Below are 72,089 nucleotides of genomic sequence, written 5' to 3'. Positions count from 1 at the left end.
GCAAGTGTTCAGGTCATTCCATCTATACATAACAGTATCACTAAAAATCCCAGGTAATGCAGGATTCTTCAAGAGGGGCGTATAATAGCTCAAATTGGACAACAAATGAAATTTCTTATTAATTTGTTTCCAAATTTGAAGTGCCGAAACCATAATTTTAAACTTTGTTTTTTTATAATAACTTGGTTCTAAGATCCTGAAAAAGCTTTTTCAGGATCTTAGAACCAAGTTATTATAAAAAAAGAAAGTTTAGAGCAAAGTGTGTTTAAATGCAAAGTGTGATTAAGACTGCAGTACCGCCTCCTGTCCACAGGGGCAGAGCTGAACAAAAATTTAAACACACTTTACGAAACACAGGTCCCCACAAGGCAATTTTTTAAAAAGTTGTAAAAATTGACACAGATGTTCCCCAAGTCATTTTTTTATAATTTAGAAGACATTGCCTTGTGTTCAGGTCCCCACAGTGCAATCAAGTCCCCACAGCGTGAGTGTGTTATCACACCCAAGTCCCCACAAGGATAGTTAGTAACTAACACACACTAACACACACACTAACACACACACTAACACACACACACACACACTAACACACACACACACACACACACACCCTCCCTACGCTGCATGTCTTGGCGCAGAACAAAGCGAAGAATCGACATGGCACACATCCCTGTGTGCCATGCCTACAACCAACTGCCCTGGCATAGATCAGCCACCCCTCTAGCTGGGTGCACTATACCAGTGGTGAGGGTACAGGCGCATGAGCCCTGTACCCCTACAATGTCTAAGCCAATTCTTAGACAATGTAAGTGCAGGATTGCCATTAAGAGTATATGGTGCAGGGAATTTGCATTGCAAACTCGACCGCACCATAATGGCATTACTGAAAACTGGGAAGCTTGGTATCAAACTTCTCAGCCCATTAAACCCACACTGATGCCAGTGTGGGATTCAATGAAAAATGCACGCAGAGGGCATCATAGATATGTCCCCTGAAAAACGACGTAACACTAGTGTCCTGGCTGAGTGGCTGCTCGCCAGCTGCCACCAACATACATGTTTCTGGACCCCAGGGTCAAGAGCCTGCTGCTGTCAGGAGTCTCAACAATGCACATCCTGGTATGAGGTGCCAAGCCTCCTCCCCAGGAGGGGAGGGTCCACGACGGGGAAATCCTCAAAGGCTTGCCGCCTTTGTAAGCTACCCCAGCCATTTGCTGCTTCCAGCAACTGGCACCCACTGGATCTGACCCCAACTTTGGGTGCGAGAATCGGCTGGAAAACCAAGTGAGGAAGGGAGGTGTGCCCACCATTGCCAACCCCACTCCTCAGGTGGGGGAGGCGAGGTGAAGCACAACTCTCAGTCACCGCCATCTTGCATACAGCCTTGGGTGGTCCAACCAATAGTATCCCGGTATCCAACTTACCTCTCCAACCGGTGGTCACCTCCATAAGATCTTCCTTTCCGAGCCTGCAGTCTTTGTTGTAACTGGAGAATTCCCATTGAAATCTGGGCACTTACGCCAAAACAGCACCCTGCCACCTCTGCGGGTGTACTTTTGGTGCCAACTCTGATCCCCCTTTTCCCTGAACCCAACACCAGGAGCTTTGCTCCCACAACCCTGTGGCTTGCTTGTGAGCAGCCACAAACCTGAGGCCCCCACCCCCTATTGGATAACATTGGGCCTCAGCACTCTGCCACCCTAGTGCTGCTGAGGATGTTTCAGGAGTGTATCCTTGACCCTGGGGGAACCCTGGTTCTAACCCCAGAATACCAACTCCCACAAACGTGTACTTACCTACAAACCGTTAACTTCATTTCTCTCCATAGGAATACAGTGACTGTTTTTTCTTTGAAAATTGTTCTAAGTGTGGAGTTGGTTTGTATGAAACACTGAAAAACTGCACATGTACAAAATGTCATTTACATACCCTTTCTCTAGTAAATACCCAGCGTGATATTGAGGCATAGCACAGTGTAGAAAAAGTAACTTAATAAGTCATCTGAAAAATAACATACAAAGTAATCTGAAAAGTAACTGAAAAATTATTTTGAAACATTGACTTACCTGTAATTCAATCAACTGCATCTGAACCTGCGTTCAACTGTAAGAAATTGCATAAGATTTTGCAAAGCATTTATTTGACTTACCTGCACCAGGCTTGGCTTGGTTCTAGAAACAAAATCACTAAATATTATTTTTGATACCAACAAATTGGTCTGAGTTCAGTCTTTGAGTGTGTGACATCATTTGCTGCCTGAGTGTGTATAAGAAATGCTTAACACTACCCTCTGATTAAGCCTTACTTCTTGCCCACACTACCACAAATAGAGAGTAAGGTGCCATCTACTTTTACCTCTGCCTACCTTTTAAGTGTCACTGGACTCCGTGGAAACTATACCCTCATTATGGTATAGTATATACAGAGCCAGCTTTCTATTGCAAGCCACAGGGTTGAAGGAGCAAAGCTCCTAGACTTAAACTCAGGGCAAAGGGTGATCCGAGTTAGCATACAAGGTGCACCAACAGCGGCGGCCGGGTGCGGAGTGCTGATTTGGTGTTGGGTGCCCCGTTTTCAATGGGAGCTGCCTGTTTTGGATTTTCGCTGCAGGCTCAGTCCAGGAAGTCTTCTGGGAGTAACCGCTGGGCAAGTAACCTGGCGGGCTCGGCAACGTAAGTGCACCTCGGGTCCTCTTCTTCAGGGCGCAGGGCAGCTGGATGCAAGGGTGCCTTTTGAGGTCGGATTTCACCTTACCAGGCCACTCGTGGTTGGGGGCTCCATGCAGAGGCTGCAGGTGTCGTGAGGGAGTCCTGGAGGAGCCAACCCATGGTGGATTTGAACTCTGGAGCACTGGGGGACCTTGCTGGGGCTGGTGGGCCACACGGATTCTATAGTAAAGTGGGTTTCTGTTGCAGTAACCTCTGCACATTTTGCCAGACTACTGATACACTTTCAATTGATGTGCCCTGGGTCCCTGCCAATCAGGTTCCCAGGGCCTGTGTTTTTTCTCCAAAAGTAACCCAATTGGCATCTCTGGCCACAGTTCAGCCACTGGTAAATGGTACCACAGGTACCCAGGGCACTGTGACCAGGGAAGACCTCTAAGGGCTGCAGCACATATTGTGCAACCCTTGGAGGCCCTGTACCTTTACACACACTGCCTTTGCAGGCTGCGTGTTTTGGTGCAGAAAAAAAGTGAAAGTCGACATGGCACACATCCATTGTAATTGAAACATGAACAGCTATATGCTGATTGAGCTGTCTGCAACCTTGGTACCTATAATGGTGATCATTTCTACAATTATGTCTAATTAGCTTTTTCATTTATTCCATGTGTATAAATCACCAGTTATTACACCCACACAGGCACGTTTTAATCTGACATGACCACTTCACAAGTCACCGATTACGGTGTAATTGGTTTATTTTGCCGAACATGTTCGTTTTTTTCAGTTTGTTTTTTCAGCTGTGTTTTTTAGCCTCGTTTTTAATAACAGGAGCTTATAGTTTGTTTTCAGAATTCCGGCTAACCACACAAGCTTAGGACAATCTATAAGTAGCGGCTGCTTTCTAAACCGCGCTACGGTATAGCCTATTGTCTATGTCATGGTCGGAACATAACACGCAACTAAATTGGTTTATCCAATCGCGTGTATTGCGGTAGAAAAAACTGAAGCACTACCAGCATTTTGCAAGAACGTTTTCATGGAAGCCGGAGATGTTATTTTAAGTAAGTTTGCCCCTAGTGTATCGTGTCTGGTTTTGACTCTGAAAGCGGTAGTTGTGTGTATTTTTTATTCAAAGGTCGTTCTTTCTTTTAGACGAACGAGACGGTAGTCGAAGCATGTAAGTCTTGACATCGAGCCATTTTGAAAATCACCGTTCAAAAGCACGGGTAACACAATGATATCACGCACTTTTTACACACATGGTTTGCACCATGAAGCACTCGGATAACACAGGTTTGCAATATTTTTCACCACAGCATAAAAGGGCTCACAGTATTCATTGACAGCAATGGTTATAGAAAAGTAGATGATGGATAAATGTTTGTGCTATTATTATTTGATTTTTAGTGATGCTTGTGAGAAAGTGCCATCTTTCTTGCATTGGTATGCCCCCACTTTTTTTCTGACTGCTGAGGTGCTTTGACTGAATGTGCCCTGGGCTCCTGCCAACCAGGTACCCAGGGCTTGTGTTCCTTCCCTAAAACTGTGTTGAAACTAAAACCCAATTGGCATCACTGGCCACCTGTCAGCCCCAAGTAAATGGTATCCTAGGTACCCAGGGCATGGCGACCAGAGAAGACCCCTAAGGGCTGCAGCACTTATTGTGCCACCCTTAGGGGCCCTGTACCCTGGCACCCACACACTGCCTTTGCAGGCTGAGTGCCTAAGTACAGAACTAATCAAAGAGTCGACATGGCACACATCCCTGTGTGCCATGCCCACAAACCCACTGCCCTGGCATACATCAGTCACCCCTCTAGCTGGGTGCCCTATGCCAGTGATGTGGGCACAGGTGCACGAGCCCTGCGCCCCAACAGTACCCAGGGCCATTCCTGGGCACTGTAAGTGCAGTGATGCCATTAAGAGTATATGGTGCTGGGAGGTCGACATTACGAACTCCACAACACCATAATGGCTACACTGAAGACTGACAAGTTTGGTATCAAACTTCTCAGCACATTAAATCCACACTGATGCCAGTGTGGGATTTAATGAAAAATGCACCCCGAGGGCATCTTAGAGATGCCCCCTGAAACCTAACCCCAATCCACGTCTGGACTGAGAGGCTGCCACACAGCAGACATGTTGCTGGACCCCTGGGTGGAGAGGCCCCCGCTCTCCTGGGCCTGCAACAATGCACATCCTGGGCGAGGTGCTAGGTCTCTTTCCCCAGGATGGGCAGGGGGAAACTTCAAAGCCCTGCCGCCTCTGTGAGCTTCTCCAGACCATTTGCTGTACCCAGCAACTGGCCCCCACCAGTCCTGACCCCGACTCTGGCGGGAAGACTGGCTGGAAAAACTACGTCAGGAAGGAGGGTGTACCAGCCTGTGCCAACCCCACCCCTCAGGTGGGGGAGACGAGGTGAAGCACAACCACGGGCTCTGGCCATTTTGAAGATGGGGAGTGTAAGACCTGTCAGCCCTTTGGGTGGTCCCTCCTCATTTTTCCATTTTGTTTGCCTCCACTTTTGTGTTCACTGTGATTTTTGGTTGTGTTGGCTTAAAAACTCTTGGCGCACCATCATTACTGATTAATGGTGGGGCGCAGGTGCTCCTGTTAAAATGGAGGATAGGTGCTTTAACACAAAATGGTGGCCTGTCCCAATTTACCTCAGAGCTTTGGGCCATAGGGTGACATGAGAGGTTCTGGAACCTTCTGGTCCACTCTAGTCTCTTGGGCCCAGGCTATATATAGAGGGAGTGCAGGGCGGTCATTTTGAGAAGAGAGTGGACACTGAGGGGCTGGCTGGAGTACAGGCTGCTGAGTGAAGAGGTTGTCGCACTGAAGGGGTTGACTGCCTTTAGGGGCTGCTGCCCTTCACAGTTGATGTTGCCCCTCATCTGCTGATCTGACCCTGTCATTATTTAACACCTGGACCCCCCCTTTTTCCCCAGTGTTTTCACAGGAGAGGGACTTCTAAATTGACCAGGTCGTGTATTGAGGAAGCCAGAACACCCTTAAAGGTGGTGAGTGCTGTCGCCTCCAGCTGGGGATGTAACCTGTGTGGAGTATCCCCTTAGAGCCTCTACTGCCGCCTGGAGCGATAGTGTTATACAAGGAACAATATCCCAACTGGTATTATTTGAAGACAAATATCAAGGATATCTCTACAGCATTATTCAAGAAGAAAACAAGGAGACCCAATATAATTTTTCATATGTGCTCAAGGCATCATTTATATCAACATTTTGAGGAATGTAGGGCAGGGAAAAAATTAGTTAATATCAGCACTGCAATTTAATAAATAACAAGTGACAGCCCAGAGTTCTACAAAGTGCATGAGTGCAAAGGTGAGTGGCACTACGGAGGCACAAGTGACAGTGAAAGCAGCGTGGGCGGCGCGAGAAATAGTGGTGAATAAATATGTACAGTGAGTAAAAACAGAGTGGTTTTCAAACAGTTCAATTTATATTTTCATTTTTTCTTCAAGAACCACTGAGTGAAGGGTGCCTACTATCTTGCTGGGAAGTCGACGGCGTTTCGATCCGTATTAATAAGGATCATCATCAGGACTGGGGGCTCAGTGCAGTGCGTCAGGTGGGTTATTTGAGGCCTCCCACAGCCGCGTGGCCTGCTAGCCAGCAGCCACCAACCGGAGGCCCCCTGCCCCCCGGTGGATAACATTAGGCCTAACTACCTCTGCACCAGGCCGCCCCTGCGCCGCTGAGGGTGAACCAACTGTACCTACCTGACCCTGGGGATTTTTACACCTGTTGGTTCTAAAAATAAAAGAACTATATCTGTTGATATAAAAAGAATTGGCCTGGAGTTTAGTCCTTGAGTGTGTGAAAACCGTTGCAGACTAAGTGTGTACAACAAATGCTTTACACTGTCCTCTGGTACTGCCTTCCTGCTCGACCAAGCTACAACTTTTGAGAGTAAGGTCAGCCCTGACTTTGACCTCTGTTATACCTCTGGGGTTTGTGGACTCTATACACACTGTACCTTACTTTGATCCAGTATATATAGAGCCAGTTTATCACAATGCTCCCTGATTAAGGGCCGTCAGCCCGAAATGCATAGGAGCAGAGCAATGCTACATTAAGAAAATATGATTTTTTAAACTTTTGTGAATATCAAATGGAATGACTAACAAATTCATTAACAATTGAAGAAAAATTGGACCAATAAACACTTTAGTAACTATATACACAATTTCGGAGTCCTAGTTCTTTATGAGGAACCAGAGTAGTGTCCAGGGGGATGCGACTAATGTTCATTAGAAGCACTTTCTGTTACACATCCATGTGAGCCATGCCTACAACAACCCACTGCTGTGACACATATCAGTCACCCATCTACCTGGGTGCCCTATGCCAGTGGTGATTGTAGGAGAGTAGGGTCTGCTTCCTATGGTTACCTCCACTTTTTGCTGTGATTCTCAGTTTTTTCGACTTTAGTATGGCTGTGGCCCTGAAAATCAGGCTCACAGCCTAGCTGTTCTCTCTCTAAATTGATACCATGTACTTTAGGTGCATACCAGATTGATTACTGGGTCACCCTTGTGAGCCCCTGTATAGTGTACCATAGGTACCCAGGGCATAGGTGCACCCTAGGCCTACCAGGTGCTGCAGCATATATTGTGCCACCCCTGGTTAGAACTTACAAAATGACACCACAGGTCTGTACTCACAGCCTGGGTAAGGTGGTGTAATCACCCCTTACTTAGATATAGTATACCTCTATCTATCTATCTATCTATCTATCTATCTATCTATCTATGTATATATATATATATATATTTTCTTTTTCTCCAAAGTGCCCGAAGCAAATGAGAGTGCACTCGAACTCAGAAGAAACCAAGGGTTTATTAGCCAGGGAAGCGAGCTTCAGTGTTCGTTTCAATGTTCTTATCCAACGAGTTTCGAGGCGCCTGCCTCTTAGTCATGGATTCGTCTTCCACACTTAGCAGATACACATATATTAACCTATAAGCCACTCCTATGGCAGGCCATAACAATCCTGGAGGCAGAGTGCTTGACTTTGTGTGAGAGGGTGCCCTAGCATGAGCTGAGCCCCTCTGCAGCTTTCGGAACCATCTTCTTATAGCTGTTCTATGATATAGCCATACCATATACTCTTAAGTGCATTATAATCCTCGTGGTTAATGCTAACTTTGGTTTAGCTTTATCAAAACATGTCGTGTAAGGTGTCAAACACTTTGGAATGCTACCCCCCCCACCAGTTTTGGCGGCGGGGGTAGCATTCCACCCTTCTAGAGGGAGAAGACATGTAGTTACTGGTTTACCCGGTTAAAGTTAAACAGAGCCCCAGCCTCACAAAATAGATGCTGCTGCCTCAGACACAAGTCTGCCCTCCTGCTGCTGGATGAAACTCCGGCAGGGGAGGCCAGGACAATAGGTTTCCTGTCCAAGGAGGTGCTAGCACCTCCCCAGACAGGCGTTAGTGCATTGGGGCAGGGTGGGTTGAATTCAGTGAATGCTTTTCAGACACTGCCTGGGGCACACAAGGTGCTCCATGCATTTCCCAGTTCAAACCGGTTCCCGGGGCACTCCGACCCAGCTCTGGCACGAAACTGGACAAAGGGAAAGAGGTGTACCCACCCCTTCCCTAGGTCCACCCATAGGAGGAACCTTAGAGTTAGTCCGACCCCTAAACTTACTATAAGTATAGAACCCCAGTCCCTAGGACTTTAGATTACCCTGGATGAAACTCTGCAACATATATACTGGGCCTTCGACATTCCATTTCGGCTGGAAGACGAAGGAAATCTCCCTTGTGGTCAAGGAGTGACCACCCTGTTCAAACAGGCACCAACAGCATCTTTGCCGGTCTGCATTTTCGAGGCTCCTGCTGGACCCTGAAGAATCTGCGACACAGGACACAGACTTCCAGACATCTCTGACCCGACCTTCGTTCCCAGCAAAGCAGAGACCCGTGGCGTACACAAGAGACGTGGGACCGGAACTCCTGGACATTCTGCATTTTGCTACCTGCATCTACTTCCCGAGGCTTGTTGGGTCCAATCCAGATACCGGCACCTCAGTCAACTAGATCCTTTGTGGGACAGCTCGAATCCAGCTCCTGGTCGTCGACGCCTCATGGTCCTCGTGGCTGAAGAGACAAACTTCTCCTTTTCACCTGAAATCACCCGACATCTGGTGGCATCTTTCTATCGCCGCCCTGGGCACTGGCTAGTGGCCCAGACTGTTAAGTCTGCTTCCATATTCTTCACATCTCTGATCCACCCGGACACTTTTCCTCTGGTCGCCTGCAGCACTTCTTCGCAGCTCTCCAATGGAATCAACAACAAAACCTGACACGAAAAGATACCTATGCACCCGGCTTCCCTGGGTGAGGTAACAAGAGTACTCCGGTGCTCCCGTGGGTATTGACTCTCCAAGTGTCCTAGTCTAAAAGGGTTCCATCGCAGTTCACCTGCTTGTACCCTTAATCTTTAAAATTGTAACTTGTTCGTTCTCCATAGAAAGTCAATGGTAACCTGCGCTGTGTTTAGACACTGCACGCGTCTCCCGTGGGCCTCCTACATCCTAACCTTTGGTTGTCCTGAGTAGCCCCAGCAATTCTACAGGCCCTAGATCTGCTTTCTATTCCTCATGTGGTTTTTATACCACTATTTAAGTATATGGTTTGTGAGGCCCCTAGGGCAAAACGTATACTGTGCAACATATCGTATGCTAATTAAGTTCCTTGTATTGTACTTTTACCTCTGCCCTCATAAAGAGTCCAGAGGGGTTGTGTTTAGAATAAATACATATATATTTGATATATACCTTGTGGGGTGTGCTTTCATTTGGTACTCAAGAGATTGTAAATGGTAAAACAACTTGCTGAACTTGTCTCCAAGTCTTAGCCTGAAGGCTGCTCTCCACTGCTACCCCTAGGATAGCTTTCTATAAGGTTGACTTTATAACCTACCATCAATAAGGGTGAATTGGACTGGTGCAAGGTGCTCACTAGAATAGTCAACACCATATACCAGGCCAACTTCTCATATTGGTGTGCAGCGGATGGGATAAGAGCTTGCACTTGTTTTACCAAATAATCTTGAGAATATCATTTGAAAAATGACATTAAGGTACCTGTAGGTACATATAAATCAAGACTTATAATACATATGTTCTATGGGACTTAGCAGTTGTAGGTTGTAAGGGCTTAGCACACCCTGACTACAACTTCTAGAGATGTTCTAGTAGGTAACAAGTAGTGTAGGTAGGTGCCTTGATGCCTTCGGGTTTTAGTTGCGCATTATAAGTTGTTTTTCATTTCATTTCATTCATTTCATTTCACACCTCACTAGTCATGGCTTTAAAGGCAGGAGCTAGTGTCTCTCTGCCAGATGTCAGCAAAGAGCAGACATCTAAATATGGTACATTCACTTTCCAAGAATTGAGAGGATTGTGTGCCATAAGGACATTAAAGCAAGGACAGAGTCCCACCACCCAGCATCTGATCGATATCTTAGTGGCAGATGACTTAACTAATGCATCAGATCCAGATACTCCGAGTAATAGGGATCGGGACCATCCATCATCAGAAGAGGATCCTAGTGGGGCTCCCCACCAGGACTCTGAGGATGATGAGGATGCTGACCAGAATGTGGTTCCTGAACCCAATCTGGAAGACACAGGACTACCATAGTGGGCCTTCCTTCATCCCCCCAAGAAGGCCTACTGGTGGACCTAGAAGACCGAGATCTCTCTCAGGAGAATCTCACCATTCTGGTTCATCAATAGGGTCCTCTGCCACATCTCACAGGAGGAGAACATCCCCTGAGAGAAGAGAGCATGAAGCTAGAATGAGAGAAGTCAAGCTTGAGATCAAGAGGCAAGAAGTTGCCCTTGAAAAAGAGACCCAAGCGCTTGAAAGAGAGAAAGAGAAAATTGTGTGGGCTAGAGTCCACTGGTGGCAGCAAAATCCCTAGTGGTAGGGATAGGTCTTATGACCATAAAAAACTAAGCAAGATTGTCCCTCCCTACCAGAGTGGGGATGACATCCATAAATGGATAACTGCTTTGGAGAGGGCCTGCAAAGTACAGCAGGTACCCCAGAGTCAGTGGGCAGCAATCTTGTGGCTCTCCTGTGGAATTTTAATTTGCGATCTAAACATCATCTGCGCCAGCTTGTCACCCACGTACGACGTGCACGGCAGCCATTTTTAGGTATCATGGTCTCCCTGCCCACGATCGATCGCCAGCGCGCCCCTCCGACCCAGCAAGCATCCTCCGCGCACCCTGGCTCCCCCTCCCTCCCCCCTCATGAGCATAACCCTTCTGCATGACCCTGTCCTTGGGAGTCACGCCTGCGCCTGACCAGCACCTCCTCTCCCCCCATGAATGCCCCTCTGTCGATAAACCTCCCCTCCGCCCTCAATTGTCCACACGGTATGAATACCACTCCATTGATGACCCTTACCCCGTGTCCGACTGTCCACACAAGTCCGAGGCCATCGCCTAAGCTGGGAGATACCATTTACTGCCCCTCATTGTATGGAGTCGCCCCTCTTCAAAGGACACACTGTTGATCAGGGCCTCCCCACCCCCTGGGATATGATCAGGCGCATACATCCTAAGACTTGGCGAAACACTCAGCTGCGTGATGACCCCCTCCTCTTATCAGCAGGTTGAGGACCTCTATTGTGGAAGTATATGGGGGTGGGATTGACACGAGGATTACGGGGATGTCTTTTCCCTTACTTCACAATGTTCTGATTGTAATAAAGAAAGGTCACATGCCATAAACCAGTGTATAAGAGTCCAGGCCTCCGAGAGGCTGTTAGAGCACCTCGAGATGATACCTTGTTGTCTGATCTGATGTGTTCTGCTCCGTCGGAATAAAACTTCTGTTTCCTGCCTTCTGGTCTCCGGCGCCTGCCTCATTGCTTGATAATTCGAATGGTACAGAGGCGGTTAGCGCCGGGCAAATCTTGAAAAAGGCCTTAGCCCTACCTTTTTCTACAATTGGCGTCCCAAAGCGTGGGGCCCATCAGCGACACGTGGATCCAGTGGGAGAGGTCCTGACGACAGAGTGAACGACTGCAACGATCGGGAGAGCTCGTGTCCGATAGACCCTCGTCTGACAGCCGATCATCCGACCTTCACTAGTTCCGAACAGACCTCTCCCGAGTGATCTACGGTCCTGACTGGGAACCATCAGGAGTGCCGCGAACATCACGAAGAATAGAGGACGATCGGGCGCTGGATTCGGAAGACAGGAAACCGTCCATGCGGTCCGGGTAAGGTCGTGTAAACACGACAAACTGAGAAATGATTGTTTGGTTTGGATAATACTAGTATTACGCTTTGTTGATACCTCTGGAGATTCACCGTCTGCAAACGGAGAAAACAACAGGCTCTCTCTTTGCAAGCAGTGAAGGATAGGTAACGCAGACTTTTGTCCCCATTGTAATCCGTCGTGCCTATCTTCCTCCCCCACTGTTTTCCCGAACTGTCGTTCGTGGATTGTTGTCTGGAGATTCTCTGTCTGCAAACAGGGAAGAACAAGGTCTCTCTTTGCAGGTAGAGAAAGAGTGGGTAACGCAAACCTTTAACACGTCGTACCCACTTATTCTCCCCACTGATTGTTTGATTGACCGTACATTGAGTGTTCGGTATTGGTTCTTTTGAGGTATTCACCGCCGACAAACAACGCAGAATAGAAATATTCCGTCTAGTCTTTGTCCGCCGTGATAAGATAGGTAGTGCAGACCTTTGTCCCCGTTGTAACCCGTCATGCCTATCTTCTCCCCACTGATTGGTAGCCTGTACAGCCCGGACCGCTTATTAGAGATGAACCATCCAGATCCACTGGAGGGCACCCCTAATAAGGACATGTTCACTAAGCATGGACTAGTCGCTATAGCTTATACTAAGCTATGGCATAAATATACAAAGAAGAACCCTGAAAGTCAGTGGCCACTGATAGGTTCCTTTGATGAAAATAAAATAAAAACATTGGAAATAGCGCTCCAGAAAAATAAGACCACGCCCACCATGCTCGATAGTATAGGCATGTGGCGCAAAGAAACAGAACAACGAAAGAAAAGAGAAGAAGCAAAAATAGGGAAAGAATTACGAAAGGCAGCCCACCTAGCCGCTAAGCAACTAGAAGAAGAAATAAAAGAAAGAAAGGAAGTTGCACAAAACCAAGAATCAGGGTCGACAGGTCAATGTCCTGTTAGGACCCCCTCTGCGCTCTACCCTGAATTGCCCCCCAAACAACGGGCGAATGATGAGTTACTGCTAGGTCCCCCAATTATCTATATGCCCCCTCCGTATGCCCCCTGCCAACAAAGTTTGCAAGCCTCGAGTGCGAGCGAAAGTGACCTTAGCGCTAGTGCACCAGCCCTCACGGCCTCCGCACCAGCCACATTAACAGCATCGTCAGATGACCCCGAGGCTAGCAAACAATCACCAGCCAGACCAAATAGGTTGAGCAAAGATGAACGGGATGGGATTGACAAAATAGCAAAGACATTAGTAGAACGAAGGGAGAGCGAAGAATACACAATGAACATGTATAACTCACATGCCGACAGCCATAGACGGCATTTCATTTTGCGATTCAGCTACCACACCCTGAACGCATATGAGGATAGGTATTATTATTTCTGAGTTTGTATAGCGCCTGGTTACACTGTCAGTGTGTCCCCGCGCTGTCAGAAGAACTAGTTGCTCAGTCAGTAAGACAAAGGCGGGGCTATTCTTTAGGAAAGAGGAATGTTTTAAGTTTCCTGCGGAAGATGAGCTCCGATGTTTCCAATCTTAGGCTCAGGGGAAGAGAGTTCCATTTTTGTGCCGCCAGAGAACGAAAGGATCTCCCCCCCATTCTGGCTCTCTTGTGTCTGGGGACAGCGAGGAGGCCTGCTCCTAATGAGCGGAGTTGTCTGGTTGGCATGTAGGGGCAGAGTAGGTTCCGAAGGAAGGCAGGGCCCTTGCCATGTACTATCCTGTGACCAATACATAGGACCTTGAAGTCGATCCTTTCATTGATCGGGAGCCAATGGAGTATTTGTAGAGATTTTTTTGAGGCGGCTCGTCTGGGCAGCCGGAGGACCAGGCGGGCGGCAGCATTCTGGATTGTCTGCAGTCGACGCCGACTAGTGGCGTTGGCGCCTAGATACAAGGCATTGCCATAGTCCAGTCTCGAAGTGACAAGAGCGTGGACCAGGGTCTTCCTTGAGGATTCTGGGAGCAGGTCCAGGATCTTACGGAGTTTCCGTAGAATAGAAAAGCACGTACCAGCTACCCGTCTGGTGTGGTAGTCGTAATTAAGTTTTGAGTCCACCCATACTCCGAGGTTCTTGACCTGATCACTGGGGGTAGGGAGAGGCCCCAGGGTCTGTGGCCACCAGGCTGACGACCAGACTGAGGGGGGTTTTCCTACAATTAGCACCTCAGTCTTGTCTCCGTTCAGACGGAGGCAGTTCTTCGCCATCCATCCAGCGAGCTCTTGGAGGCATGATGAGAAGTTCGAGGCGGCTTGTTCAGCAGGTTGGGTCAGAGCGACCACCAGCTGAGTGTCGTCTGCGTATGTCACTACTTCCACCCCATAGCGCTCCGCAGTGGTAGCCACGGGGGTGACATACAAATTGAAGAGGGTTGGACTCAGGCTTGATCCCTGAGGCACTCCTTGACCGAGGTCAAAGGTGTCAGAGCGTGCTCCTCCTTGCTCCACCGAGAAGCTACGGTTTGTAAGAAAAGATTCCAGCCATAACCAGGCCATGCCTGTCACCCCTCCTTTCTTCAGACACTGTAGCAGCGTATGATGTGCTACAGTGTCGAAGGCTGCGCTGAGGTCCAGGAGAACTAATGCCGCCACGTGCCCGTCGTCCACGTGCTTCCTCAGTGCCTCAGTCGAAAAAAGGAGGGCTGATTCTGTGGAGTGGCGGGCCCGGAAGCCCGACTGGTTGGTATGCAGGAGGCCTCTAGACTCTATGTGTGCTGAGAGTTGTTGGTTGACCAGCTTTTCCGCCAGTTTCGAGAAGAAGGGTAGGAGCGAAATAGGGCGCAGATTGCTAAGCTGGGACGCACTGATATGGGGTTTTTTCTTAAGAGGCAATACGACTGCCTGTTTCCACCCGTGTGGGACCTTGCCAGTGTCAAAAGAGGTAGACAATATATGGCCCACATACGGTGCCAGAAGACTCATGGCGCTGGCCAGGAATTTGGCAGGGGCAGGATCGTGGGGGGAGCCTGATTTGATTCCTTTAGCAGTGGCTATCAATAGGTCCTCGGTCGGAACCTGGTATGCTGTAAGGCAGTCTTCGATCTTTGCCTTCCAAGTCGCTTCTTCTTGAGGGGGTAGAAGGTTGGAGCCAGTTCTGGCGTCATCAGGGAAACTGGTGTAGATGTCACGTACCTTTTTGTGAATAAATTCCGCAATGACGTTACAAGATTGTACTGAGGTGTCGGCCTGCTCTAAAGAGGGGGGAGGAGTAGTGATCTCTTTGTAGATCCTAAAGAGCTCCTTGGATGAGCAGTTTGCACTATCTATACGGTCAGCGTAGAAGGTCGCTTTGGTTTTCCTAATTTGGAAGTGGTATTTTTTTATGCTAGCTTTGTACACATCTCTTGCCTCTGGTAAGTAGTTCTTTCTCCAGGCGCGTTCAAGCCTCTTGCAGGCTGCCTTGGTTTCTCTAAGAGCTGTGCTGAACCAAGGTGCAGTTTTGGTTTGCCGCTCCGGGCCCTTATTGGCCCATGGGGCAGTGATGTTTAGGGCTTTAGTGATGTGTCCGTCCAGGGCCGTGCAAGCCTTGTCGACATCAACTCCTAAGTCTGTGGGGGAACCATTCAGTAGGAAGTGATATTCAAAAGAGTCCATGGAAAAACGGGCCCATTTCCTTTGTTGTTTATTAGCACTATGATGGGCTTGTTTGTAGTGAGTCTTAACTAGGAGGTGAAAGGGGACTAGGAAGTGGTCGGTCCACAGCAAAGGAATGGGAGGGTCCTGCTTCAGATCCTCCAAATTGCTAAAGATGGGGTCAAGTTGGTGCCCCTGTCGATGGGTCGGGAGGAAGGAGGCTGTTTCTAATTGTATGGTTTGCAGCTCTTGACGCAATTCTTGAGCAGCTGGGTTGTTGAGGTCTTCGAAGTGGAGATTAAGGTCACCTAATACAAGGAACTTCCTGTATCTCATGGCCGATGGGGTAGCGTTGTGAATGAGACTTTCCGCGAAGTTTCTGCTACCTCCCGGGGGTCTATAGATTAATAGGCCTTTGATAACCGTATTGTTGTCGATTTCGATGGAGAAAGCTCCAGTTTCGCTATCTTTTACATTAGCTGGTTCAAGGGTGCATGTCATATTCACTCTATAAATTATGGCAATGCCACCTCCCCTTCCCTTAGGTCTATCCTGCCTGCAAATTGCATAGCCAGGGGGAAGGGCCTCCCTGACTTCAGGGTCTGAGTCCTCGTCCAGCCAGGTTTCAGTGAGGCATAGTATGTCCCATTTGTTGTCTGTTGTAAGGTCGAATACTTCTAGTTTGTGTTTTTTGAGAGATCGACAGTTAAGCAGTGCGCCACTGATTTTCCTACTGTGTCCTGGCAGGGCGTTGTCGTTGGGGGTGCTTGTTTTAGGTTGCTTATTGAGGGTGAAGCCACAGTGTTCACAGGGATTTGTAGGACTGTGTATACTGAGATCAATGCTGTGCTCACATACCTTAGAGTATTTGTTGCGGAGGTTGAGGAGCTCCTCTTTATCGTATCGGTTATCTGGGAGGTGAGGACCAGGGGGTCTGGCCCCGTGCCCCGGACTGCCGCGGACGGGCGCAGACGGGCTTGCCTTAGGTGCGCCTTCGGCGCGCAAACGGCGCTCCCGCTGCGCTCGTCCGCTGCGCTTCCGGTGGCAACACATGATATGGGCAGGGTGGGGCGTGGCCTTCAAAAGTGGGCGTGGCCTGTGGGTCCCCGGGGAGGCGTGCTAGGGGTCGTTGCAGCCGTCACGTAGGACGCTGTTTAAGAATGAGATCAGGTGGGTGAAGCTACACAGAATATAATACAAGTAACACTGATAAAAACAGAGTAAAAAGCTTTAAAATAGATCGTGTCTCCCGGCGTCTGCCTGCGGAGCTCTTAGCACTTCTGAAGGCGGCGCACAGCGCGCGCGCTTTTAAATGAAGTATCAGGGGGGGCGTGGCCTTCAAAAGTGGGCGTGGCCTGTGGGTCGCCGGGGAGGCGTGCTAGGGGTCGTTGCAGCCGTCACGTAGGACGCTGTTTAAGAATGAGATCAGGTGGGTGAAGCTACACAGAATATAATACAAGTAACACTGATAAAAACAGAGTAAAAAGCTTTAAAATAGATCGTGTCTCCCGGCGTCTGCCTGCGGAGCTCTTAGCACTTCTGAAGGCGGCGCACAGCGCGCGCGCTTTTAAATGAAGTATCAGGGGGGGGGGGGGGCCTTCAAAAGTGGGCGTGGCCTGTGGGTCGCCGGGGAGGCGTGCTAGGGGTCGTTGCAGCCGTCACGTAGGACGCTGTTTAAGAATGAGATCAGGTGGGTGAAGCTACACAGAATATAATACAAGTAACACTGATAAAAACAGAGTAAAAAGCTTTAAAATAGATCGTGTCTCCCGGCGTCTGCCTGCGGAGCTCTTAGCACTTCTGAAGGCGGCGCACAGCGCGCGCGCTTTTAAATGAAGTATCAGGGGGGGGCGTGGCCTTCAAAAGTGGGCGTGGCCTGTGGGTCGCCGGGGAGGCGTGCTAGGGGTCGTTGCAGCCGTCACGTAGGACGCTGTTTAAGAATGAGATCAGGTGGGTGAAGCTACACAGAATATAATACAAGTAACACTGATAAAAACAGAGTAAAAAGCTTTAAAATAGATCGTGTCTCCCGGCGTCTGCCTGCGGAGCTCTTAGCACTTCTGAAGGCGGCGCACAGCGCGCGCGCTTTTAAATGAAGTATCAGGGGGGGGCGTGGCCTTCAAAAGTGGGCGTGGCCTGTGGGTCGCCGGGGAGGCGTGCTAGGGGTCGTTGCAGCCGTCACGTAGGACGCTGTTTAAGAATGAGATCAGGTGGGTGAAGCTACACAGAATATAATACAAGTAACACTGATAAAAACAGAGTAAAAAGCTTTAAAATAGATCGTGTCTCCCGGCGTCTGCCTGCGGAGCTCTTAGCACTTCTGAAGGCGGCGCACAGCGCGCGCGCTTTTAAATGAAGTATCAGGGGGGGCGTGGCCTTCAAAAGTGGGCGTGGCCTGTGGGTCGCCGGGGAGGCGTGCTAGGGGTCGTTGCAGCCGTCACGTAGGACGCTGTTTAAGAATGAGATCAGGTGGGTGAAGCTACACAGAATATAATACAAGTAACACTGATAAAAACAGAGTAAAAAGCTTTAAAATAGATCGTGTCTCCCGGCGTCTGCCTGCGGAGCTCTTAGCACTTCTGAAGGCGGCGCACAGCGCGCGCGCTTTTAAATGAAGTATCAGGGGGGGGCGTGGCCTTCAAAAGTGGGCGTGGCCTGTGGGTCGCCGGGGAGGCGTGCTAGGGGTCGTTGCAGCCGTCACGTAGGACGCTGTTTAAGAATGAGATCAGGTGGGTGAAGCTACACAGAATATAATACAAGTAACACTGATAAAAACAGAGTAAAAAGCTTTAAAATAGATCGTGTCTCCCGGCGTCTGCCTGCGGAGCTCTTAGCACTTCAGTAAGGGCCCCGCTAAACTAACAACGCTGTATAGGAAGATTGATGTTGGAGATGGGACTGAATGTGAGGCGACGGAGCTCTTCATGCAGATGCTTGAGGTCTTCCGCCACCTCACGGAACAAAAACCAGAAGCCAAGGTTACAGTACCTGAAACGACCTCAGTAGAAGTAGCCAATACTATGATGCCCATCAGAGAGGCAGCCCCTTACTGGATCCCGCCACGTGGCCAGGGGACAAGCGATGATATTAATCATGCAGATGCAAAAGGGAGGGTTGTGTACAATTGGGTTTACCAACCATGGGACCGACAAGATATCCTAACCTTTAAACAAACTCTGCCCGATTTAAGAAAGAACCCGACAGCATTCTATACCGAATTAGGCACAGCCTTGGGTTCGACGATAATGACTTTAGCGGACATTGACTTGTTCTTCGGGTTATGCCTGCCAGCTGACGTGTGGAAGCAAATCCGGAAGGCTGACCACACGGATCTGTTTGGACATACCTGGGATCAACTCGGTAAACTAGATAGACAGCGAGAGCCTGGAAGGAAACCAGTAAAGGACATACTAGAACTCCCAGACAAATTAGTTCAGAAATTAAAGACACTGATCCTAGAGAAAAAGGTGGATTGGTCGATAGTCACGGCCTGTCGACAGAAACCCCAGGAAGATGTGTCAGAATACTTCTCCCGATTCGAGACAGTGTTCTCCGACTACAGTGGCCAAGACATGACCACCGCAACCGGACAGCACCTGTTCGTACAAAATTATGTAAAGGGCCTATCACAAGAGGTCTCCCAAAAACTGCAGACAAGTGAGAGTAGTTGGGGGGCCTCCAAACCTGCAGCTATCCTTCAGATGGCTCAGTATTACGAGCACCAAAAGAATGAGAATGATAGGGCGTCCGAGAAAAAGAAGAAAGATTTAAAAGAAAGGGTGATGATAGCCCAGATACAAGGTATAGCGGTAGGGCGGGAACTCCAAAGGGGGAACTACCAATCGGCCACCCCCAGAAATCTACCTCCTAAAGACCACACCCCAGCACCCCACATTGGACGTAGAGACATTAGCAATGACCAGTGTGCCTTTTGCAAAGGATTCGGCCATTGGAAAACCCAGTGTCCGGTTCTGCTAGAGATAAACAGAGATAGGGACCCTAAGGACATAGCGGGTGGACCAAGAAATAGGGGACAAGGACGAGGGCACACAAACGACACCAACAATGACAGATCAGGGAGATTGAACACATTTGACCGCACCCGACAGAACCAATATCAACTATCAGACGGTGAGAATGCCCCCGATTTTGCATAGGACTGCCAGGGGCACGGGAGGGATCCAGTCGAGCTCTGTGTTGACCAGCAAGGTCCTTATGTCACCGCTAAGGTCCTGGGTACAGAGTCTCCATTTTTGGTAGACACTGGGGCGACACGTAGTGTGTTATCAAAACGACTGATTCCAAGGGCACCCTTGTCTGGCTCACACATTACATCGATAGGTTTCGATGGAACGCCCTCCACTAATCCCCTGTCCGTACCTATTACCTTTGACCTAGAAAACAACACCACTGACACAACATTTCTGCTCTCCTCCAACTCCCCTGACGCCATCATGGGCATTGACTTACTGAAACATTTTCGAGCTACCATTAGGTGTTCCCCGGATGGAATCCGAGTCATCCTGTACGACAACCCAGACATGCCTAAATCTTGCCCTGCACGACACATGTGCTCCATAACCGATGCTGACCTGTCCTTGCTTGATACTCTGCCTCCGTACCTATGGGCCAAAAATGACTCTGATGTGGGACGAATGATGATTGACCCCATTCATATAACTGTAAGACAGGACGCTATGCTCCCGAAACTCCCACAGTATCGGATATCTCCCGAAGGCGAGAAGGCACTGGTAGCGATCATTCAATCTCTGGTGGATGCGGGAGTGGTTGAAGAGGTGGTTAGCAACGTCTGCAACAGCCCAATCCTACCTATTGTTAAAAAGCAAGGCGAAGGAGATGAGAAAGCATACTGCTTCATCATCGACCTGCGAGAAATTAACAAAGTGGTTGTACCCCAATACCCTGTAGTCTCCGATATCACCACCATTCTGACCCTCATCCCGTCCACTGCCACCACCTTCACTGTTATCGACCTTAAGAATGCGTTTTTCTCTATCCCCATCCACCCAGACAGCCGTTATCTTTTCGGCTTCACTTTAAAATCCCGCTCGTACCGATTTTGTAGAGCTCCCCAGGGGTACACTGAAAGTCCCAGCATTTACAGCCAGGCCCTCAAAAGACAGCTGGATGCCTTCCAGCTACCAGATGGAGTGGTGTTGATCCAATACGTCGATGATATCCTTTTGGCGGCCGACACCACCCCCCTCGCAACCACAGCCACCGTCCAACTCCTACACTTTCTTGCAGAAAATGGCCATAAAGTTTCCAAAAAGAAGTTACAGTTCTGTCAGCCACAAGTGACATACCTAGGCCATCTCCTGTCCAAAGAAGGGAGGAAACTTACACCTGACCGAATCCAAACCATCCTAGACACCCCCCTCCCAAAAACACAAAAGCAAGTCCGCTCTTTGGTTGGCCTAACCTCTTTTTGCAGACAGTGGTTACCTAATTACAGCCTCATTGTGAAACCACTACTTGCCCTGTTGACCAAAGATGTCCCCTCCTCGCTCCCTTGGACCGCTGAGTGTCAAGCATCCTTTAAGGAATTGCGGGATGCACTCTGTTCAGCACCCGTCCTAGGAACCCCGGATTACTCCAAACCCTTCTCCCTCTTCACCCACGAAAGGGAGGGGTGTGCATTGTCTGTCCTAACTAAATCAATTGGTCCTAAGCAGCGCCCTTGTGCCTACTTCTCCGCCACTCTTGATCCTGTAGCCAGAGCTTTGCCTGCCTGCCTTCGAGCAGTAGCTGCCGCTGCTGTCTCTATCCGCCAGAGCGAAGGAATCGTACTTTCAAACTCCCTCACTGTGTTAGTACCCCATGCAGTCGATACCCTTTTGAACCAGACAAAGACCCAACACCTGACTAGCGCACGACTGACAGGGTACGAGTTGACTCTACTTGCACCCCACATTACACTGAAGAGATGCACGACTTTGAATCCTGCCACCCTGTTGCCCTTGCCTGAACATGACCCCGACGCGCCTCCCATACACGACTGTGTGACCCTCACGGACGAACAAACTAGGAGTAGAGTTGACCTCCGAGACACTGCTTTCACTGACCCCGATGGAGAGCTATGGGTAGACGGCTCATGCATCAAACTCCCAGATGGCACCACTTCAGCTGCCTATGCAGTAACGACAGCCCGAACAGTAGTTGAAACAGCCTGCATCACACAACGATCTGCCCAGGCAGCAGAGCTGATAGCCCTCACACGAGCATGCATCATAGCCACAGGAACCACCGCGAACGTATATACAGACAGCCAGTATGCCTTCGGGGTGGTTCACCATTTTGGGCTCCTGTGGAGGGAGAGGGGATTCCTGACGTCCCACGGCACCCCTATCCTCCACGGAGATCTAGTCTCCGCCCTGATTGAAGCAGTTCTCCTCCCCAAACGATTAGCGGTGATCAAATGTCAGGCACACAAAAGGGTAACAGACATAGTCGGACAAGGGAATGCACTGGCCGACATCACTGCACGAACCACAGCTGAGAATAGGACGGTGACACGCATGTATGTGACCAGGTCACAAGCAGAGAAATGGACTGACACTAGGGAAATGATCAGAGACATCCAGTCGGCCAGCACCCCTCACGAACTGAGTAAATGGGCAGGGGTGGGTTTGAAGGATGATGATGGCTGCTGGCGAACAAAAGATGCAAACACATGGTTGCTACCTGACTCATACCTGATCCCCATACTGACAATGGCTCATTCCCCGGCACACATAGGATCTGCACCCATGATCGAACTCATTTCCAAAGTCTGGCACAACGACAAAATCCCCGATTCAGCCAGACGCCTAGTCCAGCAGTGCCTTATCTGTCTGCAACACAACCCCGGGAAAGGAACTGTGGTACCCCGGGGAGGGTTTGGGACCCCCAATCACCCCTTTGAGGTCCTTCAGATGGACTACGTTCAACTAGAAAGATGTCAAAGCCTGAAGTATGTACTAGTCATCGTATGTGCCTTCAGCAAATGGGTAGAGGCCTATCCAACCCGAGACAACACTGCCATGACTACTGCCAAAGTACTACTGAAGGAATTCTTTCCTCGCTATGGTCTTTGTCGAATTTTATGGAGCGACAATGGCCCCCACTTCATAGCCGAGGTTATCCAACTAATCCTAAAGGGATTGGGGGTGAAACAGAGATTCCACGCAGTCTTCCACCCCCAATCCGCCGGCCTGGTGGAACGCCATAATGCCACACTGAAGTTGAAATTGTCAAAAATAGTGGCAACCACCGGACTTAAATGGCCAGACGCTCTCCCTCTGGCCCTGCTATCGATGCGCTCTACTCCCACCAAACACCACTTGACCCCCTACGAGGCTGTATTCGGGCGACCGATGAACCTCTGGACTGCTCCCAAGCCAACCTCCATTCATGACGTCCCGGACGTCCTACTATCTGATTATTTGTGCAAGTTAACTAAAACGTTGTCTGTCATTCATCAACAGGTGCAGCAGGCCATCCCCGATGCTTCCAGGGGCCCCGGCCACGACATCCAGCCGGGAGATTTCGTCCTAATACGAAATTTCCAACGAACCAAGAGTCTGGAACCCCGGTGGACGGGCCCCTGGCAAGTGCTGATTACCACACGGACGGCGCTTCGAGTGGAGGGGAAGAGGCACTGGCTGCACGCACATCACTGCCGGAAGGTCTCTGCAAACCTGGCCACGACAGAAAGCGTCAACACTCAAGAAGAACTCCTGAACAAAGACCGACCGACATTGAACTGTTATCCTGATACTGAGGCACTCGAACTTGCAAAATTCTCTGACCCCACTGTGCCATCCAGAGAAGGGTATTTCCTGCGTCGAAAGGAGGGAGCTTCGGCTAAGTAGGCCACGGACTAAGTTGAATCTCAGAACGGTGACCTAAGCACAACCAAGGGTTGCCGGGAGAGAAGCTAAACGAAGTCTGTGGTTCTGCCCGCTACCGAGCCCCTTGAAGGTGATGGAAGCGCCAGATAAGAAGATGATGGAAGCGCCAGATAAGAAGATGATGGAAGCAACAGGAAATACCCACTATAGAAACCCAAAGACTGACAATTTGCACAAATCAAAGACAATCGCCCTCTTTATTGTCTTCCTCTTCTGCCTCCTCCTCATGACCTCCTTCTGGATTCTGGAGGAAAGTACACCGGCTCATGAGGCATTGCTACCTACTGCACAACCAGCACCCCTGAAAGAGCATCACCTAATCTCCCTGTCGCCCCAGCTCCGAGAAAGGCGCAGGGAATTCTGGAACAATTCCTTCGTGCAACTGTTGCACCAACACAACCTTGCTGCAAATGCTACGAACTGCTGGATCTGCGGGTTGCTCCCGCATGCCACTGGACACTCCATCCCCTTCATCCCTTCTCCTTTCTCAGTTCACGGCTCCTGCCTCGCCTGGTTGATCCTCATGCAAGAGAGCCACAAGGACAACGCCACTTCCAGCCAGACAGTGTCGCACTTCTACTCTGGGTTCTGGCTGAACAAAACCAGAAAGACTTCTGCTCCCCTGTGTCCTGCGCTCACAGGCGCCACCTTCCTTAAAGACATTCCAGCCAAAGAACGTGTCGAAGTACAGGTACTCCACAATCCAGCTAGATCCACCTTCTCTCATCTGCAAAAACAAACTACCGCCACTCTGACTGTGGCTCTGTCTGTTATCAATGTCACAGGACTTGTGTGTCTCGAAGGTCAGGGAACACAGCTGGTGGGTCACAGTTCCTGCCGAATCACCAGAACATTGGACTCAGTTGATCCCCCATCCTTTGTTGCTTCTCCAAATATGTACTTTGTGTGTGGCACCAAAGCTTACACCTGGCTCCCGAAAGGTTGGAAGGGTATCTGTTACATTGCCTTCGTTCTTCCACCCACATATGTGGCCCCTGCCAACCATCACCGACAGAGGCGGGCAGATGACATCGGACAAGCCGACTCCACTGGAGCCCAGTTCCTAGATGCAGCAAAGGGACTCGTTCCCCTGTGGGGCCCAATGGCAAACAGCCGCGCTATCCGACACCTGACCCAGGCAGTAGAAACAACGATCAACATCACAGCTGGCATCCTCGCTAACAACACGGCGGAGCTTCAGGCGGTCCGCCTTGTGACCCTTCAAAACCGCCTTGTCTTAGACGTGGTCCTAGCCGACCGAGGAGGAGCATGCCGCATCATCGGATCTAACTGCTGCACCTACGTGCCAGATAACTCGCCTTCAGTCTACAAAGCCATTGAACACCTCCACAGACTTTCCTCAGAGGTTCACCAAGAGCAGGAAGGATGGTCGCTTGGGAGCTGGTTTTGGGGCACTTTGAGGAACTGGGGTTGGAGGTTGTTTTCCTTCATACTGATACCTGTTGTGATATTATGTGGGTGTTGCTTGGGTATTCAATGTCTACCCTCCTTGTGCAGCGTCGTTTCTAACTGTATGTGCCCAAAGACTTTGGACTTCCGAACTGAGCACATGAGTCCCCTCTACGAAGTAGAAATACGTGGCCTTATGGGGATAAATCCAAACTGACAAGTTGGCGAGACATGTTAAAAGGGAGGACTGTGGAATTTTAATTTGCGATCTAAACATCATCTGCGCCAGCTTGTCACCCACGTACGACGTGCACGGCAGCCATTTTTAGGTATCATGGTCTCCCTGCCCACGATCGATCGCCAGCACGCCCCTCTGACCCAGCAAGCATCCTCCGCGCACCCTGGCTCCCCCTCCCTCCCCCCTCATGAGCATAACCCTTCTGCATGACCCTGTCCTTGGGAGTCACGCCTGCGCCTGACCAGCACCTCCTCTCCCCCCATGAATGCCCCTCTGTCGATAAACCTCCCCTCCGCCCTCAATTGTCCACACGGTATGAATACCACTCCATTGATGACCCTTACCCCGTGTCCGACTGTCCACACAAGTCCGAGGCCATCTCCTAAGCTGGGAGATACCATTTACTGCCCCTCATTGTATGGAGTCGCCCCTCTTCAAAGGACACACTGTTGATCAGGGCCTCCCCACCCCCTGGGATATGATCAGGCGCATACATCCTAAGACTTGGCGAAACACTCAGCTGCGTGATGACCCCCTCCTCTTATCAGCAGGTTGAGGACCTCTATTGTGGAAGTATATGGGGGTGGGATTGACACGAGGATTACGGGGATGTCTTTTCCCTTACTTCACAATGTTCTGATTGTAATAAAGAAAGGTCACATGCCATAAACCAGTGTATAAGAGTCCAGGCCTCCGAGAGGCTGTTAGAGCACCTCGAGATGATACCTTGTTGTCTGATCTGATGTGTTCTGCTCCGTCGGAATAAAACTTCTGTTTCCTGCCTTCTGGTCTCCGGCGCCTGCCTCATTGCTTGATAATTCGAATGGTACAGAGGCGGTTAGCGCCGGGCAAATCTTGAAAAAGGCCTTAGCCCTACCTTTTTCTACACTCCTTTGAGACAAAGGTAGAGACAAGCTCCTCACTGTCAGAGAAGAGGATGCTGACAATTACAATGTCCTGAAGAGTGCTCTAATAGATGGGTTTGGCCTAACCACTGAGCAGTATAGGTTGCTGTTTAGAGATACCCAGAAGACACAGACTCAGGACTTGGCAGACTTTGTGTATTGTGCTACTAAGGCTCTGGGAGGCTGGTTACTGGGCAGTAAAGTAAGTGACTATACAGATTGTATAACCTTATAATGAGAGAACAGATTCTTAATAATTGTCAAAGCCTGTTATTGCATCAACACCTGGTTCACTCTGGAAGGCTTGCGTATGGTTTGGAGAAGAACAGGACGTTGGCGCTCAAACAGATGTGTGAGTGATAGATCGGTGAAAGATAGGATTGTCTAAAATTCTCACAGTGCAGCCAGTATGGAGGAATACCATAAACCTCCCAAAGAGCCAAAGATGAAGATCCTTGGTACTAGAAACACATATAGCAAGTACTGGGCACACGTGTAAGATGATCAGTACAGATACTGAGAAATTAATACATAATTATTAAGTCAACATCGGTGGTGTAAAAAACACGTTTTTATGTAGGTTTCTTTCTTTTCTCAAAACATACAACGCCAGCCGACATGTGTTTCGTCAACAAGAGGAAACCTGTGACTCTTCAGGGCTGAAAAGGCGTGATGCGTAAATCTAAGTACCGGTGATAGTTCCAACCCGGTCGACGGGTCAACATGGGGCCATAGGTACGGTCAGGCAAGGGTGGAGATGTGGATATTACATTTCGACTGGAAGACGGAAGAAATCTCCCTTGTGGTCAAGGAGTGACCACCCTGTTCAAACAGACACCAACAGTAGCTTTGCTGGTCTGCATTTTAGAGGCTCCCGCCGGACCCTGAAGAATCTTTGACACAGGACATGGACTTCCAGACATCTCTGACCCCTAACTTCGCTCCCAGCCAAGCTGAGACCCGTGGCGGACACAAGAGAGGTGGGACCGGAACTCCTGGACATCCTGCATTTTGCTACCTGCATCGACTTCCCAAGGTATCCCGAAGTTGTGCATTGGGATGCTGGAAGCCCCAGCCCTGAGCACCTTTTGCATCGAAGCTCAGAGGCCCACACTCCAAGACTGTCCCGTGGGTCCGCTTTGTGCATTTCAGCTCGACGCGTCTTTGCGGTTCCTAGTCCGTTGGCTAGTGAGCCCCAGGAAGACCACTCTTAAAACTACTTTGCTTTCCTGGTTGCTCAAGGCTTGCTCCAGCTTTCCTGCAAAGGAGAAGCGCCCCAGACCTTGCTGGTCTGCATCGAAGCCAATTTCGAGATCTTGCGTGGATTGCATTTGCCAAGGCTTGTTGGGTACAATATGGATACCGACACCGCAGTCAACTAGATCCTTCGTGGCACAGCTCGAATCCAGCTCCTGGTCATCATCAACAACTCTTGGTCCTCGTGGCTGAAGAGACAAACTTCACCTTTCCACCTGAAATCACCAGACATCTAGTGGCATCTTTCTATCGCCGCCCTGGTCACTGGCTAGTGGCCCAGACACTGGCTAGTGGCCCAGACACTGTCTCTCTGCTTTCAGGTTCTTCACATCTATGATCCACCCTTGGATCCACCCGGACACTTTTCCTCTGGTCGCCTGCAGCACTTCTTCGCAGCTCTCCATTGGAATCGACTAAACCCCGACACAAAAAGACACCTATGCACCCAGCTTCCCTGGGTGAGGTAACACGAGTACTCCGGTGCTCACATGGACATTGACTCTCCAAGTGTCCTAGTCTAAAAGGGTTCCATCGCAGTTCACCCCTTGTACCCTTAATCTTTAAAATTGTAACTTGTGCGTTCTCCATAGAAAGTCAATAGTAACCCGCGGCTGTGTTTAGACACTGCATGCGTCTCCCGTAGGCCTCCTACATCCTAACCTTTGGTTGTCCTGAGTAGCCCCAGCGATTCTACAGGCTCTATGCCTGCTTTCTATTCCTCACGTGGTTCTTATACCACTATTTTAGATATATGGTTTGTGAGGCCCCTAGGGCAAAACGTATACTGTGCAACTTCTCGTATGCTAATTAAGTTCCTTGTATTGTACTTTTACCTCTGCCCTCATATAAAGAGTCCAGAGGGGTTGTGTTTAGAATAAATACATATATATTTGATATATACCTTGTGTTGTGTGCTTTCATTTGGTACTCAAGAGATTATAAATGGTAAAACTATTTGCTTAACTCGTCTCCAAGTCTTAGGCTGAAGGCTGCTCTCCACTGCTACCCCTAGGATAGCTTTCTATAAGGTTGACTTTATAAACTACCATCAATAAGGGTCAATTGGACTGGTGCAAGGTGGCCACTAGAATAGTGGACATCATATACCAGGCCAACTTCTCACAGTGATGGTGCATGACCTACAGTGTCAAAGTCCATTCTTAGACATTGTAAGTGCAGTGTTGCCATTATGGGTATATGGTGCTGGGAGCTCGTCATTACGAATTCCACAGCACCATAATGGCTACACTGAAAACTGGGAAGTTTGGTATCAAACTTCTCAGCACATTGAACCCACGCTGATGCCAGTGTGAGATTAAATGAAAAATGCACATAGAGGACATCTTAGAGATGCCCCCTGAAAAACAACCAGCCTCTGGTGGGTTCCCGGACTAGTACACACCAGCCTGCCACCACGAGAGAGGTTTCTGGACCCCTAGGGTGGAAGCCTTCGCTCATTGAGCCCAGAAACAAAGCCTTTTCTGGACAGAGGTGTTCACACCTCCCCAGGCCAGAAAGAGCCATCTGTGGCAGGAGAGCTTCAAAGGCGTGGTAGCCTTTGTAATGCGACCCCCAGCCTCTCCTCCTTTTCGGTGGGAAAAACTAGCCAGCCCAGAAGGTGTGTCCACCTCAGCCAACTCCACCCCTTGGATGGGGAAGCTAGGTGAAGCCCTTTCTTCAGTGCTCGCCATCTTGCAGATGGCAGGCACTCCCCAATCAGGATTAGGGGTTGTGCTCACTCACCCACGTGGGGTGAGCACACCAAGGGTGTAGTCACCCTAAGGTTAGTAGCCCATTGGCTAGTGACCTCAAGACCCCTAAAACGCCCCCTAAATACAGTATTTAGGGGCAGCCCTGAACCAAGAAGGCAGTTTTCAGCAACCTAAGAAGAAAATGGACGAAAGACTACACCCAGCAGAGGAGACTGCAGCGAACAACTGACTTGGCCCCAGCCCTACCCGCATGTCTGCAGTTTCCGGAGATCCTGCGCCAAAAATCATCTTGTCCTGCAGCCAGCGACCTCCAGAACCCTTCGGAGGACTGACTGCCTTCAACAAAGACCGAATCTCCAGTCAACAGCAGCCCTCTTCAAAAGAAACTCCGTAAACAGACTTTGAGCCTGCTGAGGACAAAGAAACCAGATGCCTGGAACTACCACTGCACCGGTCTCCTGCAGCCCGAGTTAGAGTGGCCCACCGGTCCCAGCGAGGTCTCCCAGCACTCCAGAGTCCAAGTCCATCTTGGGTTGACTCCTCCAGGACTCCCAGTCGCCTGCAGCAAGTGGCCCGGTAAGGTGAAATCTGACCTCAAAAGACACCCCTGCATCCAGTCGCCCTGCACCATGGGGAAAAGAACCAGAAGTGCACCTACGTCCCGAGCACTCCAACTTACATGCCCAGATGTTGGTTCCTCCCAGAAATCTTCCTGGACCGAGCCTGCAGCTGAAAACCAACCAAAATTCCCCAATGAAAATAACAGGGCACCCGATGCCAAAACAGCACTCTGCAGCCGGTCACCCCAGCGCCGCTGAGGGTGCACCTTTTGTGCTGGCTTGTTTCCCATTTTTCCCTGAGCTAAAGTCCAGGAGCTTTGCTCCCACAGCCAAGTGGCCTTCTAGTCAGCAGCCACCAACTGGAGGTCCCCTATCCCACATTGAATAACATTGGGCCTCAGCACTCTGCACCAAGGTGACCTAGTGCTGCTGAGGGTGTAACAAGAGTGCATACTTGACCCTGGGGGGCCCCTGTTTCTACCCCCAGAACCTCAACTCCCACTACCAAATACTCACCTCAAAACCGATTTCACTATTTTCCTCCGTAGGGTAACATTGACTGTTTTTTTGTGAAAAGTTTCTAAGTGTGGAGTTTGAAAACCAAAAGAAATTCTTTAAAAATTGACTAACAAAAACAATTTTACTTACCTGTTTGCAGAAAATGTCCCAGAGTAGTATCCCGGCATACTACTCTGAGTAAGTAAAGTAATCCAAAAAGTAATTTACCTGGTATCTTACCAAAAGTCCCATTCAAGTCTTTGTACTGTATTTACAAATCATTGCATTTCTCAGAAACACTACTGTAAGTCAAATAGAAGTACATTTACTATTGCAAACCAAACTTTTCACAAATTGCATTACTACTGTGAAGTATTTGAAGCTTACCTGTGCCAGGCTTGCTTGGTTCTAGAAAATAAAATAACTAAAAGAATATTTTTATACAGAAACAATTGGTCTTTGAGTGTGTGAATTTGTTTGCTGACTGAGTGTGTACAACAAATGCTTAACACTGTCCTCTGATACTGCCTTACTGCTCGACCACACTACCACAAATAAAGAGTAAGATTCTATCTAACTTTATCTCTGCCTACCTTTGGGGTTCCACAGGACTCTGTGCACACTATACCTCATTTTGGTATGGTATATACAGAGCCAGCTTCCTACAGACTCTGGCTGTAGGCAACGAGTACAGTGGTGGTTCCAGGCATCAGGTTTCTTTGTCTTCAGCATCTCAGAGTCTTTCTTTGGAGATTCTTTTGAACAGAGCTGCTGTTCACTGGAGATCTGGTCTTTGTTGAAGGCAGTCAGTCCTCCCAGGCGGTTCTGGAGGTCAATGGCAGCAGGACAAGGTGACTTTTGGTGCAGGATCTCTGGAAACTGCAGCCGGGCCGATAGGGCTGGGGCCAAGTCAGTTCATCTCTGGAGTCTCCTCTGCGTCTACTTTTGTTCTTCTTGTTCGTAGGTTGCAGGAATCCGCCTTCTGGGTTCAGGGCTGCCCCCCCTCCTTGGGGGTGTGGCATGGACGGCAATGGTGAGAGTTGCTTAAGTCCATCGCTCCGTCATACCCTGGGAGCAAACCGAGAAAAAATGCTTCAAATGCCAAACTTAAGCCGAAACGAAACACCCCTGAAGACATTCGAAAAGGCCGGCTAAGAAAGGGGCTGTGATCGGGGAGCGGAGGTGACAGAATACGAAGAAAAAACCCAAAAGAACCGCAGAGGATCAAGAAGGCAGGGGGACCCCAGGATGGCGCACAGGCTCTGAGAAAAGATATCAGATATCTGCCCACAACAACAGACTAAAATTATCCTCCGAGCGTCTCGGAAACATAGGCAGCAGGTCGGTGAAAGGAATCGAATGCTGCGGTATCCACAGTACCCCCCCCCCCCCCCACCCTTGAAGGCGCATGCCGAGGAAAGTTCTGCAGCCTTAGACTGAGAGAAGGAAACGCAACCAAAAGTGGGGGGCCGCCATTTTGGAAGGAAAAAAACGCAGCAGTGAAAGTTGAGCAAAGCTAGGCGGGCACGACCCCCCTGAGCAACCGAAATATCGAGGCAACAGGCCACCACGAGGAGAGACTGGGTAGGCTCTGCCGCAGCGATCACTGAGGCCCAGAAGGTGTCGTATGAGGGAACCGCATGGAGTAAAGCTCGCAGCCCGACACCCCAAGGCAAAACGAAACTGCAAGTGCAGGTGGGGGTGCCATCTTGAGAACTCAGTAGAGTTAATCGGTCAATAACAAAGAGACGAGGGCACGGCTCCTGAAAGTAGAATACCGATGAACAGGGCACAGCTGTGAGAAGTCTGAGAAGCGACTGGCAGCCATGACCACTGGCCCCCCCTACCCCCCCGAGACGCACACGGAGAAGATTACAATCAGAAATCCCAAAAGGGGAGGCACCATCTTGTGAGTAGGCTGATCAGTATGAGTGCAGCCACACCTACGACATTAAGCAAGGAGTGAGAGAGAAATAACGCGGAGCGCAGAAAAGCGGGAATCCAACAGCTAACAGGCCGGGAAGACCGAGCAGAACCGCAGTCACAATGACCCCCGGGCAAGTGTGAAACAGGCCAGTGGAGAGTCAGGGCGGTGCCTGCGTCAATAATCAAACCACCTAGGCTCCCTGGGGGGATTGATCTGCGGATCCCTACCACAAGCTCCACCAAGAGGAAGATTTCAGCCCCGGATCACGTGAAAAAACAAAAACAAATCACACTGTGGGTGCCGCCATATTGATAATCTCGAGTGAATTCACACAGGGCTTGAGAGATGACACCACTCACTCAGAGGAGCAGGTTAGTGCAGAGGGTGGCCACAGTGAACATAGCCACAGTGAGCACAAGTGAGGATCTCTGGGGGGGGGGGGACTTGAAGCGACTCAGGAGAGCAGAGTCTTTGCGGATCTATTGCCAGTCCTGCTGCCAGCAATAAGAGAGTGACGGATAGACCCATACGGGCCGTCACCCTATGAGCGGGGGGAACGGTGTAGCAAGGGACAGAGGGACAACAAAAGCAGCCACCACAAAAGCACCAACAACAACAAAAGCAGAAAATAGTGCAGCCAGCACCACAAAACAATAAGTGTTCAGACTGGAGCGAAGAGTGGGACCACACAAGAGAGGCTGAAAGTGAGGTCACAAGCAGAGAACAACGTGGGCAAATACAGCTACTTACCTACGTGCTAAGCTGCTGCATCACCACAAACAAGGCATCAAGAGCTCACCCACATCAGCGATACCAAAAGTTTCAAAGGAAGTCGCATGAGGCAACAATAGCGGCCTCCCCTAAGGCATTGAGAACCAAGGAAAAGAAGGAGGTGGCTACTACTAGAGCCTTGACTAGGAAACAGGAGCAGGAGAAGGCCCAAAATACAACAGAACCACATCAAGGAGGCACCACACACAAACAGAATAAGGAGACACCAGACACAAACAGAATAAGAACACCCCCCACCAGTGTGGGGATGAAACAAAGCCGTCTGAAACTGAACTCAGACAAAACAGAAGTCCTCATCCTAGGCACATCCCCCTCTGCTTGGGACGACTCCTGGTGGCCGGAAGCCCTCGGAAAAGCACCCATCCCGACAGACCACGCACGGAACCTTGGCGTCATTCTGGACTCTTCACTCTCAATGAACAAACAAGTCAGCGCCGTATCCTCTTCCTGCTTCAACATTCTTCGCATGCTCAGAAAAACATTCCGCTGGATCCCCTCCGAAACTAGGAAAACAGTCACCCACGCCCTGGTCACGAGCCGACTGGACTACGGAAACACCCTCTACGCAGGCACTACCGCTAAACTCCAGAAGAAACTCCAACGAATCCAAAACGCCTCAGCCAGGCTCATATTAGACATCCCACGCAACGAACACATCTCTGGTCACCTTAAAGACCTACACTGGCTACCCATCAATAAGAGGATCACTTTCCGACTGCTCACCCACGCACACAAATCACTTTACGACATCGGACCAGACTGCCTCAACTCCCGACTGTCCTTCTACACCCCCTCCCGCCAACTACGCTCTTCCGACCAAGCCCTAGCCACTGTACCTCGCATCAACAAGACCACCATGGGAGGCAGATCCTTTTCTTACCTGGCTGCTAAAACATGGAACTCACTCCCCGCTTACCTCCGCCTCACCCAGAACCACCTAGCGTTCAGAAAGCAGCTTAAAACGTGGATATTTGACAAATAATCCTCCTCCTCTTCCTAAGCGCCTTGAAACCCTATGGGTATGTAGTGCGCTATACAAATTTTATGACTTGACTTGACTTGACTTGTGGAGACAACTAACCACAGTGCAAAAAGGAGATAAGAGATACATGCTCCAACAAACGAAAAGAGGCCTGATAACCATGGCGGGCACCGAGGGGAAATTCCAGCAGCAGGAGAAAAAAAAAAGGGGAACATGCCAACAGACTCTCCCCATCAAACAAAAACAAGATATCAATGCCACACTGGACATGATCCTGAAGAAACTGGATGAAGTCCACGACCTAGTCAGAACAACAAAACAAACCACAGACGCAATACAACTAGAGATGGCTGCGGCTAGAGAAGACATCCATGCTGCAAATAACAGGCTGTCAAATGGTGGAACAGCGAGTTAGCGATATTGAAGACGGGGACCAACACACAAATAAAACTCTTATAACACTATCCAAAGCTACAGCAATGCTGCAAAGACAGGCAGCTGAGCTGGAAGACAAGAACAGAATAGGCAACATAAGAATCCTAGGTGTCCCAGAGGGGGAGGAAGACAAAACAGGGTCTTGCATGGCCCTAATTGAAGAAATGATCCTCAAAATAACGGGCATTAAATTCACCCAACCACTCGAGCTTGACAAAGCTTACAGAGTACCAGCTGTCAAATCTGCAAACCAGACAGGCCCGTGCCCAATAATATGCAAGCCGCTTCGCTCACAGCACACAGAAGCTATCTTCAGCGCGGCAAGAAGATCCCAATACATGCAATGGAATAGGCACAAGATAATCCTTACACAGGACTACTCCAAGGCGACAGTAGACATAAGGAAAGGATTCCTGGCCCTGAGAGACAGGCTGAGAAAAGAAAACATATTATTCTCATTTGCTGGCCCAGCTAGGGTCAAAATTACAGACAAGGGAAGGACGATCATCTTCGAGGATCCAGGCGAACTGTCCAAGTACCTAAAAAGGCCAACACAACAAGATATGGAAACGTCGAAAGTAGGAACAAGCAAAAGAAGAGCATCGCCAGAACTAAGAGTGGAATACCAGCAGGGAAGAATCTAAAGCTCCATGAAACACAGGTTACAACGGAATCTACCTCAGAAAACCACCAAACGCGTACCTCAGATCAAAAAAGAAACAACGCATCTACCTCAGAACAGAACACTGCATACAAAGAAAACCTCATCAACAGACCGGCCAAGAGGCCGATCGGGGCCAGAAGACAAGAACACGTTGCCCATCCAGAGACGTTTTAACAGGACAGACTATATCGAACAATATATCCCTTTCCTACCAGCAGCATGTGTTTAAGGGTAGCCAACCGGGGGAGGGGGAGGAAGGGGCGTAAGGGGACCCGCTACTCTAGTAGAAAAAGAACACAATGCACACCATTGTTTGATAGGCCCACATCGAAGCAAGGAGGGGAAACAGTAGTATTAGGCACTAACATAAGATTAAGGTCTCCCAGGAGGGGACGGAGTGGGGATATTGTCGTCGCACATCCATTGTACAATGGTTTGCCGGGGGTGGGGGGGAGAGGGGAGGGGTGTCCGGTTTGTATGTACTGTCTGTCTCGTCTATATCTACATAAGATATCCACTGTCTCCTATTCTATCATCTCTAATCACTATACTACTAAATACAAGAGAGAACACTGAACTCGATCCGGGAGGGGGGAGGTGCGGAATCCACACAAGGAAGCATAGGCCTCACACACTGAGAAAACACAAAGGACACAAACTAAACACAAGTAAAAACAAAGGAAAAAGGCGATCCCTCACAACTGCCAATGACACAGAGTAGCAACAACTCCCTGGGGACTAATCTAAAGATAGTATCTATAAACGTTAGAGGCCTCAACCACCCAGTAAAAAGGAAAAAGATCCTAGACTATCTGGCTGAGACCAAAGGAGATGTGCTCCTGCTGCAGGAGACTAGGCTGTCGCTAGAAGATGCAGACAGGCTAACAGCGAGGTGGATTGGATAGATGGCCTGCTCTCCAGCGACTGGAAAGAAGCAGGGGTTGGTTGATCACACTGGTGTCTAGGAATTCCAACATAACAATAGCAGACCAACAATACGATGACAGGGAGGATATTGATAACGCAACTGAAAAGAGGGGAAGAAACCATACATATTGCGAACATATACGGCCCAAACAAAGATGACCCCAAATTTTGGGAGGGAGTTTCGAAGAGACTCGAGGCAATCCCACAAGACGACTTACTAGTAATGGCAGGCGATTTCAACATAGCGATAGACCATACACTAGACAGACAATCACACTGCCAATCACTCCCGCCCAAGGCACACAACACTTTAAAGAACATTTGCACCAAACTCAACCTCAAAGACCCCTGGGGACTAAAACACCCTGTTACTAGAGACTACACCTTCTACTCCAACCCACACAACTCCTACAGTAGAATAGATTACATACTAATCTCAGGCACGCACACCCACCTAATAGACCACACAGACAATGAGGCTAGGACCATCTAAGATCATTCATGCATCTTGTTACTGCTGAGTGGACGAGGACCTACCACGTAGGTGGAGGTTCAACAGCGATGTCTTGGCGGATCAGACCAACAAAATAAAAATAGAAGAAGACATTAAGGAATACGTCAGACTTAACGACACACCGGACATGGACCCTAGCTCCGTATAGGACGCACTCAAGGCAACAATCAGGGGCACTGTTAGTAATGGAGGTCTCTAGTTGGCAGTGGCTGGCCACAGTCCAAGTAGGGACCCTTCTTCCTAAGTCAGAGTAATGGGGCTACACCCTTTGATAACCCCTGCTCAACCCTGTGGTAACGTAGCACGAGCAGCTAGGCTTATCTCAGAGGCAGTGTGTAAAGCATTTAGGATCATACACAGTAACATAGTGAAGGACACTACAAAGGGACACCACACAAGTAGTTATAAAAAATAAGTATCTTTATATATAGACTTAACACAAGACCAATATTGGTAAAAAGCCACAATACTGAAAAAAGGGGGTACACTTGAAAAGCTGGAAAAAGAGTTCAAAGTGTTCAAATAGGAGTTCAGTTCAAAGCAGGGGTCTCTGCGACCCTTTTTTTTTTTTACAAAGTACCTTGATTTCGTAGCAAAAAAAGCAAAATGTCGCAAACTAGCTGTAGCGATTATTTTCCCCACGCTAGGCCGGCGATGCGTTGAATCCTTGCTGCAAGGGAGGATGATGCGCCAGTTTGCGGGTGCGTGCGGGACAAAACGACAGACTTCTTCACGCTAGGCCAGCGATGCGTTGAATCCTTGCCGCAAGGGAGGATGATGCGCTGATCCTGTTGCTTGTGTGATCTTGTTGCGATGAAGGAAAATGGGGCCCCGCGAGGGAGCGACGTTCCATGTGCGATGCGAGGAAAATGGCAGACGCACGGCGCCCGCTCTGCGATGTCGTAATGAGATGATCTCGATGCGATGATCCGGGCTTAGCGAGCCTTCGAAAAGCCCGCAAACGTGAGATGTGATGATCTCTGGGGTTAGCGAGCACTTTGGGGCCCGCAAGTGTGTGATGCGATGATTTTTGGTTTGCGAGCGCTCGACTGCAGCAGCACAATGATTTTTCTTACGCTCTTCAGCTGCGGCGGCTCGTAAACGGGCATTAGCGACGATTTCAGCACTCTCCTCTCTCTAGTAGAACTAGAGGCCAGGGAACTCACAGGGGCCTCACCTACAGATAGAAATCCTCACTGGGAGGAATCAGGAGGCTGGTGGGGGAGTCAGATGGGCCTGTGACTCCAGCAGGAGGCTAGCTCTCTCCTAGCCCTTGGGTGATTGCTTAGCAAAATAAAAGTCTCTCAAAAGTCCTTTTACCTCTTCTTCCAAGTCCAAGGGGAACTACTGCAGGCCAATCCAAAAAACAGCACACAAGCACACGGACAGTCCTCTCCTGCAGATTCCTTCAGTAACACGGACAGAGGTTCCTCTTGACATCCAGGAGCAATCCAAAATCAGGGGTTTGGCCACAGATATTTATACCCCAAAAGTCTTTGTTCTCAAAAGTCTCTAGTCACTGAACCCAGCCAGAACCAGTTCTGCTCAGGCCTGGAGCACTTTGTTTACCCAGGCTGCATCCTTCCTTTCAGAAAGAAGGGTTCTCCCATCAGATGCACAGTAGGAGGTGGAGCCAGCATTCACCTTGCCAGGCACAGCCCTATTCAGGTCAAGGAGCTACCCCCTCCCCAGTACTCAATGCAGATCTCTCTATTCAACCCAGGCTGACTCAGCCTGCCTTGCCCCTCTAAACCCAGACAGCCAATACATAACAGCAGAGCACACTGGAGGCTTAGGCAACAAAATACCTACTTTCTAAAAGTGGTATTTTCAAACACAGAATATTAAAACCAACTTTGCTAAAAGATGTATTTTATTATTCTGAGCTCAGGCATACTAAACTCGAATTTCTACCATGTTCCCTGAGTCAGATAGGACTATAAGATGTAATAGCCAGTCTGCCCATTCTAGCCTATGGGGAACAGGTAGCCTTGCAGCAGTGAAAAACAAAATGGAGGGTGATTCACTACCAGGACATGCTACACATATCAAGCCATGTCCTACCTTACACACTCAATGCACCTACCATAGGGGTGACTGACATGATGCTAAGGGAAGGTTCCGGGGCTGGGAAGTGTGGGCACTTCACAGCCAAGATGGCAGTTCTGGACTACACGCAGACACTGCAGTGGCAGGTCTGATGAACACTTTACAAGCTGCTTCTGGGGGTGGCGCAAACCAGCGCTGCAGGCCCACCAGCAGCATTTGGGTTACCAGCCCTGGGCACACACAGGCCACACTACTAGGGACTAACAGGTAAACCAAATAAGCCAATCAGGGATATACTAATTCACAGTCACATTTACACATGGAGCATTTGCGCTGCAGCACTGAATGGCAGTGGCACAGCGCCCAGAGCATCTAATACCAGCAAAAACAGAGGAGACAACAGCGAAAAATGGAAGGAAGACCCACGCCAATGGTGCCAGGTCTAACAGGCACAATAATAGATATTAAGGGAAAAATGAACAAAAAGGTGAAGGCACAGCTGGACCAAATGGAAAGCGACATCAAAAGTCTAAAAACAGCCCATATCACAGACTCCAAGAATAGCTCTACCTTAGAAGAACTCACAAAGAATAAATATGAATATAAGATAAGGCTGAGCCAAAAAACACAACACACCCGTGACACAAGGAGATACTAAAAACCTTCAGTGAGTTCTATCAGGATCTATACAAAAAGCGCAAGTTACTACTTGCGTAACATTATATCTGTAAGAGACATTAGTTAGTGATAGATTCCTTACCTTAGAATATCCCCAGGCGTCAGACTGGATCTGGAAATTTTTGCGTAGCAATACCCCTGCGCAACGGTAGGCGTCGTCCGCGGCTCCGCGTCCGTCGTCGTTAGCGCCGGAATGACGTAGTCGGAGTACTTAGACGCCGCCCATGCGCGCTGACGTCAGTTCTGATACACAGCTTTTCCGCGCCAGATACGCAGAGCCATGATAGAACCAACACTGGTGCCATGAAACTAGGGCCCTGAAAGGGGATGACCTTAACCCTAGATAACGGTTCGCAGAACAGGGAGGATGGGTGGGTCGGTAAGGAATCTATCACTAACTAATGTCTCTTACAGATATATCGTTACACAAGTAGTAACTTGTGCATCTGAAAGAGACATGTTACTGATAGATTCCTTACCTTAGAATAGATACCCCAGCAATACCAACCTCGGTGGTGGGTCTGCGAACCAATAATCACAACAGAAAGTCCTGGAGGACGGAACGGCCAAAGAAGCCATCCCTCCGGACTTGGCTGTCCAGTCAGTAGTGTCTTGCAAACGTGTGCAGCGAGGCCCACGTAGCTGCCTGGCAAATGTCCTGCAAGGGCACTACTCGGCCCAGGGCAGTTGTAGTCGCCGTGGCCCGAGTAGAATGAGGCCGCAATCCAGCAGGGGGCTCCTTTTTGGCCATGGAGTAACATGCCTGGACACACAAGATGATCCACCGCGAGATGGTCCTCTTGTGCACCGCCTATCCCTTCTTAGCGGCCACGTAACCAACAAAGAGTTGGTCATCCACCCGGAACTGGCGTGTGCGATCCAGATAGTAAGAGAGCGCATGTTTTGGGTCCAGGCGGTGGAGCCTCTCTTCCTCTTTCGAGGGATGTGGAGGCGGAAAGAAGGTGGGCAAGGTAATGGACTGCCCGATGTGGAAGGCCGTGACAACCTTGGGCAGGAAAGAGGGTCTTGTCCGCAACACAACCTTGTCCGGATGGACAGAGAGGAAAGGAGGTGTAAAAGAAAGAGCCTGGAGCTCACTCACTCTCCTGGCAGAGGTGATGGCCACCACGAAAGCAGTCTTCAAAGTAAGAAGATGGAGAGGACAGTTATGGAGAGGCTCAAAGGGAGCACACATTAGGTAAGTAAGTACAAGATTTAAGTCCCACTGGGGCATCACAAAGGGAACAGGAGGGAATATGTGTGTGATGCCCTTCAAAAACCTATTTACAATGGGGGACGTGAACAAGGAAGGCTGATCAGGTAGCCGTAAGAAGGCGGAAAGGGCAGAAAGGTACCCCTTGAGAGTGCCCAGAGCAGAGCCCTGCTGGGCAAGAGAAAGAAGAAAGAGGAGAACCTCAGAAAGGGGTGCAGAGAGTGGGTCCACAGCCTTTGCTGTGCACCATGCCACAAATCTGTTCCACCTGCAGGCGTATACCGACTTTGTGAAGGGACGCCTGGCTGCCAGAATGATATCACAGACTTCGGGAGGCAAGTCAAATGGCCTCAACTGCTGCCGCTCAATCTCCAAGCTTGTAGGTGGAGACTGGACAGGTTCGGGTGCAGAACCGTCCCCTGCTGCTGCGACAGAAGGTCCTCCCGAAGAGGCAGATGAATCGGGGGATCGACTGACATGCTGAGTAGCTCGGGATACCAGTATCTTCGTGCCCAGTCCGGAGCCACAAGAATAACCTGGGCCCGGTCGCGCCTGATCTTCTTCAGCACTCTGGGCAGAAGTGGTATAGGCGGAAAGGGGTACAATAGACCGCAACTCCACTCGTGACGAAAAGCGTGTCCGAGCGAGTGCCGCCTTGGAAATTCCAACGCGCAGAACTGATGACATTGCGCATTCTCTTCTGTGGCGAATAGATCTAACCAAGGCTCTCCCCATTGCTGAAAGAGGCCTTGCGGCACATCCGAGTTCAGACACCATTCGTGATCCATCATGCACCGACGGCTGAGTTCGTCTGCCCTGGCATTCAGAGAACCTTCCAGGTGTTGAACCACTGGCGTCACGCCCTGATGTTCCAGCCACTGCCAGAGGCGCAGAGCCTCCTGGCATAGGGTCCACGACCCCACCCCGCCCTGTTTGTTGCAGTACCACATGGCAGTGGTGTTGTCCGTGAACACCTGCACTACACTCACCCGGACAGAGGGGAGGAATGCCTTCAGCGCTAGTCGGATCGCCCGCAGCTCCAACAGGTTGATATGGAGCCGGGACTCCGCCGGAGACCAGAGGCCTCTGATCTCCGCCTCTCCCATGTGGCCTCCCCAGCCCTGGAGGGACGCGTCCGTCACAACCACGTGCTCCGGGTGGGGTAGGGATCTGCCACTGACCCAATCGCGGTCCGTGAGCCACCGCTGCAGCTGTCTTGCAGTGCCCTCCGAGATCAAGACATGATTTGACAAGTTGCCCTGATGCTGGGCCCACTGAAACTTCAGGTCCCACTGCAGAGCCTGCATCCGCCACCGGGCATGATGCACCAGAAGGATGCAGGAGGCCATCAGCCCCAGAAGCCGCAGCGTCAAACTGACCGAGACTCGGGATAAAGGCTGAAAGATCGGAATCAGAGCCTGAATATCCCAAACACGCTGTTCGGGTGGACAAACCCGAAACTGCGCCGAGTCTAGAAACGCTCCGATGAAGAGTAGCTTCTGAGAGGGACACAGGTGCGACTTCGGCACGTTGATGGAGAACCTCAGCAAGTGCAGGAGGTCGGCCGTAGTCTGGAGTGGCTGACTACTGTCTGGGGCGAGCCCGCCTTCAACAACCAGTCGTCGAGGTAGGGAAAGACTGACACCCCTAACCTGCGCAGATGAGCTGCGACCACCGCCATCACCTTCGTGAACACCCGTGGGGCACTGGTAAGGCCGAAGGGGAGCACGGTAAACTGAAAGTGCTCGTGGCCTACCGTGAACCGCAGGTAACGCCGGTGGGCCGGCAAGTCCAATGCTACCAGCCAGTCTCCAGGGTCCAGGGCAGCTAAGACCTGAGCCAAAGTCAGCATCTTGAACTTCTCCTTCCGGAGGAAGCCGTTGACGTTCCGTAGGTCCAAGATAGGGAATAGGCCCCCTTTGCCCTTCTTGGGTACCAGAAAGTAGTGGGAGTAACAACCACACCCTACTTCTGGCCCAGGAACGGGCTCGATGGCCCCCTTGGCCAAGAGGGCCGTGACTTCCTCTTGCAGAAGTTGCAAGTGATCCCCCGACACGTGGTGGATTTGCGGTGGCATGGCTGGAGGGATCGCCTTGAAGGGGAGGGAGTAGCCCCTTCGGACGATCTGCAGCACCCACCTGTCCGACGTGACAGTGCGCCAGTGGGAGAGGTGATGGCGAACCCTGCCTCCCACTGGCGTCACATGGGTCGGAAAACTCGGAAGGTTTTGAGGCAGGTGCTGCGGAGGGAGGTGTGGACTGGCCTCGCCATTGTCCCCGACCGCCGCCACTGCGGTTTCCACGGCCGCCACCGCGCTGTTGAACATTCTGCGGTGCGTGGCTGGCAGCACGTGTGGGGGCACCCCTTCCTTGGCCACAAAAGGAGCGAAAGGCACCCGATAGCTGGCGTGTGGCCGAGAGGCCCAAGGACTTGGCCGTAGCCCTGGAGGCCTTAAAACGCTCAAGCGCATAGTCTGCCTTGTCGCCAATGAGGCGACGGCCATCGAAAGGCATGTCCAGAAGTGTGGCCTGGACATCGGCCGAAAAATTGGCGGACCTCAACCAGGCGTTCCGTCAAACCGCCACTGTCGTTGCCATCGCCCCCTGCCCAGTGAGTCTGTGGTATCCAGCCCACACCGGATGGAATATCGCGCTGCATCTCGGCCCTCCACAAGGGTTTGGGCGGGTTTAGCCCGGACCTCCTCCGGACATTGTGGCAGCACGTCCGCGACTGCGTCCCACAGGGTGTGGGTGTAGCGGCCCAAGAGACAGGCGGTATTGACAGACCGCAGCCCTAAGCTTAGGGACGAGAACACTTTCTTCCCAAACTATTCATATCTCTTGGATTCCAGATCGGGCGGAGCCGACGGGAATGTGGTCTGGCAAGTGGAGGCCTGGATAACCAGGCTCTCGGGGGTGGGATGGGTGGACAAAAAGCAAGGGTCGCCCGGCCGGGCGGTAGCGTCTGGCCACGTTCCTATCCACAGGCGGACCTGTGGCGGGCTTGGACCAAGTGCCAACAAGAACGTCACACAAGGCCTCACTGCGGTTTGAGGACCTCAGTGAGGAGGTTAGTCCTCACGGCCGCAACAGGGAGCTCAAGGTTTAAAGCCTTGGCTGCCCTCGTCAACACTACACTGTAAGTAGACCCCTCCTCCGAAGCCACGGCTGGAGGGGAGACAAATCCAGTGTCTGGCGAAGTGTCAATACCACTGGCCTCCCCAAGCTCGTATGTCCAGTCCTGTTGAGACTGGCACTCCAGTGCCAGAGGGTCCTCGGACCCCTCCCAATCTCCCTCGTCACCCGTCTCCTGTAAAACAGGATTAACAGACGGGGCCTCCTCATGGAAATAAAAATCTTCAAAGGCAGTCTGAAGCGGCGCCCAGTGGCGCGGTTCCGGCGCCAGAGTCGGACCGAAGGGAACATTGGGGACGGCGTCCACAGTGGGCGCCGGGGGCGACACCCGTGGGGCCGGCGCCGGTGAGGTCGTGTGGTCGACCGGCGACGACCCGGATCCGGAAGCGGATCCGGTGAGGTCCTGCGGCACCGGGGCCGAAGTCGCCGGCAGTGTCGGGGCCGAAGCACCCGACCCGCTAGGGCCTCCAGCCGGGACAGTTGGGCCCGGAGGCGCCACGGAACCCGACTGAGGAGGGAGGGACCTCATGGCCATGAGGTACCGCTCGATCTCCTCCGGCGTCGCGCCGTGCCCAGGGACCCGAAGGTGTGGGGCAGGCGGCGACGCTTGCGACTCCCTCGGAGCCGCGTGGGCGGTATCGCCCAAACCCCCGGCCGCATCGTGCGAGCATCGGGGAGGGTCGGAGGAACGATGACGTCTCTCCGACCTCTCATGCCTCTTACCTGAGGACTTGGATCCTGACGACCGATGTCCACTCCCGGAGCTGCGATGACTACAACCCCGCGACCAGTCCCTCGACCACCCGTGGGACCGGGACCGGGAACGGCGCGGGCCGACTGCCGGAGCTCGAGTCGCTTGCAGGACCACTCCCACCTAGCTTTAGACGTCAGGGCCCGGCAGTCCGAGCAGGTGCGGTTATCGTGGTCGAGGCCTAAACACTTCAGGCACCGGCGATGGGGGTCCGTAACCGACATCAGTCGGTCGCACTTCAAACAGGGTTTGAACCCGGGCATCCTTACCGGCACCGATAGAGTCGAAGACTCGAGGAAAGAAATGATCAAAAAGATCAAAAAGTTCAGTCAAATAATGACTAGGGGTAGAGCTTCTCTGGATCTGCGCTAGCTGGCGCGGAAAAAAGAAGAACTGATGTCAGCGCGCATAGGCGGCGTCTAAGTACTCCGACGACGTCATTCCGGCGCTAACGACGCCGACGACGGACGCGGAGTCACGGACGACGCGTAGGGGTATTGCTACGCAAAAATTTCCAGATCCAGTCTGATGCCTGGGGATATTCTAAGGTAAGGAATCCATCACTAACGTGTCTCTTTCAGATAGACCAATCACTGGATGGGGAGGGATGCACAGGGTACCTTGAAAGACTAAAGTTACCAAAGATAACAGACAAAGAAGCATGTGACCTAGGACGGGAGAGAGAGGGCAGTGAAGTCTGTTGAAGACAACAAGGCACCGGGGCTTGATGGATCCACGGCCACATTCTACAAGACATTCTTAGACCTCTTGAGCCCAACATGAAGAAAGTGTTTAACCACCAAGATAAGGCAGCAGTAGTGACGCAATCCATGTCGGAAGCAAACATAGTAGTCATCCGGAAAGAAGGCAAAAATACACAATTACCCCAAAACTACAGGCCCATCTCACTAATCAATGTTGATTGCAAGATTTATGCCAAAATACTGGCCTTGAGACTGAATACCGTACTGTCAAAACTAATAAGCAATGCACAGGTAGGATTCCTAAAGACGCGCATGTCACATGACAACACTAGACTCCTGTGCCACATACTTGAGCGAGCCGTGGCGACAGACGAGCTAGCGGTGGCTATAACAATAGACGCCGAGAAAGCGTTCGACAGGGTATCCTGGCACCTCCTTGAGCAATGCATGCAGACATTCAACTTGGGGGAGGCATTCACAAAAAAAGTAATGGCCCTATACAAAAACCCTAGTGCAAGGATAGTAATCAATGGAGCGGTTTCGGAGACCTTCAACCTCCACCGAGGGACAAGACCGGGCTGTCCGCTGTCCCCCTCACTGTTTCTGATGGCTTAAGAACCACTGATCAGAGATATCGGTACCAATGAGGGGATAAAGGGGTTTGCCATCAAACAGGTGACGGTGAAACTAGCCGCATACGCGGACGATATCCTCATAATCACAGAGAGTCTCAACCCTCTATCATTGCGCTCATGGAGACCATAGGAAAGTATTCCAGCCACTCTGGTTACAAGCTAAACCAAGACAAATCGGAATGCAAACCCCTTAACATCCACACTGTAGGAAGGTAGATACCTGACTATGGTTACCCCCGACTTTTTGCCTGGTGTTTTGCTGGTTTTCCAACTTAGTTGACCTGGGGCCCTGCCAATCAGTACCCCAGGCCTACTGCTCTCTCTCTAAAATGGATTCCATGTACCTTAGGTACATTTCCAATTGGTACTGGGCCACCTTGTCAGACCCTGTAACTCAGGGCATCGGTGTACCTAGGGCCTACCAGGGGCTGAAGCATGTATTATGCCACCCCTGGATGGCCATCTAAATCTGACACAACTGGCTGCTCGACAGCTGGGGCAACGTGGCGTACTCGCCCGTTGCTTTAGGTGTAGTATCCCTATATTTAACCCTAAAATGGACACCCGAGTTCCTATCAGTCACTCCTATGGCAGGCCTTGACAATCCTGAAGGCAGAGTGCGTGGAATCATTTGAATTGGGCTCTGGCACGAGCCGAGCCCGGTTGCAGCTTGCGAAACCAAGACCCAATGGCTGTTCCATGATAACGCGTACCATATTGGTAACTCCGGTATCGCGTTATCAAGACATGTCGAGTAAGGTGTCATACGAATCGGGATGCGGCCCCCTCACCAATTCTGGCGACGAGGTTAGCATTCCGCCCTTCTAGAGGGACACGACATGTACGTAACTGAGAACCCCGGTTAAAGTTAACTAAAGCCTCAGCTCCACAAAATGGACGCTGCCACCACAGACACAAGTCTGACCTCCTGCTGCTGGGAGTCCTTCCAGCGAGGAGAGCTCGGACAAAGGGTTTCCTGTCCGGGGCGGTGTTCGCACCATCCCAGACAGGGTTTTGTGTATCCTGGGTAGGCAGGGCTTTACACGAAGGTGACTGCGGAGTGGCACCCCGGTGCTCACTACGCATCTGCCGGTTAGAACCAGTTCCAGGGGCGCGCAGCCCCTGACCTGGGGAAAGTCCGGCAGGGGAGAGGGGTGTAACTACCCCCCTTCCTGGTCCCACCCCTAGGGCAGGACCTAGTCATGTACCCACCCCTTTCTTTAGGATAAAGGCCGGAGCGGGGACCCTTCCAAATCAGATCATCTTTGAATCAAGAATACTTTCTACGAAAGGACTTAGAGACTCTTCTTAAGATTTCTCCCTTGTGGCTAAGGAGTAATCACCCTGCGTCCGCAGGCACCATCTAAGAACTCTGCGGTTTGCTGCAAGTCCTTCCTCAGGAATCCGACGACCCAGCTCGACGAGAACCGGCTTCCCTGGCACCTCTGACCTCTACCCACATCGTCAGCTCAGCTGAGATCTGTGGGTGCGACGAGACCTCGAGGGACCAGCCATCATCAAAACCTGCACGCTTTCTTAACCAGCACAACCACCGAAGGAATCCTCTGGTGAGTGCTCTGGGGTCCGAGAAGCCCCGACCCTGAGCAGCTCCAGCACCGAAGTGCAGCCTCCCAGCATCTCCACGATCTGCGTGGGGCCCTTCTGCTTTGCTGTTCAGCACGTTGTCCGATCACTAGCCGCTGGCTTGTGACTCTTTGACGACGAACGACAACCAACGTTGCTGGTCTGGTTGCTCCAGACTAGCTTTTGCTCCCTTCTGCGAGAGGAGCACCCCGGACCCTCCTGGTCCACTCAAGACGCCATTTTAGGCCCACCGCGTGGCCCTGAAATCTGCCAAGGCTTGTTGCCCCAATCCTGGGCCCAGCGACGCCGACAGCATCAACCTTCGTGGGACAGCTCGCACCTCCATCCTGGTCGCCGACAACGCCTCCTGGTCCGTGAGACTGCAGAGCCTAGCGTCGCCCACTCACCTAGTCGAGGTGACGATCATCCGGTGCCCTCCTGGTACCCTCTGACTACTGGCTAGTAGTACGAACTTGGTCCCCTCTGCTTTCAGGTGTCATCTATCTCTGATCCAGGCTTGGATCCCTACGAACTATTCTCCACTGGTCGCCGGCCAGCAACTCCTTCCTTCCGGCTCCTGGCTCGACAGCGAAGACCCCCGACGCCTGTAAGACTTGTGCAGCCGCAGCCCTTGTGGCTAGGTACTTTCGGCATTTCGGTGCCCGCATAGCCTCCTTACTTAAGGGTCCCGAGTCCCTCGCTTCCGACTTGCCTTATCGGGTCCGCCCGAGACCACTAAACTTTCCGTGCCCTCGGGCACTTGTATTGATTGTGCACTTGAAGTATTTTCCTAAGAGTTTCGTTGTGTGCTTAGTACCCTGTCCTCATAAAGAGTACAGGGCTGTTGTGATTCTAATAAATATACTGTTTATTTTCATAACACTTGTGTGGTGTCCTTTCACTTGGTGTTCAAGGGGTATGTGATGGTATAACAGCTGGCTTAACACGCCCTCTAGAGTTTAGCCCGAAGACTGCTCGTATCCACGCTACTAGGATAGCTGGTCTAAGGTTGACTTACAACCAATCACCATAAGGGTCGTTTGGACCGATGCATAGTGGTCGCTAGAATAGTGAACACTGCATATCGGGCCAACTTCTCACACACACCACCAAAGAAACTTTGGGAAACTTTGGTCTTACCTGGCAGAACGGGTTTATCAAATACCTTGGGGTACAATTTGGCAGGGACCTCAGGAGCACGCTAGAACAAAACGAGCGTCAAATGATAGCAAAAATGAAGGGGCTCTTAGAAACCTGGTTCATAACATGGTAGGGGAAGGATAGAGACAATTAAGATGATGATGATCACACCAATGGTCAACTACCTAACATGCTTCCCCTAACGCTGACGGACGATTTCCATCACAAAGTAGACAAGCTGATTAACAATTTTCTATAGCGAGGATAAGGCTAAAAAAACTAAGGCTAGACAAGAAGCTGGAAGGGCTGAATGTTGCAAACTTCAAAACCTTCCAAACTGCATTTCTGGCAAAACAAGGGGCTTACTGGGTCCTACCCGAACAAGACTATACGCCGGTTTGGCTCACGATTGAGAGGTGCTTACTAGGCAACCGTGAGCCCATAGACCTCCTCCCAGCCAACAAACACACACAAATGACAAATCCAATACTCAAAAATACGCGCAATGCCCTGCTCAAAGTAGACCAAACAAAAATACACCCAATGTCCTGCTCAAAGTAGACCACAAAATGGAACATAGCATAAAAAAACACGAGATGGGAATCACTATGGGAAAACAGGAAGATAAAATATAGGGGAAAACCACTATCCATAGAGACATGGAAAAGACTGGGCATCTCCTACCCAGCCCAGCTAGAAGAGGGGGAAAGCCCAGCCTCCTTCAACATGCAAAGAGCAAAACATAACCTTCCGGACCTAGAACTATAGAACTTCCTCAAAATCAGAACCGCCCTGACAAAAGCGAAACTCAATAGACACAAACCCTCAATCATCCAATACATGACTAACATTAATAAAATAGGACATCAGGTGTCACACCTATACCGACTACTACGACCCACCTCCACAAAAATAAACGACAAAAAAACACATACTGGGAGACAGAACGAGGAGCCACGCTCAGCGAGAAAGAACTCCACCTTCTATGGTCTTCTCCCACGCAAAATAAAATCTCCCCAGTGTTAGCACAGACAAAATTCTGGCTATTACACAAAACCTACTGGACGCCAGCCCCCCTGGTGACTTTGAGTCTAAGGGAAAACTACCTCTGCTGGAATTGCGACCAGGAAAAGGGAGACCTTGCACACCTTTTATACCACTGGCCCAAGGTTAGCAAATTCTGGGATAAGGTCTTTACCTTTATAAACAGAACACTAAGATGTACACTCAAACCAGAATTTGCCACACTCACAACCACATTTCTGTCTACAGAGCTAGACTCGCAACAGGACAGAGACCGAATGGCTCTCCTATTAACAGCGGCAGTAAAAATAGTCCTCACGAAATGGAAAGACACCTCTAAGGCAACCTTCAAGGGCTGGTTCAACTGGGTGACATACTTGAGGGGGGCTGACAAATTCGCCCTCCACAACTCACTGTGGAAACAGCCTTGCAAGGGCATGTGGGACGCCCTGGACAAATACCTAGACACATATGAACCGCCTTAAGTATTACTAACACAAGAAACCAGGAGGCACGCAACAAACCCTACCCCGGGGGAAAGGCTGTATCGAGGAATAGCAAACCTCTTGTATACTTCCTCGTCCTTTCTCTTCTCCTCTTTTCTCTTGCCAAAATTCTCACCCCGTTCCCTACCTTTATGGGGGGAAGTGGATAGGGGGACAGCCTAACACGTACAATCTGAAACGAGGCGCCACTAAACTAGCGAGTTTTGGCTGACACCCTGTAGTGAGAAGAAAACGATGACTATGTTTTAGGTTGTATGTAATGTAGCTTGGAAAAAAAAAAAAAACTTGTTGAAATAAAAAATAATCTGCCCCTAAATACTATATTTAGGGAGCATTTTAGGGGTCTCGAGGTAGTGCCAATGGGATACTTGTTAGGGATCGTCAATGGCAATGCAGACATTGATATGTGTTCAGGGTCGGGCTTCCCTTAATATCATGTACTTTTGAGACACTCCCTAACTCATGTGAAGGGACGAGTCTCAGTGCAAGCAGTTGCTTGGCTTACTGTCCCTGTAATGTCCACGCCCCCTTCTTGCTTCCTGATTGTGCTTCGTGTGGCGTCCTTGCTTCGGAGACTTCTCTCGCTTTCCTGAGAGTTTAGATTCTGCGGTGCTTCGGCTTGCAAAGCCCTTTTGGTCTGGTATTAGGCCGCATTTTCTTGTTTGACTTTCTACCTCGCATTACTTTACCTCTGACACGGAGCTCCGTGACCCTTTCTTCTGCCCTGTACCAAAGGAATTCCAGCCTGCCTGTATAATCCCACGGGGTGAGGCCGTTCCGATTCATTTTCCCAGCCGGGCATTTCTACTCTCAGCCCGCTTCAAGTGTGTGACTGTTCCGCTCTGCCATTCCCCCCCTAGAGCCGGACGGCACACCTCTTGAGTGTGTATGCTCCGCTCTCTTAGCCCAGAGAGAGCCGGACGGAACACGTCAAATCTCCAATTCCCGGGGGCGTGGCCTAGCGCGATCTGCAATGGCCGCGTAGCGAGTGAGCTCCGGCGTCAGTGAGCCCACTTATACATCCTGAGTTCTGGAGTGCAATTCCTGCTGCGGGGAGTTGGCAGGGTCGTGATCGGCCGCCTCCCGGGATCTTGCAGTCGTGCTCACAGGACTGGAGCGGTCTGCGTGTGTGTGGGCGACAGGGCCCGGACGCTGAAGTAGTACGGCGGGCCGGCGAAGTGCAACTTCGGGTCCGCCCCTGGAGTAAAGCTGCGGCCGCTGATGTCTCCGCCTCCGTGGTAAATACGGACCTTGACCCGGCTGAATAAATGCACAGCATTCCCGGTCATCAGTGGGCCAAGCAGGGGAGAGAGTACAGGTGGAGACGGCGATGAGTGGCGGACGTGGCCGGGCTGATTTCTTGAAGTGAAGGAGATACCGGCCGGGCTCGAGGGGGGCGGTAGCGAGCCACCCGTCGCCCCCCCTCGTTGTCCCCCTTTTTTCAAGACTTTGGCCTTCTTCCTTTTTCTCCCCTCTGCACCCATGCTGAAAGAGGCAGTGATTGGATGAACCCTCCCACTTGCCTTACCGGGGACTGCCGGAACTCGAGCCTGCAGCAATAACAGTGGCAACAGGGCGCATAACGGAGCTGAGGAGCCCCTTCTGTTCCACTACTCGTCTGGTCTGGTGACAACTCTGTTGGAGTGCAGGCCCCCCCCCCCACACCACCCCCACCCCCCTCTTTCCCCTTGCCGGCTCGCAGGTAGGCACGGTTTGTGATTGGGACTGGCCTTTGTGCGGCCTTGGCGCAGTTGAGAAGCATTGTCCTAAGCCCCTGAGGAGGTGCGGATTGTGAGACTTACTGCGTTGCTGCCTGCCCAGCGGTGGTACGCCCAGGAACCTCATAGTATTCACAGAAGGGGACGCCTGTTGGCACCTGTTGGCGTGTAGAGACTGCCCCCCACGGTGGTGTGTGACTGGAATGCTTTGTCTGGTTGACTCCTTCGTGGCCTAAGTCAGTGTCCCACCCCGTAAGGGTACTGCCTGCGTGCTGGTGCTTCGTGGTGGGTGGTGCGGGCCAGTTGCCTACTGTTGTGACGGACCCCCACCGAACGCAACAGATGGAGTGAGTGAAAAACACGGGGGCTTAGAGCCCAAAACCTGTTCAATCCAATAAATTGGATCGGTACACAGTAACTAAAGACTCGCAGAAAGGTCGGCTCTCTGAGGATTCTATAAAGAGTGCTCAACCGGGAGAAGCTCCTGAACCCTCCTTAAAAGATCTTATGGACGCTATTACGGGGGTTAAAACTTCTCTGGAGCGTAAGATGGACTTGATGGCCATAGATACCAATCTGATTTGAGCTGATATGGGAAAACTTAATGAGAAAGTTAAGCAGGTCGAGATCACAACCTCCAGTTTGGTGGATGATGTCTCCCAGTTGCAGATGGAAGTCAAGGATCTGCGGGACTCCCGGGCTGCCGCTGATCTCAAGCTGGATGACTATGAAGGCCGTCTTCGCCGAAATAACCTGCAAATTTTAGGTGTGCCCAAAAAATCAGAGTGCCCAGCCCCCGACCTCTTTGTGGAGGACCTCATCCTCAAGCATCTGCAACCGAAGGGCCGGAGTAAGTTTTTCATCATCGAACGAGCGCACAGGGTCCCGGGCGGGCGACCCAGGCCGGGCGCTCCCCCGTGGCCTATGTTGGCTCGAGTCCTTAACTATCGAGACAGGGACGCTATTCTCAGGCCTCGAGGATGAACGCCCCTCTTCGGTATGAAAACGTGACTATCTCCTTCTTCCCGGACTTCACGCAGAGCGTCCAAAAGCAGAGGAAATCATTTTTATCAGTAAAGCGAGATTTGAGGGAAAAGGGCATCAAGTATTCAATGATGTTCCCGGCCCGGCGGACGGAGGCAGCGATGGCAGAGTGGACAATCCAACTTCCTGAAATGGCGGACCATTAAATCTTGGTTTTCTGCACTGTTTGGGGTTTTTCGGGGGTGGTGGGGCTGGAGGGGGTAGTGAGATTTTTGTATGACTCGATTGGAGGGGTGCGAGGGGGCGTAGATTGTTTTCCTGATGTCACTCCAAACTCTTTTCTAGATGGATTGGGCGCTGACAGGAGCTCACAGACTTTGACCCCCTGAGTTTATTTATTGTTATTTCATTTGAATATTTGGGGCGACAGGCACTCTGCAGTTTTCAATGGGCAGTTCTAAGCCTAATGGGCAGGGCAGAGGTGTGGGGGGTTCTGGGGAGGGTTGTTTATTTGGTTGGTCGGATGGTTTGTTCGTTGCATCAGCATGCAATGCTTGATTGTTAATCACTGCACAGAGGATTGTCACTTCTTCCCTGATGATGATGGGGGGGAAGGGAGGTCAAGATTCTCAGTTGGAATGTGAATGGGTTGGGGGACAAAATCAAAACGTAGTGTGGTCCTACAGTATCTCAAGAGATAAGCACCCTATATTGCTCTGTTACAGGAGACGCATCTAGTGGGCAACACATGTAGAGCACTGCATAGGATGGGATATCAGTTAGTGGCACACTCTGGGTTCACCTCTGGTTCCAGGGGGGTCGGCATATTAATTCGGAGGTCATTCCCCTTAGCGATCACTTCCAAGTGGGAAGACGACAGGGGTAGATATATCGGGGTGACCGGGCGATGGAAAGGTTATACTATCACAGTCCTATCGATCTATGTTCCCCCCCCGGCCTGCAGAGCGCAACCTTTACAGATCTTGGTAGGCTTTTGCTTGAACTCCCAGAGGGGCTTTTATTCTTGGGGGGAGATTTCAATTCTGTAGTTTCTGGGGAAGTGGATAGGTATCCCCCGCGAGTTTTAGGGTCCACTATGCAGTGGTTGCCGGATTTTATGGGGGCAATGGGACTGGTTGACGTGTGGAGACTCTACCATCCGGATCAGAAACAGTACACATTCCACTCAGGGGCCTATAACAGTCTCTCCCGACTAGATTACTGTTTACTTCCAGCTGCGCAGGCGTCCTATATAACTGAATTTGTAAATTTAGCCAGGAGGATCTCCGATCACTCACCGGTATGGGTCCGTATGACTTTTAACCGGGGCTCTGCTGGGAGGGTGGCACCTATTAACCCATGGTATCTGCGAGGTCCCAAACTCTGCAAAGAACTTATCAAGGCGCTCGATGGCTTCTGTGCTGCAAACGAGGGTTCGGTATCCTAGTCGGTGTCCCTCTGGGAGGCCTTTAAGACTGTCATCAGGGGTCACGCCCTGTCACTGATAGCAGGATCGAAGAAAGAAAGGACTAGGGAGGTGGTTGACCTAGAAACTGAGATTAGGTCACTGGAGGAGGACTTGGAATTGGGAGTAACACAGGCAACACTACATAACCTGAGTCTTAAACAATATGACTATAAAGCACTGGTGACCGACAGAGCCAGGGTATTCGGTAGGGAACAGCAAGGTAGACTATGATTTGGGGGATAAGGCTGGGAAGCTCCTTGCTTGGTTAGATAAAAAAGACTGTGCCGATCGTCTTGTTCAGGAGCTACTTGACGAAGGGGGGAATTTGATCACGAATCCGCAGGACATTGTTGACAGATTTGCTGAACACTTTCAGGCAGTGTATACATCAGCCTCTGTTCGGTCTGAAGAGGACTCATACTACTCCTGTGTCTCTAATCTGAAGACGGGGACTTCATGGATGGTTCCTTTACAGGGGATGAGATTGCCCAGGCTATTCGCTCTCTCAACTCAGGGAAGGCGCTGGGCCCAAACGGACTCCCCATTGAACTCTGTAAGCTCAGACCAGATAAGTTGGCGCCCTACCTCAAAGATAGGTTTATTGAATCCTGTGACCGGGGGGTTCTTCCTAGAGACCAGAGACTGGCAGCCATTGTGGTGATTCACAAGGAGGGTAAAAGTAAAACGGACTGCGCCTCCTACAGGCCCATCTCCCTTTTGAACGCAGAGCCGAAGATATTGGCCAAACTCCTGTCGAACAGGGTTGTGAAGGTGGTGTGTGGCCTGGTCCACCCCTGATCAATCGGGCTTTATGCCCCACAGGAATACGGCATTGAATTTGCGTAGGTTGTATGGAGTGCTAGCTAGAGCCCACACTCTTCGGGAGCCAGCAGTGATTGCATCGCTGGATGCGACCATGGCTTTTGATACTGTTGAATGGCCCTATCTTTGGGCTGTCTTGTCTCCGGAATGGGAGGATCGTATATCTCTGTATGAGGATGATACTGCTTTATCTCACCTCTCCCAGAAAATCCCTTAATGTGGTCTGTGATGTCCTGGCATCATTTGGGAGGAATTCGGGACTTTCCATTAATTGGAGTAAATCCTTAGTATTTGTGCTGAGTGGTGACCCCCCGATCCCTCCTCGGCATTGTCCTATACTAATCAATACAGTAGGGTTCCGGTATCTGGAGATTTACGGCTATCAATCATGGTACATATGGCTCGGTCACAGATCCCGGTTATACCATGGACAGGTGGCTTCTTCCCGTGGGGGAGGTACTACAGGGCACTGTACTCGAGGCTGACGAAGTTGAGCTTGACGGGGTCCACCAAACATGCTGTTCGGATCTGGCATGATGTCACTAACTCCCTGGTTTGGAAGGGGACAATTACTAGGGCCACCCCGCTCTTCGACTCTGAGAAACTAGGCCAACTTTGGAGGACAAAGGGCTTTGATAGGTGGGACCTTATAGGGATTTTCACAGTTGGAGATATGTGGGGCAAAGGGAAAATCAAAACATTTGAGGATCTGCAAGCGGAATATGAATTGACGGGTTCTGAATACTTCCGTTATGCTCAAATCCGACATTCACTCAGGGCGGCAATGCCTAGAGACTCGGACCCCCCTGAGGCTTTGCCTCTGGAGGACAGAATCCTGGATGGCCAGCTCCCCGACAAAACAATTTCCCTTATATACAAGAAGTTGATTAATCATAGGACTGATCTCCTTGCTGAGTTGAGGGCCAGATGGGTTCAAGACGGTATAGAACTCGAAGACGAGGAATGGCAGTTGGATGTGTCCTCCCCAAAGGAGGTAGCTATCCCAGCTCGGCTGCGGCTCGTTCAGCTCACATCACGGGCCCCCGGATGGAACATATGGGACTGTCGACCTCGGGACTATGCAGACATCAGTGTGGTCAGACTGGCATGTTCTTACACATTATCTGGGAATGTGAATATATTGCAGCATACTGGCGCAGCATATACAGGGTATTGGGAATTGCCCTAAGGCCAGAGGCAAGGAAGTGCCTCCTTAACATTTGGGAGCCCACAGACTTGAACTACGCACAGACGCAGTGGGCTACACTGGGTTTTATGCTAGGGAAAAGAAATATTGCCCAGTTATGGGGCGCTGAGCAGCCACCCAAGTTGGAACTATGGGAAAACAATTTAGACTGGTGCATGTTCAGGGAAAAAACTGTATACCTTGCAAGGGGGCGCCCTCGTAATTGGCTGTTGATATGGGACCCTGGAATCAGTATAGAGGAGAGATATGTGCACCACCCAGGTCTGCCATACTTGATGTACCCCCTTCCCTGTGAATTTCCTCACCATGTGCATATTTGAACTTCCTGTGCCCCTTCTGTGTTATTTATGCTATAACAATACCTCTGTAATGTGATTTTTGCCGATGCTTATTCAATAAAAAAGAATTGTTAAAAAAATAAATATCTCCAATTCCCTGTTTTCCCTTTATTGTTTTGCCAGTCGCTCCTAAGGAATTATTCTGGCTGTCTCTAGGGAGGTGTTTTCTACTCTATGATTTCCCTTGGGTTGTTACTTCCACTTACTCTTCCTGGGTGTGTTTGGTGAGTGAGTTTACCCTCTCTTTTAAGTCCCGCATTTTTGTGCCCTGAATTGAAGACTTCAGCCTGAGTTTCTTCTCTTAGGACAACAATTATTCAAGGTTTGGAAGGACTATCCATGGGGTAAGTGGAGCATGCGAACTGAACACATGTCAATGTTAAAATTAGAATAGTGTGTTTTAAATACTGCATATTATTGTTACTACAACCTGTTTTCTTAAAGTACCTGTTGCACCAGACAACCCTCCCTCTCCTGTGCTGTCATCCACTTATGGGGAGAGTGGTGGACACTCCTTGTTCCTCCCCCCCATACTTTGAGAGAATAGCTACTCGGAGTGTGTTCTCATATTGCATTCTGGGTGCTGTTTTTGGGAAGTTAGGGGCATTTGTCTTCGCTCCTGTAGAACCTGGCTCACGACTGGTTGAGACCAGACAACTGACCTTAGGGTAACTACCCCCTTGGTGGTCTCACACTACGTGGTTCTCACACTGATTGGAGAGAGCCTGCCATCTTGAAGAGTGGGCTTCACCTCACCTCCCCCTCCCCCCCCCCCCCGAAGGTAGGGGTTGGCAAAGGTGAGCACACCTGGGCTGCTCGAATTATGTCCTGCTTTTACTCCAGCCGAAAAGGGGGCGAGACAGAAATGGGGCCTGTTCCTGACAGCAGTAGAGGCTGGGGCCATGTTACAAAGGCGGAAAGGCCTTTGAAGCTCCCCTGCCTCAGATGGCTCCTCCTGACCTGGGCGAGGTATGAACACCTCTGCCCAGAAAAGGCACTGATTCTGGACCCAGGGAGCGAAGGCTCCCACCCCAGGCTTCCAGAAACTTGTCTCGTGGTGACAGGCTGGTGTCCACCAGTCAGGGAACCCACCAGAGGCTGCTGGTTTTTCAGGGGGCATCTCTGAGATGCCCTCCGAGTGCACTGTATAATAAAACCCAGACTGGCATCCATTGGGGATTAATATGCTGAGAGGTTTGCTACCATAATTCCCAGAATTTATTAAAGCCATTATGGTGCTTTGGAGTCCGTAATGATAAACTCCCAGACCATATACTCTTTGACTTTACTGCACGTACAATGTCTTGGAATGGGCTTAGACACTGTAGGGGTACAGTGATCATGCAACTGTACCCTCACCAGTGGTATAGTGCACTCAGCTAGAAGGGTGTCTTACGTATACCATTGGCAGTGGCCTACAGGTATGTGTGCCATGTCCACCCTTCAGTTTTCTCTGCACCACAACAAGCAGCCAGAAATGCTACGGCACTTCAAGGCCTTCCCTGATCACAGTGGCCTTGGTACCCATAGTACTTTTACAAGGGACTTACATGTGGCGAGAGAGGTGCCAATTGGGGGTACAAATATACAGTTTTGGCGAAAAACACAGGCCTTGATAACCTGATTGTCAGGGACCCAGGGCATATTAAGGGCATATCAATCGAAGTGCATCTCAATTCTGGCAAAAAAAAGTGGAGGGGGTTTACTGCAACAGAAACCCACTTTCCTACACTCTCATCTTCTTTTTCGACGTGTGATCTAATACTTTGGCTCATAGAATTCTTTCACCCCATATACCTAATCTCAGCTTTCCACATAATTCAACCTATTGCAACACCTTCCAGGTATGCGCCCTCTTATATTTCTACATGTTCTATTGAGTAGCATCAGTGCATCTTTATTAGAAATATTTTGCACCCTTGAAAAAGTTCCTTATGGAATGAAACACATCAGCTGATCCTCTTTCACATGCATCATCACAACACTTCTGCAATCAGATCCACATGAAATGTTTTCTACCTTTGGACTGCGTGAATACGAATATTCTCTGTGGCTCTTGCGTGCCTTCTGTTATACTGTATTTGAATTACTGTATTAGGTCTGCTCTACATTCACCGAGGATACATAATTTCTGTTTATCGGTTACATCTTTCAGGTATTTTTGTAACTTTCCTCATGTTACCTTGATGTGTATAATACCATTGTGTTGTTTAAATGGGACGTGCATGTTTGTTTTTCACAAGATGAGTCAAGACCCACATCCTTTCAGACATCAGAGGATGAGCAAATACTTAAACAGGATCTTATGTGAAATTCTACAGACACATCTAGTCACTGACATACGCTAGATCATGCAGTACTTCTACTATATCAGCCTCTCCAATACAGCTAGGTTTAAAGTTTGATTTGTGATCACCCAAAAACTATTGCATGTGACTGTAAGGTGCTTATCCTTACAAGAATAATCATGTTGCATGTGACAATGAATGGAAGTGGCTGCCAATGCATAGCAGATTTTCTAGTAGGTGAGAGCAGAGCATGCGTCAATGGTGGTTGTAGTTGCTTGAGTATGTGTGGTTAAAATACAATTGCCAATATGTGTGAATGAGGGGCAGGTGGTGTTGCATGTAACAGACAACTGTATGAATACTGGTACAGTGTAAAGCATGTAGCTCCTAACTCGTAGCTATAACACACCAATGTGCTTGCCTCCTCACAGAGGAGAGCGGACAGGGACTGATCACAAATGCTGCAGTTGGCAGAGCTCTTTGCTCTTATACAAAGTGAGGCTTGATGGTAAATTGATTGGGTAAGCTGGGACAAGAGAGGGATGGAATGAGTTTCAAATGAGTTTCACATCGACAGACATTATTATCCAAAAAGGGTAGCGTTTAGTATAAGTATTACACAGATCTTCATAGCCAGAGCAACATATCACTACTTTGCAGACCGGGAGGTCAGCTGAGATCTTCCAAAAGCAATCAGGTAAGGTGATAGAGGGCATACATCACTATGAGGAAAAACTTTCCTCTAATTTGTGTTTTGTACAATGTGTAGCTTTTGAAGATCTTAATACATGAGCCAGGTGATATTTGGTTGATTAACCTTGGAGGAAACCTATCCTCGTTATGTCCTATGCTTCGCGTATGATGTCTATAATCTTGAAGGATATTCCTATAGGGATTGTGAGGCAGTGGATCATGTACATGGTCTGAGACGTGTGGCCTCTAGACTAATGGGGAAACCATAGTCCATAGGCTGCGTTTAGAACTGGTTGGAGTCTGATTAAAATGTAGGTTGGTGGCTTTGGTTGTATGGTAAGAAGTTACCGTTTGTAGATTTTTCCCGTTCCAACAATCAAATATTTATGTGCCTAAGTGCATCCATAACAAACTTCTACTTGGATTCCTGGCAATATCTCAAGACAAAGAATATTTGACAGTGACATGCCTTCTGTGTTTTAATACAAAAAAACCTTTGAAGAGGGGCCATTCATGTTACCTCCATTTTTTAAATTACACATAATTTGAGAATTTAAGTGTATTTAGATTGCATCCATTTCCTGGGCCTTTAGCGGATCAGATAGATTTGGATGTAGAAAAATATCTTAACAGGTTATGTTAGAAATAGAGGTCTCTAGTTGGCAGAGGTAGGTACCTTTGTCCAAATAGGGGGCCCTTGCGGCTAGTCAGGGTAAGAGGGATACACTCCTAAAATAACTCCTGCTCACCGCCTTGGTAGCTTGGCGCGAACAGATAGGCTTATCTCAGAGGCAGTTTGTAAAGCATTTGTGAACACATACAGTAATACAGTGAAAACACTACAAATGGACACCACACCAGTTTAGAAAATAAATAATCTGCATCTATTTTTTAACAAGACCAATATGACAAATCCACAATACAGTATCTAAACCCTTAAAAGTAGGTCATCCACTTAAATCAAGCTTGTAGCAACAAAACCATGTCGTGACCAATGGCAATCCCAAAGTACGGCAGCGACCGTGAGCTGTGCAGTGTTGGGCATGGATTCAAGCAGACTCCCAAAGAACAGTACCTTGGATTTGATGAAAGCAAAGACAGTTCACGGCGTCTGGGAGGTGCAGCTTCAAAGGCGCTGCGCGGCATTTGACTCCTCTCGACCCCAGGGGAGGTGCAGCTTCTGTTCCTTACTCCAGCGCAGGGGGAAGCAAGACGATGGTTCTTTACTGCGTCAGGGAGATGACGTCACAATGGCGCCAAAACCACTGTTCCTTACGATGTCGATGGATTCGGGGTCACCCACTTCGAGGTTCGGCTCTGCGATGAGGAAGTCAGGTTCGGAGTCGATGCGGCACAGCAGCTGGCGTTGGGCCTACATCGCAAGTCGGAGCAGCACTCACTGCTTCGGGCAGGTTACGGCGTCGCTCACCAGCGTCTGTGTTGTAATTTCCTTCTGTAGCAGCTAAAACAGCAGTTTTAGAGGGGCCTACACCACCAATCACAGCAGCGCTCACAGCTTTGGGAAGGTTACGGCATCGCTCACCAGCATTGCAATTTCTTTCTGTAGCAGCAAGAACAGCAGTTCTAGATGCAGGCAGACAGAAGGGATGGAGTCTGTGTTCCTGAGACTTCAGAACAGGAGGCAAGCTCAGTTTCAAGACCTTTGAGATCTTTTTATCAAGCAGGTGACAAAGCAAACATCAAAGTGCTTTTTCTCCTTTCCTTGGCAACAAGTAACCACTGCAGGCCGAACCCAAATAGCAAATAGCACAGGGGCGGTAATCTTGCTCTGCTTCTCCGGTTCTTCTCCTTGGCAAAGGTTCCTCTTTATTTCCCAGAAGTGATCTAAAGTTCTGGAATCTGGGTCCATCTTTTTATACACACAAATCCTTTGTTCTCTGAAGGCAGAGTATATGTACCCAGCCAAAACTAGTTCTGTCCTCACTGGTGCAGCTTCCTGGCAGGAGGCGGAGACAGCATTGTTGAAAGCAGACCTGGCCCTGGCAGGTGAAAGGATTTCTTCTCCCCCCCTACTTTAAATTCAACCCAGGTCCATTCAGCCCAGCCCTGACTCATCAGACTGCTGGAGTTGCATCCCTCCTCCAGCCCCTGTCACTCTCAAGCCAGACATGCAATACACAAACCTAGCAGAGGCACACTGGATGGTTAGGCACAAAAATACCTACTTTCTAAAGGAATATGTTACTTACCAGTATGCATCTGTTCTTGGCATGTAGGGCTGCTGACATTCATATCTGTGCATAGATCGCCGCCTAGTGTTGGGTCCGGATGATTGCACATTGTTGTCCTGGAAGAGTCTTCGAAGTATCACGAGATAGGTGGCTCCTCCCCTGGACTACAGTGCGCATGGGCATCCTCTCCATCCTCAGATTGTTTTTCGCCATTGTGGCAGAGATGGAGTATGATACAGTAAGTGATGACCATGCCTGAGAATAATTCTGAGTGCTACAGCTGCGACAGGCACCGGGGAGGAGGGCGGGCGATATGAATATCAGCAGCCCTACATGCCAAGAACAGATGCATACTGGTAAGTAGCATATTCCGTTCGAGGCATGTGGGCTGCTGAATTCATATCTGTGCATAGAATAAATAGCAGTTTCCTCCTTAGCGGTGGTTGCCCGTGCCAGCTGCAGCAGTCTGAAAAAGAGTTCTGAGAACAGCCTAACCTACAGCAGCTTGCTGTTTGGAGTGTACATCCACGCAGTAGTGTTTGGTAAATGTATGTATGGTGGTCCATGTGGCTGCTCTACATATATCCTCTAGAGGAATGTTACCTAGGAAAGCCATGGATGCCCCTAACTTGCGTGTGGAATGCGCTCTTGGGGGAACCGTTAATGTGCGTTTAGCCTTTTGATAACAGATCTGTATGCACTTAACAATCCATCTGGCTATACCTGATTTGGAAATGGGGTTGCCTTTGTGCTGTGGAGAGAAGGCAACAAACAGTTGCTTAGTTTTCCTGACATCTTTTGTCCTCTCTATGTAATACAGGAGAGCTCTTTTAACATCTAGTGTGTGCAGTGCTCGGTCTGCCACTGAATCTGGATTTGGGAAGAATACTGGCAGTTCTATCGTTTGGTTGATGTGGAACTGTGACACCACCTTAGGCATAAATTTATGGTTGGCACGCAGCACTGCCCTATTAGCATGAATCTGTATGAAAGGCTCTTGAATATTAGGACTTGAAGCTCACTAACCCTTCTAAGCGATGTGATCGCTACTAGAAAGGCCACCTTCCATGTCAGAAACTGTATCTCACAAGAGTAAAGAGGTTCAAAAGGTGGTCCCATCAGTCTGGTGAGAACTATGTTTAGATTCCAGACAGGTGAAGGCGGGTGTCTGGGAGGAATTACTCTTTTGAGTCCCTCCATAAAAGCTTTAATGGCTGGCACTCTGAAAAGGGAAAGGTGCTGTCTGTTTTGAAGATAAGCTGCCATCGCAGCTAAATGTATCCTGATGGAACTATATGCCAGATTGCATCTGTGTAGATGCAACAAATGACATAATGTTATGCGCTGATGCATCTAGCGGATTTATGTCATTATTGGAACAATAAATGACAAACCGCTTCCATTTTGCCGCATAGCACGCCCTTGTTGTAAGTCTTCTAGCCTCCTTGATAATGTTCATACAGTCAGGGGGCAGGTTCAGGTAGCCAAACTCTATGACCTCAGGAGCCATATTTCAAGGCTCAACTGCTGCAGATCTGGGTGCTGAATGTCTCCATGGCTCTGCGTGAGGAGACTGGGTGTGAGTCTCAGTCTTTGATGAGGCACCACGGATAGTTCTAGGAACGTGGTGTACCATCCTTGCCTCGCCCATGTTGGAGCAACTAGGATGAGTGTCATCGAGTGCTGTCGCAGTTTGCGTGCCACTAGCGGTATGACTGGAGCTGGGGGAAAAGCGTATGCAAATCTGCCTGACCAGTTCATCCAGATCGCATTGCCCTGAGACTGCGGGTGTGGGAACCTGGCGGCGAAGTTTTGGCATTTTACGTTTTCCTTTGTGGAGAATAGGTCTATCTCTGGATGACCCCACTGCTGGAAATACAGTTGTAGCACTGAGGGATGTATCTCTCACTCGTGCATCTGATGGCTGTGCCTGCTGAGCAGGTCCGCCATCTGGTTGTCCTTGCCTGGGAGGTGTTCCGCCATGAGGAACATGTTTCTTTGAATGGCCCACTTCCACATGTTCTGGGCTAGGTGTGACACATGTGGAGAGTGTGTCCCTCCCTGCTTCTGGATGTAATACATGGCAGTCATGTTGTCTGTCCGGATCAGCACGACTTTGTTGCACAAATGCAATTTGAACACCTTCATCGCCATGAAGATTGCCATCAATTACAGCAGGATGATGTGCATCTTTTGCTGCTGCGCCGTCCATAGTCCGTGCACTGTATAATGGAGGACATGCGCTCCCCAGCCCTGGAGAGATGCGTCCATCGTCAGCACTATCTGTGGTACAGGCTCTTGGAACGGTCGTCCCCTGCAAAGGTTTTATGTGTTCCACCAATGCAGAGAGTTGTATGCACGACCTGTCACCAACACTATGTCTTTTAGATGTCCCTGAGCCTGGTTCCACTGTCGTGCCAAGCACTCCTGAAGCGGACGCATGTGTGGCCTCACGCGAGGGACTATGAAGATGCAGGAGGCCATCATGCCTATCAGCTGCATAAATACTTGCGCTGGGAGTGAGCGTTGGGGTCTGAATTTCTGAATCAGCAATTGCATGCTGTTGATTCTTGCTGAGTTTGGCTGTGATGTTGCTGCCAGAGTGTTTATTTTCGCTCTTAGGTACTGTTGTACATGTGCGGGTTGAAGATGAGATTTTGGGTAATTCAGTGAAAATCCTAGACTGTGTAGGAGGTGAATTGTGCGGGACATGTGGCTGGCACATTGCTGGGCTGACTTTGCTTGGATAAGCCAGTTGTCCAGATAAGGATAGACATGGATGTGTTGTCTCCGAAGGTGCGCAGCTACTGTCGCTAAGCACTTTGTAAACACTCTGGAGGCTGTAGTGACCCCGAAAGGCAGGACCTTGAAATGGTAATGCTGGTTGTTTATGGTGAACCTGAGATATTTCCTGTGTCCTGGGTGAATTGGAATGTGGAAATATGCGTCCTTCAGGTCTAGGGTTGCTGGGAAATCTCCCTGACTGAGCAATGGTAGAACTTACTGCAAAGTGAGCATGTGAAAATGTTCTGACAAGATGTATTTGTTCAGGGGTCTGAGGTCTGAGGTCTAGAATGGGCCTGAGAGACCCGTCCTTCTTTGGGATTACGAATTACAGTGATTACACCCCTGTACCCTGCTGTTCTAAAGGCACGAGTTCTATGGCCCCTTTTTGCAGCATGCAATTGACTTCTTGCTGCAATAAGTGCATGTGCTCTGCGGACATAGGACGGTGCCTTGGGGGTATGTTGGGTAGAGTGGAGATTAGTTCTAGACAATAGCCGTATTGGATAAGTTGTCTTACCCACCTGTCTGTGGTAATGCCTTCCCAGACTGGTAGGAACTGCTGAAGTCTTTCCCCGACCGGTGTTATATGGTCTGGGGACAGTGACAAGACGTCACTGTTTGTTGGTGGCGGAGGATCTGGCATTATTATTTCCTCGTCCTCTGCCTTTGGTGCTGTTCCCACGGTATCCACCCCTATTGTTTTTGTTATAGGTGGTCTGTGTGCCTCCTTTGTTGTATTGGGCTTGCTGTGATGCTTGACCTCTAGAGGCTCCCCTGTTACCGGAGCGACAAAAGGAACCGCCCCTGAACTGTTGTGACTGCAGAGCTCCCATGGATTTGGCTGTCTGTGTCTTTCTTAATTTTTTCTAGAGTCGTGTCTACATCGGGACCAAATAGAAAGTCAGGGTTAACCGGCTGATTGAGTAAAGTTGTTTGGATCTCTGGCTTAAAACCAGAGATGCGTAGCCAGGCATGCCTTCTGAGCATCACACTTGTGTTGATGGCCCTAGCTGCTGTGTCTGCTGCATCTAGCGCACATTTAATGGATGCATTTGAAATCAGCTTTCCCTCCTGTATTAGCATTTCTGCTCCCTCCTTATAAGCATCAGGCAGGTGTTGTAGTAGCTGCTCTAACGTGTCGTAATGAGCCCTATCATATCTGGCTAATAGGGCCTGTGTATTTGAAATCCTCCAAATATTTGGCGCTTGAGCCGCTACTCGTTTGCCAGAAGCTTCCAAGATTTTGGATTCTTTGTCCGGAGGAGGAGCATCACCACTTGTTTGAGAGTTCGCTCTTTTACGAGCATTAGCCACTACTAAGGAGTCCAATGGGAGCTGGCCTTTGATATACGTAGGGTCTACAGGCGCAGGCCGGTATTTCCTTTCAATTCTTGGGTTCACAACCCTTGCCCTTGAGGTTTCTTTGAAAATGTCACCAGCGTGTTTAAGGACACCCTTTAGCATAGGCAATGTCTTTACTGATCTTTCTGAAGTTGAGAAAGTGTCAAACAAAAAGTCTTCCTCTACCGGGTCAGCGTGCATTTCTACATCATGGTTATTGGCTGCCCTTTCAATCAATGCGATAAACGCAGCTGTATCTTCAGTAGGCGAGGTTTTGACTGTATAGGACTGAGTGTCAGGCGTGGTGTGTGGCTCACCAGGGTCAACAGGGTCAGTCCAGGGTTGAGACTCCTCTGGATCTGTGTCAATAGGATAATTAAATTCCTCCTCATTGTATCCTTCCCCCACATCCTCATTGGTACGTGTGGGAGAATAGGCGTATCCCTGTCCATAGGACTCTACAGGTTCAAAAAGAACAGGTGAGGTGGTAGAGTCCCTTTTCTTTTTGAGTGGGATCTTGTATGACTCCATAGGATTTTCTGGAATGATCTTTCAAATAGTGAGTCTGCCAGAATCCGAGTCGATGAATAGTTTCGACTGATTATCATAGGAGGGTGCTTGGAACACAACGTCCTCTTCTATGGGCTGATGTCTTGAGGCTACCGACACCTTTTTGGCTGTGTCGGTGCTTTTTTGTGGCTCGAACGCCTTAGGTAGTGCGGTCGGGGGCAGTCCGTACTTAATTGGTTGTGGAAGCATTGGAGACGGACTGACCTTCTTCGAGGGTGGCGCAGTCTTCGATCCGACCGACTTCGTGTTATCACTAGTTAGTTTGTGGCCTTGCATCGACTTGAGCGCTTGGTGCGCAGCCGGCACGCTCTTCTGCTTCGACTTGACATGCTCTTTCGGATCGATTTTGGTCTTCGACTCGAATGCCTTGACCACCAGTGGCTTGGAGGCTGGAAGCTTCGGATCGAGTCTTTTGATCCTTGAGCCCCTTGTTAGCGTCGCCATCTTTGGACGTCGACAGTGCGACGTGCTTGACCTTAGATACAGGCTTCGGCGCCCCGATCTTCGGGCCGACACCCCCTTGCGACCCCGAAGGGTCGATGACACTCTTCAATTTGATTGGATCCGATGAATCCGAAGTCGTCGATCCGAGGACTGTCTTTAGCAGTTTCGGTTTCGATTTAGCATCTGTTGGTTTCGATTTTACCGCTGATTGTGGTTGATCGACCGATGGCTCCTTAGAAATATTCTTAGCCGGGCCTTGACGCGGGGCTATAGAATGTGGATTAAGATCTTGGCTAAGGCCTTCCGGCAATGCCTCGACCTGAGCCTTTGAAAGTACAGTGTCATTATCGGGCCCCGCGACTGCGGTTGGGCCTTGCTCATCGCTCGAGTCGTCATCGACGGCTCCGATGGCCTGTGCGTCGTCTCCTACCTCGATGACGTCTTCATCATGGACGTAGTCTTCTTCTTCGTCCTCATCATAGTTAGAGTTCTGCTCCGACACAGGATCAGACTGTTGTTCAGAATCCTCTTCATCAACGCCCTCGTCGTCTTCAGGCTCGAAGATGTTCTCCGTGTCGGGCGCCATTTCCCGCGCCGACTGTCTTGCGGCGCGTCGAAGCCGAAGTGTTTTCTTCGACCTGAACTGAGAACAGGCCATGCAGCTGGCCTCATCGTGGTCCGGGGATAGGCACTTATTGCACACCGGGTGCACGTCGATGTGAGGGTATTTAGAGTTGCAAACGGGGCATCGTTTGAACGGGCTCCGTTCCATCGTCGATCGTTATGGGGCCTTTGGTGTTGAAAAAGGCAAGCGGCCTACGACGTCCGGTTCGAAGAACTGGAACAAGTACGTGGCACCGAACGAAAGACAATACCGACGCCCCGAAGGCCTTTTGGCCTTGTGAAAAAGTGTTTTATATTGATTCCGAACTTGAGTTAAGAAAGTACATCCGAACCCAATGGCGGAAAAAAACAATCTGAGGATGGAGAGGATGCCCATGCGCACTGTAGTCCAGGGGAGGAGCCACCTATCTTGTGATACTTCGAAGACTCTTCCAGGACAACAATGTGCAATCATCCGGACCCAACACTAGGCGGCGATCTATGTACAGATATGAATTCAGCAGCCCACATGCCTCGAACAGTGGTATTTTCAAACACAGAATTAAAAATCACTCACACTAAAGATGCACTTTAACATTCTGAGTTCAGGCATACTAAACTTTATTTTCCTATCATGTTCACAGGGTCAGTTATGTTTAGAAGAGGTTATAAACAAATTGCCCATTCTAGCCTATGGGAGCAGATAGTCTTGCAGTGGTAAAGTGCCCAGAGTCATAAAACCACCAACAGGTCAGAAGAAGTACTGGAGGAAGGCAAAAAGTTCCACGAGACTGTGGTGACAAAAGAAAGGCAACTTTACAAGCATGGACTGTATCTGTACTTTATGGAAGTAGCTGCCACTTTTAGCTGGTTATAAGTTTGTTCCCCAAAGCTTTTGGAAAGCATGCCCAGACAATTGCTTTTGGAATCCTTTCTTCAAGCCATACCACAACTTTGACCTACTTTACTCAAAGATCAAATAGATGTTTTTCTTAGTCAGTGAAAAGATCTCTCCTCTATGCTTACAGCAAGTCCATGGAAAGTTAGAATCCTGGCATGAACATGAGGAGTAGTACATTCACAGCTGTGGCTTTTCCCACAGTTGATCAACTTGGAAGCTGGACAAACCTGGGTGAAAATGAGCAGACTGATCAAATGTAAACAACCTAGGTTTGCCTTCTGTTATCCAAAAACTTTCATCATTAAAGAATTAAATATGATCTGTACAGAATCCTAGTCTGCAAAATGAGCTTCTTTGTGGGTGAATAAAGCAAAATAAAGTGCGGTCTTAGCACCTCAACCGTGTTAACTAGAGTGTATACATCTGTTCTTGGCATGAAGGGCTGCTGACATTCATATCTTGTGCATAGATCGCCGCCTAGTGTTCGGTCCGGATGATTGCACCTTGTTGTCCTGGAAGAGTCTTCGAAGTATCACGAAATAGGGGACTCCTCCCCTGGACTACAGTGCGCATGGGCATCTTCTCCATCCTCAGATTGTTTTTCGCCATTGTGGCAGAGATGGAGATAGTAAAGTAAGAGATGGCCATGCAAAAGATAATGCTGCAGCTGCAACAGGCACCGGGGAGGAGGGCGGGCGATAAGAATGTCAGCAGCCCTTCATGCCAAGAACAGATGCATACTGGTAAGCAGCATATTCCGTTTGAGGCATGTGGGCTGCTGAATTCATATCTTGTGCATAGACTGCATTGCAGTATCTCATCTAGCTGTGGTTACCTGTGCCAGCTGCAGCAGTTTGAAAGAGAGTTTTGAGGACAGCCTGGCCTACAGCAGCTTGCTGCTTTGCTTGTACGTCTACACAGTAGTGTTTTGTGAAAGTGTGTATAGTAGTCCATGTGGCTGCTCTACATATGTCAATTTTGGAAAAGATGATGGACAGAGTTTCTGAATGATGCAGAATACTCCTACCCAGTCAAGAGATCAGGGCTTGATCCATCATCGTTTTTTAGCTCACTGCACCATCCCAGCTTCAGAACCTGGCTATATGCAAATTAGTCTGTTCCTGTCCCAGTGCATGATGGGAACAGGGCAAACCAAACTACCAAGCCAATTCTTATACTGGGAAGGAGACAAGCTACCGGGGACCGGTTTCTGGCATTTCAGCCTCGTCGGCCCGGCTTGCTTGAATCCTGATGGTGCAATGAGCTAGGGACTCACGTCTGAGTATACCCTCCCACACATAGTGTGGATAAAATCAATTTTTTGCTCTACATATGTCTTCAAGAGGAATATTCCCTAGGAAAGCCATGGATGCCCCCATTTTGCGCGTAGAGTGTGCCCTTGGGGGGACAGTTAACGTGCATTTAGCTTTTTGATAGCATATTTGAATGCATTTAACTATCCATCTGGCTATTCCTGACTTTGATATGGGATTTCCTTTATGTTGTGGTGAAAAAGCAACAAATAATAGTTTTGTTTTCCTGAATGACTTAGTTCGGTCTACATAATAAAGCAGAGCTCTTATTACATCTAGTGTGTGTAGGGCTCTTTCAGCTACCGACTGTGGATTTTGGAAGAACCCTGGCAGTTCTATTGATTGATTAATATGGAAAGTGGATATGACCTTTGGCATGAACTTAGGGTTTGTTCTAAGTACTACCTTGTTAGCATGTATCTGCATGAAGGGTTCTTGAAATGTTAGTGTCTGAAGTTCACTAACTCGCCTGAGTGAAGTAATGGCAATCAAGAATGCCACCTTCCATGTTAAGAATTGCAATTCGCATGAGTGTAGAGGTTCGAAAGGAGTCCCCATGAGTCTGGTGAGTACCACATTTAAGTTCCAGACTGGTGAAGGTGGGTGTCTTGGAGGCATCACCCTTTTGAGACCCTCCATAAAAGCCTTGATTGCTGGTACCCGAAACAGTGAAAGGCGCTGTCTGTTTTGGAGATATGCTGCTATAGCAGCGAGGTGTAGTCTTATAGAAGAGTATGCTAGGTTGCATCTTTGAAGATGCAGTAGGTAGCATATAATGTTCTGTATGGAAGCATCTAATGGGTTGGTTTGGTTATTGTTGCAGTAAATAACATATCTCTTCCATTTGGCTGCATAGCATGCTCTAGTAGTTGGTCTCCTTGCCTCCCTAATGATATTCTTGCAGTCTGGAGGCAAGTTAAGGTATCCAAATTCTAAGACTTCAGGAGCCAAATCGCTTGGTTCATCTGATTGAGATCTGGGTGTCTGATTTCTCCATGGTTCTGAGTTAGAAGATGGGGTGCGAGGAGTAGCCTTTGATGAGGAACTACTGAAAGATCCAGGAACGTTGTGCACCATGGCTGTCTCGCCCATGTGGGAGCAACTAGGATCATTGTGAGTGACTGTTGCCGTAGCTTGCGTGCCACCAGCGGAATCAGTGGTGCTGGGGGAAAAGCGTAAGCAAATCTGCCTGACCAGTTTATCCATATCACATTGCCCTGTGACAACCGATGTGGGAAACTGGCGGCAAAGTACTGGCATTTTGAGTTTTCTTTTGTGGCAAACAGGTCTATCTCTGGGTGACCCCACTTTTGAAGAATGGCTGGAGAAATGGGGGTGAATCTCCCATTCGTGTAGTTGTTGGCTGTGTCTGCTGAGCAGATCCGCTATTTGATTGTCTTTTCCTGGGAGGTGTTCTGGCCAGGAGAAAGATGTTTTTTGGAATTGCCCACTTCCATATGCTCTGTGCCAAGTGGGACAGCTGTGGAGTGTGTGTTCCTCCCTGTTTCTGTATGTAGTACATGGCTGTCATGTTGTCCGTCCGATCAACACAGTCTTGCTGTACAAGTATTTTTGGAATGCTTTCAGGGCTAGGAATATTGCTAGCAACTCTAGTTGATTGATATGCAGTTTCTTTTGTTTGATTGTCCAGAGCCCTTATACTGTGTATTGAAGTAGGTGGGCTCCCCAACCTGTCAGTGATGCGTCCGCTGTTAGTACAAGTTGTGGAACTTGCTCTTGGAACAGTCGCCCCTTGGAAAGGTTTTGTGGGTTCCACCACTGCAGAGTGTTGTAAGTGCGACTGTCTACCAACACTAGGTCTTTTAGTTGTCCTTGAGCTTGGTTCCACTCCCATGCTAGGCATTTTTGCAATGGACGCATGGGGGACAATGAATATGCAGGAGGCCATCATGCCTATGAGCTGCATGAAGACCCGAGCTGGCAACGAGTGTTGTGGCAGAAATTTGCGAATGAGCATCTGCATGCTGGCTATCCTTGCAGAGTTTGGATATGCCTTTGCCGCTGAGGTATCTATCGTAGCTCCCAGATATTGTGGTGTGTGGGATGGTTGTAGATGCGATTTCGGGTAGTTTATTGAGAAACCTAGGCTGTGTAGCAGCTGAAGTGTCCGAGACGTGTCTCCTAGAAACTGTTTGTATGAATTTGCTTGTATTAGCCAATCGTCTAGGTATGGGAACATGTGTATGTGTTGCCTCCTGAGATGTGCAGCTACTGTCGCTAAGCATTTTGTGAACACTCTTGGAGCCGTGGTTACCCCAAAGGGGAGAACCTTGAATTGGTAGTGTTGACCTTCTATTGTGAACCCGAGATATTTTCTGTGAGCTGGATGGATGGGTATGTGAAAATATGCACCCTTGAGGTCCAATGTTGCTAGGAAGTCTCCTTGCTGTAGCAACGGGAGCACTTGCTGTAGTGTGATCATATGGAAGTGCTCCGACAGTATGTATTGATTTAGGGGGTCTGAGGTCCAATATTGGTCTGAGGGAACCGTCCTTCTTGGGAATAAGGAAGTATAGTGAGTATACTCCTGTCCCTTGGTGTTGGAAAGGGACTGGCTCTATGGCCCCCTTTTCCAGCATGCAATTCACCTCTTGTTGTAGCAGGGTGTCTGGGTGGTATGTTTGGTGGAGTAGAAGTGAGTTCTAGGCAATAACCATACTGGATAATTTGTCTCACCCACCTGTCTGTGGTAATTGCGTTCCAGACTGGTAGGAATTGTTGGATTCTGCCGCCGAC

At 49.7% G+C, this 72,089-nt stretch overlaps 1 pseudogene; it reads right to left on the bottom strand.

Annotated features, from left to right (window-relative positions):
• Positions 1 to 34,177: 34,177 nt before the first annotated feature.
• LOC147685385 (uncharacterized) lies at positions 34,178 to 66,515 on the bottom strand (annotated as a pseudogene).
• Positions 66,516 to 72,089: the final 5,574 nt, after the last annotated feature.

This window comes from Lissotriton vulgaris, chromosome 10, assembly GCF_964263255.1.
Source record: "Lissotriton vulgaris chromosome 10, aLisVul1.2, whole genome shotgun sequence".
NCBI classification, from domain to species: Eukaryota; Metazoa; Chordata; class Amphibia; order Caudata; family Salamandridae; genus Lissotriton; species Lissotriton vulgaris.
Note: the sequence above shows the minus strand (reverse complement) of the source record. Positions and strands in the feature narration are given on the sequence as shown.